General features: G+C 42.7%; 1 long non-coding RNA gene across 1 annotated transcript; it reads left to right on the top strand.

The window, feature by feature from the left end:
• The first annotated feature begins 35,376 nt into the window (after positions 1 to 35,376).
• LOC109282317 (uncharacterized) lies at positions 35,377 to 57,277 on the top strand. Its single transcript, XR_002089259.2, has 3 exons — positions 35,377 to 35,827; positions 38,148 to 38,214; positions 57,049 to 57,277. It is a non-coding gene; the product is annotated as an uncharacterized LOC109282317 (long non-coding RNA).
• The last annotated feature ends 14,812 nt before the right edge of the window (positions 57,278 to 72,089 follow it).

Here is a 72,089-nt window from a genome sequence, read left to right as displayed (position 1 = left end):
GGCATAAAATTATGAATGATATCAGAATTATGCTGCCGTGCTCAGTACAGTGCTCAAATTAGCTGGATGCTGTTTGCATCCTAAGCTATTTCTGGAATTACTTTTTTTATTATTAGTGGAAGTAAGTATTCTGCTTGTGTCTTAATATGATGCCATCAGTAAAATTGTCTAAATGGTCTGCCAAAAATATCTGGACGGTAATTTGGGAGCTACTTACATGCCTTCTAAACATAGCAAAGAATACTTGAATTTATAATCCAAAGGGTTGTGAGCTAGTAGTCACTGGGTCTATATATACAGTTTTCCAGCATCCACTACCAGATTTTATTTCTTTTGTACTCCTCTTGGGGTGGGAAGTATCCACTGAAGTCAGTGATTAAACTAACATAATTTTAGTGGAGCAAAATTTTGCTCCTTATCTCTATAGTATGGTAAATAACAAGCAAAGTCATCTTGTTTTCTTTAAATATTCATCCTATTTTGACCCTTTAGAATGATACAATCAATGTTTTCCTTATACAAGATGGGGAATGATGTTACCTCTATAGTCAAAATGAAGAGTGAAGGAGTAAACAAAACCTATAAACATAAGACTTAATCTGGTCTTGGTCATCTTTTGTGCTGACTTGAATCATTTAGTCTTGACAGCTCCATTTTAAATCTAAGTGTTCTTCTGAGACTCCAGGTTAGGTAGGAAGTTTATTAATCGGTTCATACAAATCTCTCTCAAAAATTGCAATAAGAAGGAATGAGAGCAGATCAGACCAGAAGATAAGGAGAGAGAGATGTCTCCAGTAGGGTGTAAAAAATTGATTAATGTAACTGGCAATAGCAATAATTCATCAATAGTCTAAGCACAGGTAGGCAAAATGGTGGATCCAGTCAGGGTCTGGACTCCATTTCCCAGTGGCCCCTGCCCATGTCATTGTGGCCAGTTTCCTTGGAGACCCCACCAGTGGTGTTGCTGTGACTGTGCATGGCCAGGGTTTCCATGGAGACCGGCCCCAGCAGTGCTGGTAGGGCACACAGTTAGATGCAGAGGGGCTCCATGGCTGGGAATGGGATCTTGCAGTGGTGACAGTGTGGTTTGAAGCTGGGACAGACCCATGATCCCCTGCCTGCATGCCTCTGCCCAAGGTGTGCGGGCAGCAGATTACAGTCTTGTCCCAGTTCTGGACTATGCTGTCACTGCCACAAGATCTCAGGCCCAAAGTAGCTCCCTGCTCAGCTGCATGCCTTGCCAGCGCTGCTGAGGTTGGTCTCAGGTTATGCTAGGTCATATGAATGTTGTGGTTTTATGTCTGCTGAACTGGTCCTAGAACTTTCATCTGTACTGGCTGCTGTAGTATTTTGGTAGTGATTTTAGAGAGAATTTTTATTATTATTAATTTCAAGCACACACAAATCTGTGCTCTTTCCTTCCCTTTCCCACAAGCTGGCATTGTAGAGTGGGAATATTGCAGAGATGAACTTGCTGCCTAAATGAGCACTCTCAAGAGACATAGCAAGGGTTCTTATCAAAACAATGAGCCCTTGAACTAATTGGATTGCCATTTCTAACTTCCTCAAGATAAAAAAAAAAAAAAAAAATCAGATTAGAAGTTAAACTTCCCATGAGCTACCTATATAGTTTTCACGGTCTTACTGACCCACCTGGGTGTTAACCAATTCATTTTCCTTCTTATTTTTTTTCAGCTGCTGTTACCTTCCCATCAGGCTTTTTTCTACCTGTGGGTGGAGTCTTAACCCCCCCCCCCTTTTTCTTGTCTCTTCCCTTTGACATCAGTCATCTTGCCTTTGCCATTTTCTGTGGTCACCTTTCTGGAGTGCAGACAAGTTACAGTTTTTGGATGATCAGCCTCCTGAAAGTGCTCTGTAGCCATCCCTTGACACATGTGTATGGCTGCACAGTGTTTTTAAAGTGGCACTTAATGTGAAAAGTTAACCCTCATCGGATGAAGATATCAGATGAAGGTTCTCCACTTTAGAGCACCTTAGGGAATTTGTGTTCCCTACGGTTAAATATATTGCATGACCAGGGTTAGGCTGATGCAGTCCAGTCCTGCCCCCTGGTCTCTCAGCAGGAAGGGGGGGGGGAGTGAGCTGCCAGCTGGGATTTGCCTGCCCTGAGCTGGAGGTGGGTGGGGGGGATATTGAAGCTCCTCCACCCTCCCCTCTTGCTCAGGCTGGGCAAAACCCACCTGGCAGCTCACTCCCCCTCTCTCTTCCCTTCTTGCTGGGAAGATGAGGCAGGTCTTGGGGAGAAGGGTAGCTCCTTGACTGCAGGCAGGCTCGGATTCCTGAAGTCAGGCTTGATTTTCCCCCCCCCCCCCCCCACAACCTCAAAGGGTGAACATGTGTTGGGTGTGGAGGGGTTGCTGTAACTCATAGTGCTTTATGTAAAGGGCCATGAGTTAGAGCAGGGGCCTGAATGTCTGTCAACACCCCTGATGGTCAGCAAGAAAAATGATGTTACATTGACCATAAGGTTTCCAGCCCTGTTTTTTGTGATGCTAAATATAGTTTGTTTTTGTGGTAAGCTGGAAGCTGCACTCCCAAAATGTCTTCAGAGGTGGAGGTGGGGGGAGGTGGAGAATTGTTACCACATCTCTTCATAAAACTAAAAATTAGAATGAATGACATGCATTATTATATATAATCTAATTAAAACATTTTCCTCAGCGTTTTACCATGTAGCTGATTAAGGTTTAAAGTGACTTAAAGGTTAACAGGTTTAAGGTTAAAGACTTAAAAGGAGGTCACTAATGTATCCAAATTGGAGAATCTACTCTGTAGCATCATAAATTATTCTAATTTTTTGCAGCCTAAAGGTACATTCAAAACTGATAAAAGCCTGGCAGTGACAGCCAACATGGATCCTGGTGTTGCTTGTAGCCTTGCATCTCTGTTTCTGCTTCCCTATTCTGCCTTTGTACAGTACCCAATGTGCAGTAACACTTGAGCATTGGCCTCCTTACCTAACATCGTCTTCTTGGTATGAGATCACTCTCAATATTCCAGTCATGCATTCCTCTCACACAAAGGTGTCTGGTAGGGAGGCATGGTGGGGGGGGGGGGGGCACACGCCTCCCCTGACAGAGCTGTCCCTGCTGCTGCCACCGCTGGCTTCTGCGGGTGCCCCCCCAGACTCGAGAGACACCAATTGCTCATGCTCTCACAAGTATCCTTCTGTATCACTTTCCATGTCATTTCCTATTGCATCTGATAGTTTTCCCAACCAAGCTACAAGGTTCTACTTTCTTTTTATTCAAACCCATCATAGAAATTGGCCTCCTTGAGGAACTACAAGAATTTAAGTTCTTAGCTTCTTTTCCCAATTACAAGTACACACACACCCACACACGTGCTCTCTCTCTCTCTCTCTCTCTCTCTCATATGTAGACAGTAGGCTCTTTATGTTACAATATATAATATTTTTGTTATGATATATGACTGTCTATTTGATCAAAAACACTCTCCTGATTAATTATCCTCTTGACTGTTCTCAAGATTCTGCTGCATGAATTACTTATTGGTACTGACAATAAAGCAAGAAGGAATATAAGTGTCTTTAGAATCAGAATTGAGTAATGACATTTCAAGAGGATGGAATACAAGGCCATAAAGAAACAATCCATCCAGGATGCTACTGCCCAACTAGATTTGCTGATTGTACATTACTAATTAAAAAAGCTAGCAATCAAATGAAGTATTTCTAAATGGTCTTAACCCTTCCCATATTGGTTCACTTTACTAGTCAAAATGGTCCTTATTCCCTCAACTTCAGTTAACGCATAAAACAAAAACAACAGAAAGCACAGTACATAAGCACTTGAGCCCAAGGGAAGTTTCTGTTAACATCAATGGTATTTGTCTGTGATTTTTTTTTTTTTTTTTTTTTTTGGTGGCCTACTTAAGCCTACTGCTATCAATAGAAGAGAATGTAACACCCAAGCCAAAAAGAGGGAAGGAAGATAGTTATGTGATTAAAAGAACAGGATTTGGGCATGGGATATGTGGACTTCCTTCCTTCCTGTACCACAGTCTTCCTGTGTGACCTGGACGAGTCACCTAATCTTACTGTAATGCATCCCTAACTGATAAATTGAGGATGATAATACGTACTTCATAGCAACAGTATGAAGAGAAATTCCAAATATTTGCTACCTACTCGGATAAAAGGATAATGGGAACCATATTGGAATCTTCATGGACCATGATGTTTTGCTGAAAAGAGATTAATAATGAAGCAAAAAAAAAAGTTAGTAAAAAAAATATCTAAACTTAGTTCCTAGTCAAGAAACCTTATTTGATCCAACACAGGCAGGCTCTTCCACATGTGGTGTTCTATATAGGAGATTGAATGAATCTGTGCTTCCCTCTGGTTGCCTAATTTAATTCTACCTAGCATCATTCCTTATTCTTCTTGGTATAAAAAGGTTGAGCTTTTACTTCTTTAAAGGCAAATTTGCCATGCACTCTTCCCTCATCAATTTGTGTTGTTGTATATGGAATATTTTTATTTTTTCTTTTAAGACTTTGTACACAGTGGAAATAAGAATATAAGATAAAATGCAACATTTTTAGACAACTGGTGTGCATTAGATGTGCTTTCTTTATCAAGGGAATGTAGCATTCAAAAGAAATGCAGCACATACCCACAGTGGTGGTGCTCCCATACCTCATCAGCCCTGGAAAAAGGACCCTTATCAGATAAGTATTCATTTTTTATTCTAAACTAAAACTTATACACTGTAAAATAATTGTAAACTATTTTTAATCTCAGTGACACATTCTTTCTTGTTGACCTAACTGCTTCCATCATAGTGCACTACCCAATGTTGTGGAAGTGTGCTAGATTTTTAGTATATTTCAAAATCCTTACCTGATCTTGGCAGACACAAACTATCTTAAGAGGAAAGGTATATCTCTCTATCTTATTATACAGACACTGCTTAGTTTCTTCACCTGTATGTCCTGGGCTGCATTTGGGCATATTTATACTACAGGTTTCTTTTAATGAAAACTAACACATATAATGTACACACAGTGTTAAGGACCCCCAAATACTTTGTCACTTTTCTGCTTTCAAAACAAGGGGAAGACTATACATGGGGGAGATAGATGTATAGTGTTAAGGAGGAACCAGGAAGGGCAAAAGCTCGGATTCATCTTCTTGTATCCTATCTAGATCTGTTTTCTGTTGCTTGATAAAGAAAGAAGGCCAGGGTAGTACATACACAGTGCTATAGGAACATTGGCTGTGTTCTGGAAGCAAACCACAAATGAGGTCTACTGAATCAAATTGATATGGGAAATGGCACTTACTTGATAGTTTATAATTTAACCAGATATGTATGGATTTTCATGGGGCCAGCCAAAGGGAACTTACTGACTTCAAGACTATACTTTTGTCAAATTTCAAGGTCCTACCCCAAACCAGAGATGCAGGATCTCTTCAAAATCGGCAGACTACTTTATACAACGAGAGAGGGGATGGATGGCTAATTACTGGCATGGCTGCTCTGCTATTAAAACACATTATGTTGTCAATTTGTAAACAAAACACGATTTAGTAATACTGATGATATTCCTAGTCTTAGTTACACATGAATTACTGTTCTAGAAAGCTGAATTAAGATCTCTGTCAGGAAGATGAGATATCAAAATTTTTCTCCTCTACTCAGAAAAGCCCATTGGAAGGGGGCACAAAGGATGGTAAATTCCTTGTTCTTTTTTTCATGTGAATCCAGTTGACTTCAGTGTTATTTGCCATCAAAGCCCATCCCTGGAGATATTTCCTGATCTGGGAATTTTATTAAAGATAAAGAACCATCCGTGGCTAAGTCGTAAAAGCTTCCTCCTAGAAGCCCCTGGTTACAGCATGGTGGGGCAGCTCTGAGGAGCGTTTCTTCTCCTTCTCTTGCCACCCTTTCCATGCCCATATTGCTCTAGTTCAAACCTCACATATGGAGGATGAGCCCACATGCAGTAAGGGAAAGATATTTTTGCATATGGAAAATCTCACGGCGCATCTTTCCCAGATGAATGACCTCACTAATCCTAGTAGCTTTGTGGGAGTACTTTCTTAGGAACATTAAGGGTGACTTAGTGACCTTAGATGTTGGAAAGTCAAAGTGTCTGTAACAGTGCCAGTTTAGCTTATTTTGCTGTATGTACTTTACAATAGTTGGTCAATTTTGAAGGCCAACACTATTAATTACCTATCTAATGTCTAAGACAGGGATATATATTCCTATCATCCAAGCATCAGCAAGTTCTAATACTGTTGCTGAAGAATATTGAAGAAAATAATCTTGTATTTTGGCAGAATGAATTTATTTTACACTTAAAATTTCTAACTTGTTACTTTACTGTTTTGAAGTTCATCTAGCATAAAACAGGAATTATGAACTTAGAAATACAAAAATTAATAGTACACTTAATAATGTAAAATACTGCATTACAATATGCAATAACACGAAGCGGGTGTATCCGATAGTGCATGTGTAAAAACAAAAGCTTGAAGTGAATATAAGGGAAAACGAGCAGCAAATTAGGATTTTCCTTTTTTCCAACCTGGCTACTACAGTGACTGACTTAGAAATGCCATCCGTTGAGACACGGAAACTCTTATTGACTCTTGAGGATCCTCTCACTAGAGATGTGGCTATGTGACAGTACAGACTAAAACAGAACTTCAGCAGTGTTGAGCTGTATTTGAAGTGTATGAAAGGGAAACGAGTTTTTAAAAGTTCCAGATATGGGTGCAGCATTTGCGGGGGAAGCTATTACTCTTCTGACTTCAAGTACCATGTTTCTATGTTAACGGTTCTTTAAGCTGTAGGACACTAATTTACTACTAGAAACATCAACTCCTGTCAATCTTTTCCATACACAAGGGCATCTATCGAGGTTATTTTGAAGAGGGAGCTTGCTTTTTTTTCCCTCTTTCCCTTTTATTCCTTTTTCAAATGCACTGAGGCAGTTTTGACCTGTCCTCCTGGCTGAGGAGGTCTAGATACAGCTCCCTCCAGAGCTCATTAGTGTCATTCCAAGGTTCGCCAGGAGGGACTATTAAGTGTGACATAAATCATTCATGCCCCCCTAAGGGGCTAAAGGCACAGGCTCCACAGCTATTGCTTTTTGGCTTCAGAAAACTAATTTTTAAGTTTAAAAAAAAATATCTCCCCTTCCCCCCCTTCAAATTAAACATTTGAGATGCACTAAAGGTTTTTTTTATGTTTTATGAAATGGATAAATATGGACTCTTTTCTAGCAATCAGAATTTTTTCACATAGCCCGTATTTATTTTAATCTGTTTCTTCTCATTATCAATACGTGTGTATAATTGGTCTCCATTATTATTCTCCATTTCTTCCTGTTGATTCTTTCAAATCTCTTGTATATCCTGGAATTATTTTCTCAAGCCAAAATACAGTGCTGTGCAATTTTTTTAGGGTTGTTTGGGGGGTGGGGTTTGTATGATAATTTACCATCATATTCAAAAATTTTCTCCCAGTTTGTACATCTTTCTCAGGCTGAGGATATTAAAGGTAAGGGATATTTCTGGATGTGTTATATGCAGCCTAATGTGTAGGATTTATGTGCATGTGTGAGAGTAATGGGAATACCTTTGACCTTTTCCTGTTCTCCTCAGTCCATAGATAATACAGTTTATATGTGCTCCTTGTATATGAATTGTCCCTGATCTTAGTCTTCCAAGAATCCCCCAGGAATGGCTCATCAACCTACTATCTTCTGCTAAGGAATGTTCATAAACGGCACTGCATAAATTATTGTTTTGAGCGTGAGCTTGTCTGGTTATTCAGAACCATCCCTAAGACGCACCACATGTAAGTGCCTAAGTATCTGAGTTTCTTTTGGGGCTTAAGTCTTTGTTGCTGTTTCATAGATTGTAAAGTCAGAAGGGACCACAATGGATCATCATGTCCGACCCCCTGCCCCTGGCAGGAAAGAGGACCGAGGTCAGATGACCCCAGCCAGGTGACTATCTAGCCTCCTCTTGAAGACCTCCAAGCTAGGTGATAGCACCACCTCTCTTGGAAGCCCATTCCAGATCCTGGCCACCCTTCCTGTGAAAAAATTTCTTCCTAATATTTAACCTAAATCCACTCTCAAATAGTTTACACCTATTGTTCCTAGTCACTCCCTGGGGCGCGTTAGTAAACAGCGCTTCCCCTATTCCCCATTGACCTCCCCTAATAAATTTATAGGCGGCCACAAGATCTCCCCTCAGCCATCTCTTGTGAAGGCTGAAGAGATTCAGCTTTCTCAGCCTCCCCCCCGTAGGGTCTATCATGAAGGCCACTAATCATGTGAGTGGCCCTCCTCTGGGCCCTCTTGAGATTCCCTGCGTCCCTCTTGAAGTGCAGTGCCCAAAACTGGACACAGTACTCCAACTGCAGCCTGACCAGTGCCGCATAGAGGGGGAGCATCACCTCCTTTGATCTATTAGTCATGTACCTGCTAATGCACGACAAGGTGCGATTGGCCTTGTTGATGGCCTCGTTACGCTGCCGGCTCATGTTCATCTTGGAGTCAATTATGACTCCAAGATCCCTCTCTGCCTCCAAGCTGCTGAGAAGGACACTCCCCAACCTATAGGTGTGCTGGGGATTCCTCCTTCCCAGGTGGAGTACCTTACATTTATCTTTATTAAATTGCATCCTATTTCTCTCTGCCCATTGATCCAGCCTGTCCAGATCAGCCTGAATCTGCTCCCTGCCCTCCGGTGTACTAACTTTGCCCCATAACTTGGTATCATCAGTGAACTTGGAGAGGATGCTCTCCACGCCCTCGCCCAAATCGCTGATGAAGATATTGAATAATATCGGTCCAAAGACCAAACCCTGCAGGACCCCACTGCCCACCTCTCTCCAGACTGAGAAGGAAACATCCACCACCACTCCCTGGGTGCAATCCCTAAGCCAGTTGGCCATCCACCTGACCGTGTAGGCATCCGCTCCACAGTCTGCTAGCTTCCCAATGAGAATAGGGTGCGAAACTCTGTTGAAGGCCTTCCTAAAGTCCAGGAAGATGACATCAGCCTCGGCTCCCACGTCCAGGCAGTGTGTGTCCTGGTGAGGGAAGGCTACAAGGTTTGTCAGGCAGGATCTACCTGTGACAAACCCATGCTGTTTTCCCCTCAGCATCATTTCCCCTGCTGGGCCTGCACAAATGTGTTCTTTGATTATTTTCTCTAGCATTTTCCCAGGAATAGAGGTAAAGCTGACTGGTCTAAAGTTACCCGGCTCATCCCTTCTCCCTTTCTTGAAAATGGGCACCACATTGGCCCTTCTTCATTCCTCAGGGACCTGGCTGGAGCACCACGAGTGCTCAAACAGCTGTGCCAGTGTCTCAGCTATGACACTGGCCAATTCTTTTAGCAGCCGTGGATATCAGCATTTTTGCAAACCAAAAGGAAGTCTACTTAAAGGAAATCTACTTTTATATATGAGTCTCTCTCATGAGAGCCCAATTATTTTCTCTTACTTGTCCATCCTGTTTGAAGATACTTTTCATTTTTCAGTGTGACCATGAATTGGGTAGATCTGCAATGGCTGAAAATCCTTGGTGGGGAAACTCCCTCTTCTGTTTATCATATACAGTAGAAACTGGATTTTTCCTCTCTGGGTGGTTCACAATATGCTTAACTTGCAGTAGGTTGCTAAGTACAGAACAAGCCAGTCAGACAGCTGTTTGCTGCAGCTCTTACTTCAAAAGGTGCTACCTCTTCACTCAGCTGGAGTACCTCAGTAGTCTTGAACTGCTGTTTGTCATGGATATATATATCCATATATAGATATGCCCTGCTAATACACATACCCTCATTTCTGCAGGATGGTAAGGAACCTAACCCTGGCAGGAACTCGTGTTCTGCTATGTACATCCTATGGCAATAAATCCATATTTCAAACACCTTTCCTAAGGCACATTAAGGAAATAAAATACTATTTAAGATGCCCCTAGATAAAAATATATATATATATTTTGGGAACTTTTATTTTGTTTAGCTTTCTTATGACTTAAAACACTTTTTATTTTTTTTTTCTGGGATGACACCATCTAGGGTATGTTAAAGCCCATATTTATTCTTTGGTGACTACAAATGGGAGATTTTTATGGAAAGGCCGCATCAAGCTTTACTAAAACACCACTAGTATTTGTAATTAAATAAGACAAAGGATATGGAAGACAAACCTGTGCTTTCCCATTATTAACTTTTATTTCTAAGTTAAGAGTGATCATGTCAGTAATAGAAGCATTTTGGTCTGCTTCCCAAAACATAATTTACTTTCTGTTTGCAAGTCACTGAGCATGTCATTTTACTTTATAAACCAGTGCACTCCTTGAGAACAACTCAAATGTGGGAAATGTCTAAGGAAACATGGAGAGTTCCGTTAAGTTTTCTGCAGTTGGGTGGAAAACTAAATTTGATAGACCTAGGGAAAGTCATAGGAACTATTTCCTTTTGTATTTAAAAAGCAGGGTGGCTCAGTATTCAGAACTAGTGTGGAAAATGAAAAGGCACTTCAGGGTATGTTCAGTTAAATGACTTTGGTATTGCAGCACTTTCACTTTGGGATGCCAAACTCTGCATGAGGTGCCTAAGCTCCCCATATAGAGCATGTGGGGAGATAGGCAGATACTAAGCAAGGAGCTTCTGAGGCTTGACCAACACAGAGATGCTAAAGACAAGGACTCCTGCCTTCCAGAATCCTCACTTACAGGTAGCCAGGAGGCACTGCCATCTGCTTTGGATCCAAAGTCTGGAATCCTCTGCTGAAGGTAGGTACCTATGACCTTTTTTTTCAAGACACAGAGTAGAGCTTAATCTTTTCCTAAGAAAAAGTAAAATGTGAATGGGGTCAGAGGAAAGATGCTGGTGGTATTCAGTTTTGTATAATAGGCCCAAGAAGTGAAAACAAGGTTCTACATCTCCCTCTGCCAAAGGGGAATCAAATCCCCATTTCCTCCTCCCTGGAGATAACTACCAGACTATCAGCTATTCTCAGGTGGGTGTGCTCTGTACCCTCCTTACTGCTGCTGTGTTGCTGAGAAATGTATGGGGCCAGAGACAGCAAAAGGAAGCATTGCCTTGATGCCTAGTTGTTAGGTCACTCATCTATAGGATAGGTTTATATTTTACATTAAGCAGTCAATAAAATAACATACAGAGGCAGTCCTTGGTGCAAGGAGAAGAATTTAGGACTCTCCTCTCCCAGGTCCCTTATCACTGGGCTAGAGTCATGCTCACTGTTGCAAGTTTCTGGATCTAACAAGTCTCCAAGAGCTGCTCTAAATTAAAGTGCCCACAGTGTCATGCATACTCAGCATCCCATGCTTCAAAATTGGTGGCGGGGGTACTTGAACTAAAGTTTGTTCAATGAACTTTAAGTGCCTTTCCTGCCACTTTGAAGCATGAGGATACTGATTAGATGTGACATGGAGGCTGCTGGGGTGCGTTAATTAATGCGCTCCAGTCTTGGAGCAGACATCCAGCACATGTATAGGCCCTTAGAGTCTGTTTTTGTTGTGAGGCATGGGAGTGGTTTATGGGGATAAGGGAGGCCACTAAGGGCACCTGGGGATGGGCAATGTGTTTGAGTATGGGAATAAGCAGTACTATAGCAAGGGTACACCAGCACTGGGGGCCTTCAGATGGGGGTCACCAAATCAAATGGAAGTACAGTATTTACTTGCCTCGTCTTACAGTTGCATAGAAGGAAACCTCATTAAATACATTGTCTATCATTACGCTGTTGCCAAAAGCAGTATGAGCTCAGTAATGGAAATCAACTATGAAGATGATTAAATGCAGCCAACATGAGCATGGCTATAAAACACATGGCCCATACTGGGCTAATATGTTGATAGGAACCTAGCACAGGGATATGTTTGTACAGCCAATGTGAATAAGATATATGGTAGTGCTCATTGAGCACAGTTCCCCTCAGTGCAAACACTTTTTTTTTAAGTCATGGTGAGCCACTACATTGCATATGTTTTGACTTGGTATTCACTCCCAGGGCTGAGCTGTGCCTTTCTTTCCCCAATTTCCAATAATTGCTGTCTCTTCACCAGCTTTAAAAATCTAGCAAACATTGCCAAATGGGGTTCTAAACAGTTCACCCAGAATCCCTCTGTTGGCTCCTCTGCCCTTCATGAAGTGGACCTAGACCAGGTTACTCTGTGTCTCATCTGCATATACATTTTTGCAGGATCCCAGGACTTGTGATGACAGCATCTGGTTGTAGTCATGCAGAGGGGAGCTAATTAGCTCCTTTGTGCACATGGCTCCTTTGTGGGGAGTATCTGGAGTGTACACACATACTGAGCAGTGCTGAGCTGTAGGATTACCATGTCTTGAAATGCCTTTGATTCTGCTGGGGCACAACCCAATGAACAATATGGTAATCATAAGCCTTTTGGTGTTGGACTAATATTGTGTATAGCTTGTACTGTATATAATGGGGTATATCTACATGTTTATTAATGTGCTTTTTCTAATGCTCATTAAGTTTAGTATCTCCAATGTTAGGTACTAATTAAATGAGCATTAGATTGCCCTAATGCATAGTATCAAAAGCACATCTTTTTTTAGTGGCGTTAAATGTACTGCGATTTATATTTACTGTGCATTTGCATATTAGCATGTTTTTTATGCAACACTTTAGTGTACATTTAAATTGGCTACAGTACATTAATGTGCACATGTAGACACAACTAGCAGGTGCCAAAGTACTGCTTAAAAGTGTATGTGGAGTACTTGTATTAAAACTTGCAATAGTTTAAAAAAATAGGTAAATGGTTTTTAAAAAGTTTAAATTTTAATAGTTTAAAAGTTTAATAGTTTAAAAAAAGGTAAAATGAGCTAAATCTAATTTGGATGAGCTAAATCTATGGGTACTATATGCAAATTAGTAAAGGCATGTTTATTTCAAGGTCAGTGTTTTCAAATTGCCTTTCACTTCAATGTGCTCAGGGAGAACAGGGTCTGACAGTGGGCCTGTGTAAATAGGAAAGCATTTGATTCAGATTTGGATTCAGCTGATTCAGAGGACAGTGATTTGATTCAGATCACTGTCCTGAATTGATTCAGCTGAATCTGCTTTGCAAGATTCGGTGCTGATTTGGAGAGATTTGGTGATTTGGATTGGCTGGGGAGAGGCAGACAGCTAGGCAGCTGCAGGTTCTCCTGCTGCTCCTTTGGCTGTGCCTGCCTCTCCCTGGCTGGGGGGAGCAGTGGGAGAAGCCCCTATGGCTGCCCTGCCCGGCCCTAGACTAGTCCTGGCACTTAAAAAGCCCTCCACTCACTTGCTGCAGCACTGGTGATTTGAGCCTCTGGGTGCTTGGCAGAGCCACCCCATGCAACATGGAGCAGTAGAGGGCAGCAGGGTTGCCCCTCCACACCCCCACTTGGCACCCACATGGCAGCTGTTGTATTGTACAGGTGCAGCACGGCTTTTCAGGGTGCTGCACACTGCCTGGGAACTGGGGCCACTGGGGTTGAGTGGTGCCAGGCTCTGGCTGACAGTTGGTGCCACCCCAGCTCCCAGACAGTGCCCAGTATCCTGCCAAGCTGTGCTGCACCCATGCCATGGGGCAGCTGCCACGCAGGTGCCAAGTGGGGAGGGGGTGATCCCTGCTGCCCCCCACTTCCCTGTGCTGTGCAGGGGGGCTCTGCCACAAGCCATCAGAGGCTTCAATTGCTGCTGCCAGAGCTGGTGAGTGAGGGGCTTTTTATTTTGTGTCGGGAGGCTGGGCTGGGCCAGGCAGGGCAGCCATGAGGACTTCTCCCATGGTTCCTCAGGCTGTGCCTGCCAGCAGGGGGAGCCATGGTGGCTATGCCCTGCTGCCACTTTCCAAGCTGGTGCGGGGTGGGGGTGGGTGCAATGCAGGCATAGCTAGCTCTGGGTTGCAGCAGGGCATCAACAGCTGCATCAACATTGGGAGTGGGGGCTCTGCCCTGCCACCACTTGCCAGCTGGCATGGGGGGTTTGGGATGTGGGCACGGGAGCTCTTGGAGTGGGCGCTGTGCCCTGTTGCCACTTGCACCCTTCTGCCTGGAATGAGCTGTGCCTGCATTCCATGCTCCCCTGCCCCCCCACCCCAGCTGGGTAGCTCGCCCCAGCCCCAATCCTCCCCTCCCCCAACGCCAGCAGACTTATCAGCTGCAGGCAGCTGTATCAGCTGCCTGTTTAATCTATGACCAAGTCTCCGAAGCGGCTGAATCTTTTCTGAAACTTTTCAGTATTGATTTGGATGCTTCAAATCGAGTCAGAATTTTTAATTGGTCTCCTGATTTGATTTGGATTCAGAGATTCAGTCCTCAAATCGGGCTGAATCTCTTCCAAATCGAATTGGCTACTGAAGCTTCTGACAGCACGATCTGTCAGTAAGGAAGGGGGGAAGAAGTTGGGGGGGAAGCAATGGCAAGGCAGCTAACCGGCCCCATAGATGTATTTTTCCTTCTGTAGCAGAAAGGGAACAAATTCAGGGCATACATCCAATAATTACATTCTATGCCTGGAAAGTTATAACAAATTTATTAATTATCCATATTCAGGGTCATCTTATATTCAAATAGATATGTTAATGATATGTAATACACTCTGCACATGAGAGGCACTGGGCACCAAAATGCCTATCTTGGGGTGATTCAGCAAAGTGGGGTGTGGATTCAGCAAAGTGGGATGTGACAGCATCCCAGGGATGTGGGATGTGGTTTCAGCAAAGTGGGATGTGGCAGCAGCAAATGGCTCTGTCCCAGCTGAACCCAGCCCCCTTTGTGTCCTAGCTGGAGTGGGCAGAAGTCACTCAGAAGCTTTCCTGACCCTCAGGACAGCAGAGAAAGGAGCAGTGGCAGCAGGAAGAGGAAGGGGAGAAGGTGAGGGGAAGGGGTGGGGGGTTCTCACTTGCTTTGGGGAGTTTAAAAGAAGTCCCCAAAGGGTGCATTGTTTCCTAATGAGCATTAAATTTAGTACCTCCAATGTGAAGTACTAAACAAATGCGCATTAGGCTGCCTTAATGAGCAGTAACAAATGCACACAGTTTTTAAGTGACACTCACTGTGCATTAAAATGTCATGTAAAAACTGCAATTATGCTAATATGTAGTGCAATAGGTTTCTATGCATTAAAATAGGCTACTGCACATTAAGTGCACATGTAGACACGCCCAGAGGCTCCTGCAGTGCTGTCCAGCCTAAAAATGGCAATCTGCTATGGCACCACCACCTCTCTGGATCAGCATCCTGGGCTGGCTACAACTTGGCATAAGTCTCTGTGGGTGTCTGAGAAAGGAACTTGGACCTTTAAGTGAGTTAGTGGAAACTGAGGCCCAGGGGCCAGAGTGACAAGGATCCCTGACTAAGGAAGGCTACCAGAGGCCCCAGAGCTCTGTGAGAGCAGGTTAATGGGAGTCAATTGAGTGCAGAGATGCCCTGCTTAGGATTACAGTTAAAAGTATCAGGCCAGAGTGAGGCACCATGATGGTGAACATGGTATGGTGAGGCATAAAAGGTCCACTTTGGTATTCAGAGGGCACCTTCCCAAATTTATATTTGTTGCCCATTAAAGTGTGACAGATGAGGATAGGGTGGTACCCTGGTGGGAGCTGGTGTGAGAGACAGTTTGTGGTATCACCAGAGGGCACTGCATTCTCCAGAAGCAGGGTGCTGTTACAGTCCTTAATTTTATAGAACAGGGCTTTCCATTCATTTGGCCTTGTGTGCATCACAATATAAATGTTTACACTTTGTCTGTATTTTCCCCTATGTGTACATATTAACTCTAAGGCATAGAAGAAAGCTCTTGTGTCCCAGTTATTAAAAAGTACCAAGCACCTGATGCTTCCAATGATTCCATTAAGTGTTGTGGATGAAAAGCTCCTGTGAAAAGGAAGACATTAATTGATTTAAAGTCAGCAAGGTAATTTCCTTCAATGTCATCATGTAGAGTGAAATTTGCTCTTTCATAATTGCAGGTCTGAACTTTGGTATTCTACTGTCCATGCATGTGCTGACTGTTGAAGCAGAAGTGAGTGATGTGGACCAAATAATTTTGCTCACAGCAGTTTCTCCCTTTCTGCACTTTTTTTAATGGTGGTATTTTAAATCAAACAGTTCTTCTGCCTAGCATTTATGTATATTAAAATGGGGAAGCAATCTGTAGCCCTAGTTATTTCTCCTTCATCTTTGGGGGAGATGCTTTTTGAGAATTCCACCAGATAAACATTGCAACAAAAAGCATTAATTTGCTGCTGAGATTTGGGTTTGTCCAAAGTTATGGAACAAAGGGATACCTGATGGAAGACATAGGGATGTGAAGCATTAATTTAAATCTAATCTGGAAAAAAAAGCAAAAAACCCCAACAAAATTGAGGTGTGTTTCATGTTAGTTTCATAGTTTCTAGGGTCAGAAGGGATCTGAACAGATCATCAAGTCCGACCCCCTGCCCTGGGCAGGAATAAGTGCTGGGATCATAATACCCCAGCCAGGTATCTATCCAACCTCCTCTTGAAGGCCCCCAAGGTAGGGGAGAGCACCACCTCCCTTGGGAGCCCATTTCTAGAGCCTGGCAGCTCTAACCATAAAGTAATACCTCCTGATATCAAGCCTGAACCTACTCTCAATCAATTTGTGGCTGTTGTTCCTTGTTATCCCAGGTAGTGCCTGGGGGAACAGAGCCTCACTTATTTTCCACTGGTCCCCCCCTGGTGAGTTCATAGATGGCCACCAGATCCCCTCAGTCTTCTCTTGTGGAGGCTGAATAGATTCAGGCCCTTTAGTCTATCTTCATAGGGCTTGGTCTGTTGCCCCCTGACCATATGAGTGGCCCTCCTCTGGACCTTCTCAAGGTTAGCCACATCCCTCTTGAAGTGCAGCACCCAGAACTGGACACAGTACTCTGTACGGCAATGGTCAGGCTGCAGTTGGAGGGGAAGAATCACCTCCCTAGACTTGCTTGTGATGCATCTGTAGATGTAAATCAAGATGCGGTTAGCCTTACTAACAACTTCCTCGCATTGGTGGCTCATGTCCATCCTGGAGTCAACAATGACTCCAAGATCCCTTTCAGCCACTGTGTTGTTGAGAAGGGTGTTCCCCAGCCTATAGGTATGTTGCAGGTTCCTTCTCCCTAGATGCAATACCTTGCACTTGTCTGTGTTGAATTCCGTTCTATTCTCATCTGCCCACCACTGTAACCTGTCTAGATCTAGTTGGATTCTGCCCCTCCCCTCCAGTGTGCCCACTTCTCCCCACAACTTGATGTCATCAGTGAATTTGGACAGCGTGCTTTCCATGCCCACCTCCAAGTCGCTGATAAAGATGTTGAATAGCACAGACCTGAGGACTGAGCCCTGGGGAACTCCACTGCCCACATCCCTCTAGGTCAAAAATGACCTGTCCATCACCACTTTCTGGGTGTGACCATAGAGTCAATTTGCCACCCATCTGACTGTGTAGGCATCAATGCTGCAGTTGCCTACTTTTTTTTATGACCAAGGGGTGAAAAACAGTGTCAAAGGCCTTTTTAAAGTCCAGGTAGACAACATCCACCTCAATGCCCACATCCAAGGACTTTGTGACCTGGTCATAAAAGGAAACAAGGTTAGTCAGGCAGGATTTGCCTGCAATGAACCAGCGTTGGTTGCCCCTGAGCATTACCTCCCATGCTGGGCCCCCTGCAGATGTGCTCCTTGATCATTTCCTCAAAGGTCTTCCCAAGGACCGAGGTGAGACATACTGGCCTATAGTTACCTGGGTCCTCCTTTATCCTCTTCTTATAAATGGGGACCACATTGGTCCCATTTCCAGTCCTCTGGGACCTGGCCAGAGCACCACGAGCGCTCCTACAGCCATGTCAGGGGCCCAGCTATGACCTCCACCAATTCCCTCGGTACCCTTGGATGAAGAGCACCAGACCGGCTGATTTAAATGCATCCAGCCCCTCCAGAAATTCCCTAACTAGATTGTCCCTGGCCCTAGGCATGGCGTTGTGTCCCCTGAGCATGTCAGTAATCCTAGTGGGGGAGTTGTCCCGGTCCCTGCTCAGAAATATGGAGGCAAAGAACTCATTGAAGAGATCAGCTTTTCCTATGCTGCAGTTACCAGCTTGCCAAGACTGTCTTGTAGGGGCCCCACATTACCTGGTGCCTTCTTCTTACTCCTTAAGTATTTGAAAAAGGACTTTTTGTTATCCTTAATTCTGGTCGCCAGCCTTAGTTCCATCTCTGCCTTGGCCTTCCTAACCACCTCCCTGCAATCATGAGCAACAGAGGTGTAATCCTCCTTGGTGATAGCCCCTTCCTTCCACTGACTGTATGCCACCTTTTTTGCCCTTAGATCATCCTGCGTGCCTTTACTGAGCTAAGGGGGCTTTTTAGCACTCTTGCCTCCTTTGGTTCATGTTGGGATTGACTCCCTCTGAGCTCGGAGGATCGTCTCCTTAAGGAATAACCACCCATCCTGGACTCCCATCTTATTGAGGCTCTGAGTCCCCAGTGTCTCTCTTAGTAATCTCCTTAGTTCATTGAAGTCGGCCTTCTTGAAGTCAAGGACTTTTGCCTTAGTATTCCTATATATAGACCGTATGTAAGTGCTTGGTATCCAAGAGCCCAACACTGAAGAGACTAACTATATTAACTGGTGCACAGACTAAAGAAAGGGAATAGAAGGAAGCCACAAGAAAGTATCCACGTGAAAAAGATGGCATATATCAAGTTAATACTGTGTGTAGCAGGGCACTAAGATGCCTGCTACTTGGAGAGCCAGGATAACTTCTCAGGTGCCAGTTGCTAAGGCAGCTAGAGGGAACTAGTGACCCACACCTGCCTAGTCAGCTGACCAAGAAGGGGCAGGGTCTGGCTCCTATATAAATCACAGGCTGAAGGCCAGGAGGCAGTTCCCTGCTGGCAGACAAGGGGGAAGGAGCTTTGCCTGAGTGAGCAGAGGGAAGAGCCCTGAATGCATCAGCTGTTTGAGATGAGTAAAGGATGGAGCACCCTAGGGGTGGCTGGATTAATGTTATTGCCAGACGGCTGAAGTTTGTGTTGTAGCCCAGGGGCTTGTGTTTTGTTTGCTGTTTGTAACCAGTGGTTTGGGCAAGGCTAAGAGGGCATGGAGGAGGCCTCATAGGAGACCCACAGCAGCATGGGAACCCTAGACCCAAAGAGGGGGGCAGTGATTGCCAAGCACCGGAGAGGGTGCAGAGAGAGACTGAACAAAGTCAGTTACACCTGCAAGGCTTGGGGCATGGTACAGGGGTGGTTGGAGCCATGCATAGCCCATAAGGCTGGGGTGCATAGAACACCCAGTACAGGAACAGGGTGAGTGATAACAGGAGAACCATGGCCAAGAGGACGAAGGGCAGCCTCCCTATAAAATAATATGACATCAAAGTTGTGGTGGGTGAGGATTTGTGGGTGCTTGTTGGCAACTTGGCATGGTAAAGGAGAAAGCCAGGGGAGAGCACGGAGACCCTGTCCACCCTCCTGTTACAGTGGTGCATTGGCCGGGAATGCTCGGCCATGCACAAAGAAGGAAGGAGAATGAACCTGTGGGCGAGAATAGAACCGAGAAAGGTAAGGGGGCCACAGCTCGTGAGGCGGGGTGGAAGGAGGAAGCCCATTGCCAGGAATCTCACGGAGTAAGACTGAGGCCCCAACCCCGAAAGATAAAGTTGGGGTAGTAATGATGCAGGTAGGAAGCATGGGAGACCAGAGAAAGGAAAATTTCAACTGGCATCTAAGGATGGATGAGATGGAGAAGATGACCCAGTTGGAGTGCGAGCTAGAAATAGCAAAAGCCCAAAAAGAGAGAGCAGAGGTGAAGGTCGCTGCATTAGGGCTACAGGTACAGTCTGGCAAGAAATAGGGAGGATCGAAGGAAATCAGGTGCCTAGTGGTGATAGAGGCAGAAAAGATGCGGGCACTTGAACAGCTCATTTCCCAGGAGGCTCAGAGGAGTCGGGAAAGGGAAGAGAAATTGAAAAAAACTGCAGGAGGAAATGATAGCGGGGGGGAGGGAGCAAGGTCTCTGGAAGCCGGCACCAAATAGGCAGAAGAACAAAAGGAGGTGCTATGGAAATTAGAAGTAGCCAGAGGCATAACAGGAGTCCTCCAAAAGGAAGTCCATAGCCAGGAGGACAGGATAGGAGAATTGCAGGAGGAGCTAGAGAGCTGGCAACAGAAAAGTATGAGTGCAGAAGAACTTGCACAGGAATTGCAGGACAAGCTGGTCAAAAGCCATACCCAGGCCAAAGAGACAGACAAGGTACTCATGAGAGAGATGGAACAGATTAAAAATTTTAGGGTGAATTATGAGATGTTGGATGAGCAAAGGCTGTCCCTGGAAGGGGAGCTAAAAACCAAGGAGAGAGAGTATGACTGGCTACAGACCCAGTTATGGAGTGTGGAGGGGGAAAAAGATAAACTTGGGCAACAGGTACAGTCCCTTAAAACCCTTCTAGAAGACAGCCTAGGAAGAGGGGATAAGGGCAGAAAATGAGCAGTTACAGCAGGAAGTGCAAATGATGAGGCAAGAAATCCAGGGTCTGGAGACTGAGGGAAAAAGATTACAGAAGCAAATGACCAGATGGCTATAAAGATCCAAGACCTGAGGGAGGTTGAGAGGTCAGACAAAAGGCAGGTAACAAACCTCGTAGGAGCAGGGCAGAAACCTCAGACCTTAAATACCATGGACAGAATGCGGGAAGGGTTGGAGGCTCGGGGAACCCTACTAGCAGAGTACCAGGGGGCCGCCAAGGATGAACATCAAGAACAGTATTGAGAGAGAGAAATATTGAAAAGGTCCTTGAAGAAGGCAGAGGCACTGTTAGAAACCACTTGATCAAGAACTCTGGAGTATCTCGAGCCCACAAAGTTCCCCAGAGACCTAGGCCCAGAGGATCCTAGGGAGGAGGCTGGAACAGGACAGTCTGGAAATAGCGCCAGGGAGGAAAAATCCTCAGGGGACAATTCTGTGGCCCTACAAAAGCAGTTTCTGCCGGCAATCTTAGAGTATTGGAACTGGAGATGGGACCAATGGTAGAGTCACCATGCAAAGGAGATGAGCCAGCTAAAATATCAGCTGAAGGAACTGTTCCGACTACGAGCCAAAGGAAGCAGTATAGCACCAAGTCGGGGGCAGCCAGGGGAAGTAGGCCTGGTAGAAGCAGGGACGGCAGTGAAGGGTTTCCCCAAGGAGCAAGACCTTCCGCTCAAGTTGCCAGGATGGTACACAGGTGGCCCAGGGCTGAGGGCAATACGGGTCAAAGACAGACCCCGCAAAAAGGGGATCAGTTGTGCCCAGGAAAGAAAATTGGGCCAAGACACAAGGGACAAGGAGGAAGGAACTACCACCCAAAGCGGGGTCAAAATCTGAAAAGAGACCTCAGATTTATGAAAATGGCCTCCCTAGACAGGTCAGGTGGTGGATGTTAAGAAGCCTCATTGAAGAAAAAGTTGGGAGCGTAGCATATGTGAAGGTGTATAAGGGACCGGGAGGAAGATCCACCGGCCGGGGTAAGGTAGAGTTCTGGAAAGAAGAAGATATCCAGAATGCATTGAGGAGGCAGTGGGAGATCTGGGGGAAGCTTCAGGATCTCCAGAAAGTCATAAGGAGACAAGAAACCCCACAACTCATCCTAGGAAAGAGACCAGGGTGTACAGGGATGGAATATAGATGGGCCAGAGGGGAGAGAGAGAAACCCCCGAGAGGCAGGCTGGAGCTCAACCCAACAGGGAGCGTAACCTACCAAGGTTGGCTAGTGTGGGGGGACTGCCCGCTGCAGGGCACATCCCATAAAATCCCACACGGTGCGCCTTAGGTAAAAGGTGGGTAGGAGGTGCCTTAAAAGCTCTGCCTCTGCGTGCTGAAGGGGTTGAAGAACAAGAGCCAGGACTTGAGAGAACTGAGACAGAAGATGTGCAGCAGATAAGAACCAAGACCCGGCCTGGTGAGTTGGAATCGTGATGGGGGAGGTGTGTAGCAGGGCACTAGGGTGCCTGCTACTTGGAGAGCCAGGATAACTCCTCAGGTGCTGGTTGCTGAGGCAACTAGAGGGAACTAGTGACCCACACCTGCCTAGCCAGCTGACCAAGAAGGGGCAGGGCCTGGCTTCTATATTAAATCACAGGCTGGAGGCCAGGAGGCAGTTCCCTGCTGGCAGACAAGGGGGGAGGAGCTCTGCCTGAGTGAGCAGAGGGAAGAGCCCTGAATGCATCAGCCGTTTGAGATGAGTAAAGGATGGCGCACCCTAGGGGTGGCTGGATTAATGTTATAGTCGGACGACTGGAGTTTGTTGTAGCCCAGGGGCTTGTGTTTTGTTTGCTGTTTGTAACCGGCGGTTTGGGCGAGGCTAAAAGGGGATGGAGGAGGCCTCATAGGGGACCTGCAGCAGCGTGGGAACCCTAGCCCCAGAGAGTGGGGGCAGCGAGAAGCCCCAGAGAGCGCGAGCGCTGGAGAGGGTGCAGAGAGAGACCGAACAACCTCAGTTACACCTGCGAGGCTTGGGGCATAGTGCAGGGCTGGTTGGAGCCATGCATAGCCCATAATGCTGGGGTGCACAGAACACCCAGTACAGGAACAGGACGAGTGATGACAAGAGAACTGTGGCCAAGAGGATGAAGGGCAGCCTCCCTATAAATTACATATGACATCAAAGTCGTGGTGGGCAAGGATTTGAGGGTGCTTGTTGGCAACTTGGCATGGTAAAGGAGAAAGGCAGAGGAGAGCACGGAGACCCTGACCCGCCCTCCTGTTACACTGTGAATTTTGAATAGGGGGCTATTTTACTTTTCTTTAGCCTTTATTACAACTACAGATAAGACAGAAGTTGAGGAATAGCACGTTGGGCTAGGATTTTGGATACAATTCCTTTTTTCCTAACTGTCATTTTGCCCTTCCTTATTTGCCATCTCTGTTAGTTAGCATGTGGTGTCAAAATTTTAGTATAACATTTTCCTGAATGTAAGATAATAGGAAAATAATAGGGATTGATTCACTCCTGGCCTGAATATTTGAAAAAAAAGTTCTGTCACAATTCCTGTTTTTTTCCTGAACTTTACAAGTATCACAAATATTCCAGGTATGTATGAATAAGTTATAATGTGACCTTGTGACATAGTGGTCCAATATCCAGAAATAAAAAGGTGATAGAGTCCAGTTAAACAGTTAAGGTCCCTTTCTATAGATCAAAGATGAGAGTTCAAGCCTTTCCCTGTCAGACCTAGCTATAAAAGGGTACGTTTTGAGTTGGGGATTCAGGCTACAAGAAATAATGTTGTTGGCTGCAGAAACTGGAGTGCTTTAACTAGACTGGATGGATGAACCACCTAAGTTTGGGCAGACATTTGATTTTGTTTTGACTCAAGTACAGAGAGGTTAAGTTTGACTTCCTTTTTAGGTAATGCATCAGTGCTCCATTTGTTAGGAGCAGTGGTGGGGGCGGAAAACTATTAAGAAACAAGAATGCTGAGTAAGTGCATCAGGAATATGGCAGAGTCTCCTGAGCTCTGTTTTTGGGTAAATTATTCGGTGTAGTGATAAAAAATGGTACAGTTTAGAGAAATTTTCATGAAATATTTGAAAGCACCTAAATAAGGTCTAGAGTTCTAACATCACTATCAGACCACTAGAATGGACTGATAATTGGCACTATAAAAGTCAGCTTAATAAATTGAAGCTGTTCTGCTGAACAGTGACAAAAGTGTCATTTCTCCCAAAGGTGTGCTACTGCAGAGAGATCTATTTAACATTTATAATGGTGATTAGAGCTAGGTGAACAACTTCCAATAAAGTATTTGTCCAGTAAATTCAACTTTCTCTGTTCATGAACTGCATGTAAAATGACTGAGCTTTTTTGCTGTTTGTCCCTATTTAAAATTGTTCAAACAAATATTCTGTGCATGTATACCTTAGACTACATTCAATCTGTGTGCAATTTGTTATATGTATCTGACTCCTTGGTATGCATTTTTGACAGCTGAGCTGTATGATAATAATACTTTCCTTTCCTTTTTTGTGTTCTTGTGACAAAGCATTTAGCAGAATTTGCAGATTTGTTGGAATCTGATAGGGCTGTGTTATGGGTGCTTCTGCTGTGGCCTTGAACTTGTTCCATGCTGTTAACTATGGACCTTAGCACCTGTGCCCCCCCACTTCCCTGTAATAATACTGAAGTCCCAATAATGAATGTAGAAATGAATGTTTCAAGCTGATTCACAGCAGCTTGAAATTCAAGTAGCAATAGCATTGGATTGTAACCAACCAAGATGTTATCAAACTGGTGTTAAGAATGAATGATATATTAAAACTCAGCATACTATAAGCAATCAAATCCCACAGAAAAACATCCAATACAGCTGTCCAGTTTGCCTAAAATATCTGTTCAGTAGAACAGAGACAATCAGCTTTTAAGAGGATTTCAAATCAAATATTAAAATTCATCAACACAAATTGAACAGATGCTTTCAGTTTCTTTTAAGACAGCTGATAGATCACGATGAGAGAGATGGATCAAGTGCATTTCCACACTGAATTGCTGGACTTAAAAATCTATCTCTGAGTTTTGTGAACTCAGTAGCATAACTATGAGTGGACAAACAGGGCACTAGCTCCAGGCACTGACTTCGGGGTCACACAAGAATGGTGGCCAGTGCTCTTGCCCAGGATATAAAACCTGCTAATTATGCCTCTTTTGTGAATCAATAACTTCCATAAATAACAATTTTTAAAGACCGTAGTGGAGCTGATATGAAACTTGTTTAAAGGTACAAAACCTACCCCATAGTTGACTGGTATATGGAAAGACTTTTCTGAACATGAGGCTAATTTTTTTTAATGATTAAACAGAAACAGTAGAAATATAAATCAGCTGGGCAATTAGCAGGTAAAACTATGGCCCTGATGTAGAGAATCACATGGAAGAATATGGTTGGAAAGGATGAAGTGAAGATTAGCATTTTGCCAGCTTGTTTTGAGAGCCAGGTGAGCACTCATCAGCATAAAGAAGAAAGCATAAGTACAGTTTACAAAGGAAAAAGAGAATGTGAAAGTAGTAAAGAAAAAGAGAAGTATTGCTGAGTTGGGTTTTACAATAAGTAAAGATGGATTTCTGTCTGTCTGTGGGTTGATCAAATATAAATTAATTGCAGAATGAAAGAAATGCATTATAACTGAGAGAACAAATAGTTTGTTTCTCCCTGCCCCCCCCCCCCAGGTGTATAGCAGCAGTTAAAGCTATATTAAAGAACAGTTATCCAGGAATGCAACTGGAATAAAAAGTGTCATCCATGCATAGAAGATCTGAAAGCTGTTTAGAATTCTGGTTTTGGTGTTAGAAACCATTCTCCTGAAGAAAAGAAAATGTTTTTTAATATTTGTTAAACCCAAACCTGTGATGTAAAGGATTTTTTTAAATATCTCATTGCATAAGAGAGCTTTAAGGGAACCTTAAAAAAAGTTTGTTATGTTTATATGGAAAAGCAAATTTATTCCAGAACTCAAATGCTTGTGGATATGTTTGCCTTCCTCCACAGCCTCTTCCCCCCATCACCCAAATGTTTAAAGTTTTTCACTTCAGCTCTTCAGTGAAGGTTGCATTTCAAACATCTGACTGAAATTTCAACTTCTCCTTGTAAAGCTACCTCCGTGCATAATCTAACCACATTATTTCATTGTATTACCACACTGCTTTCAGGCTTGCTTAGAGATGGGCCACTCTGATTGCCTTCATTAAGAGTAGTGGGATTGCTGCTGAAGTCTCTAGGAGTTTTTTGAATGCAGATAGGTATAACTATGTCTTAGATTTATTATTTATGTAAATAGGCTACAGGATACAAGAAAGAAGTGTGTAGAACTGTGAATGTTGAAATGAAAGAAAAATCGATAGATCTTACTACAGTCTGTTCTTCTGATGGAGTTCATTTGCAGTATTGCTGCCGCAGAATGTCTAGCAATATGTGCAATGAATTTTTAAATATAGACAGGGATGAGTTGTGGCTGTAAACCACTGGTCTCAATAGGATACTGTATAGAGGCATGCTGCCCTAGAAAAAGCTCCTATAGACCCTGTGCTTTGGCAAGCATAATGCCTCTAGCATTATATCTACAATGAGAATTTTAGAGTAGGGCTAGATAACATACTAGGAAAAGGGTCTAAAATTTTCACTTTTGTAGCAAGGGCCAGAAAGGCCACAAATTCTTTTAAATTATATAGATTGACTCAAATTTCTTTAACTACCACAGCTGTATAAGATCTCCTCTACTATGGGATACAATAGTATTCCCAGAAGGGTGGAACATTTCTTGACTTTTACCTTCTTAAAAATGAAAGATTACAAAGATCTTTCTGTAACACTTGTGAAGTCACTTTTTGAACTTATGATTAGAAACTTTTAAAGCAGCTAAATCAAATTTGACTGTATGAGCTTTTGTCTTCTCTGCTGTCTTTTTATCTCCATGTTAAGATGAAACAGTTGAGTGTTGTAAAATGAAAGAATTATTAAAAGGGTAGTCAAAAACAAACATCCTATACAGGAAGCTTGCTTCCAGCAAAGAGAATTGGGTTGTCTGGGGGAGGCCACCTTGGCAACAAAGGCTTCTGGCAGGGGTCTGTGATCACCAGGGATCCTGGTTTTCTCTGATTAAAAAAAAAAAAATCCCCAGTTTTTGGATATGAAAAAAGTCCACATTTTTCCCATGATTAAAATGAAATGCCACTAATATATACGTAATAGTGTTTCATTTTAATCATGGAAAAATGTGGATTTTTGGGTTACTTTTTATATCTGAAAAATGGGGATTTTTTTTTTTTAAATCAGAGAAAACTAGGATCCCTGGTGATCACCTACTGGGGTTTAGTCAATGAGTGTCCTAAAAGAAGAACTGAGATGAATAAAATGGGAGGACCTGAGGCATCCTCTCATTTTGGCTGTTTTCAGCAGCTCAGGCTGATTTAGTTTCCTGCATCAGGGCTAGGAACAGACATTACACATAAACTGGTTTAAATGATCATAAACAGGTTTAAACCTGTAACAGAAAAGACACTCAGTACACATAAACCAGTGTGAAAATGGCTGGAACCAGTTTGAGATAAACCTGGTTGAATGTAGTATCAGACTTAGCTGATTTGATTTAGCTTTAGACTGAGTTTAGACTTAGTTGAAGTTTGATTGCATCAAACCAGTTTATGCAATCTCTGTCCCAGACCCCTTGCTGGTTTAAGTTAAATCAGATTCCCCCAGCATCCTGGCATGCTCTCTGAGCTGGGCAGGGCTCTCTGTTCCACAGCAGGGCTGGCCCCTCCCCTCTGCTCCCTGGCTGGAGCTCTGACAGAGACTTGCAGGGTCTGCTGGCTTCCCCATGCCTCCCTGTCTCCCCTCAATACTTCCTGCTTAAGTAGACATCCCTTCCTCCTCTCCCCACAACAGGGAGCATAGCCAGAATGTGGTATGCTAGCTAATGCTGTGTAAGGCAGATAGGACAGTGTCCACTTACGGCTTTTTAGAGCTAATCAACAGCTCAGCTGGTAATGTCCCTGCATTCCTTTCTTTGGAAAAATGTTCTTTACGAAGATCTTGAACTAATGAGTGAGGATTTGTCTTCTGATGGGGTCCTAAATGCTGGGGAGGCAGAGGGGGACGCTCCCTAATCATAGCATCCTGCCATGGCCTAGCCATGCCCCCCTCAGCTCAGCCCTGTGCAAGGGAAGGGAAGGCTGGTCTAGCACCTTGCCCCACCCCCCAGCTTCTAGTCTGAGCCACTGCAGGCATGTGCTTGCATTTTTTCTGTCCAGAGGGGATATCTGTACAGTTGCAAAGTGATTTAGCCTAGCCAGGTTAGACTAACCTGCAAAGACTGAATTCAGGCTCAGGCTTTTTGCATGTCTGTCCCTAGCCCTGGGCCCAGACAACCTAGGGAAACCTGTTTTTCTTTATGCAGCTAGGATTTCCAAGGAGACTCCTAGGTGAAGGAGAAGTAGTGAGGGAGTTGGCATGTAGAAAATCTGTTGTTTTCCTAAATAGACTGTAACCTTTGGTGTGTTATCCTGTAGAGCAATTGTATATTTAGAAACTCTGTGGAAACCTGTTTACTCATGTCTTTCACTTGCATCTTCAATAGGATACTGCAAAAGGGTGTGCTTAAGCTATGGGAAAGGCCAAAGATTACTTTCTGGTTAGTATCCTAACCACTTGGATATTGGGGCTCTGTTTTACCCCTCCTGTTCTCCCTCTTCCCCACCCCCATTTCCCTTCCCCATTTTTATGGGTCTTATATTCAGGTGTATGCACAAATAGCTTTGTGTCTGTGTGGGTAGATTGTCTACAAATATGTAGACAACTGAACATGTTTAGTCAAGGCATCTACACTTTAAATGTCCTTACTGAAGGAGTAGAGGAATTGCAATCTGTGTGTAAGTGCCGAAAATGCCACTTCCATGGCAAGAAAACTGTGTTTTGGGCTTGTAAAGAGAAATAGAAATCAATCCTTAATACCTGCATGGAGAACAAAACTTTGATAGTGACCTCTTCAATCTAGCAGATAATGGTATGACAAGCTCTAATGCCTGACCATTATTTCTAGTCTGAATTTGTCTTACCATAACTGTGAGGGCAAGTAACCACTGGAACAACTTACCAAGGCATTGACTTCTCCAGCACTGGCAGTTTTTTCACTTTGCTTTTCCAAATAGTAAGAAACAAGTGCTTGAGTACTCCTACCCATTGCTCAGAGCAGAGCACTGGCTAATCCTTACTGCATTGATCACAATTAATCCTTTTTATGAAGGAGAAATTTTCAAATTATTTTCTGGGGGTGGTGTCAAATGAAACTTCCTGAGGAAGCAATAGAGTCACATCTTAGTATAACATAAATTGAATGAATACAATGAAAGCATATTTAATTACTTCATCATATAGTTCATGCTTAACATTTTGGAAGTTGCTATGGTGACCTTAGAATTGATTTGTTATGATATATTTAGTGCTAATTTGCTTGCATCTAATTTCCATTTTAAAGGCCTAATGTCTATTAGTTGTTCATAAGAGCACTTTGTGGCAGTGGATTTGAAGTGCTTTATTGGAGATGTACAGTCTATAAAGATCAGGAGTCTTTATCAAAATTAATTTCAGGCCTCGTATGTAAATACAGTCTTACAATTATTACATCAATCTACCGTAGCTTTTAATTTCAAGACAGGCAGGCAATTTATTGTAGACTAGACCTGAGGTTTGATGAGTTAATTAGGTTTCCTAACCTGTTATCTTATCTTTCATAATTAATACTGTGATCATATTCATCTAAACTCAATTATATTGAAGCAGTTGTGTGAATGTTTATAAAAAAGCAGGAGGAAAACATGGGCACAGCAAGACATCTGTACACTCCTCAGGGTGCAAGCTCTCTAGCAACCAGTGCTGTAATTAAAAGGGGTATTCCAGTTGTCTAGTAATTTGGGAAATTAATCTTATATTTACTTGAAACTCTGTTGGTGAGCTGAAGCTGGATAACATCCCATGAGTGAAAACTATTTATATATTCACTTAAAAATAGGATTCTCTTAATTTTATGTAGGGGATGTAATTCTGTGCTTGAATAGGACCTGGTGTTTGAGAACCTTTTAGCTAAGACATGCTAATTCATTGAGTGACTTGAGCTTAGGTCCAGTACTTCAACAAATATTTGGTTGCATAATTACTTCAAATTTGATTGGCTGGTATGGACAATCCACTTCCTTATTTTTCACAAACATCCATGCAGGATCCCGTTTTAAGAGAGTTTAGTAAGTGGACCAGAAACCGCTTTCTTCTAGTTAAAAGGCTGGTTTAATTACTGTATTTCCTATGGGTTCTTATGTTACACTTATCACCATAGTATTTGAGTGCCTTCCAGTAAGTCATTAAAAGAAGTAACTAACATATCAAGCATTTCTTTGCTTGTGCTCTAACCAGGAAGAAAGATGTGCATATAGTGAAATATCTTGTTTTTTTGGTAGGGTTTTTATTATCTTGTTTTATTTTTCCCTCATGTGCCCCCCTCCCCCCCCCCCCCATTCCTTTTTGTTCAAGGTGGGGTGAAGAAATGTGTCTGCATCTCCCTGTTGAGAAGAGAAGGTCAAAGAAATATCCTTTGTGCTTTCAGCAGAAAATATGGAAACTTGCAAAGGTCCTTAGTTACTAGAGGAGTTAATTTCACAATCTCAGATCAGCCCTGAAGAAATCTGTGTTCTGCATTGATGAGCTTTACCCATATCATGAAGATTTCTGCTGTGCCAGAGGAGCAGGGTAAAAAACAGCTATCTCTGGGGGTTTCATACGTTCTTGGGTGCCCTGGGCCCCAGTCAATGGAAGGCTTTGAAATCAGCTCTGAGCTTGATGGGATCATGAACCACAAGGACCCCAGTAAGTTGATTGGTCAGGCAATGATTCATTAGGCCCTTGGATGTACCCATTTTGTGGATAGGATGTTGCTGTTTTTAATTTTTCTGGATTTGGATCTTGAAGCCTTTGAATATTCATGGTTATCCAGTTTCATTTTTCTGGCTCATTGTACTGGGATTGAAAGGACTATGACCTCTGTCTTAATGAGATGATGGTTGGTTCAAAGTAGTCATTGTCAATCTTGACATTTCAGCTGAATATTAATTTCAGTATGTGACTTGCTGCATAAGTTGGACCAAAAATGACTTATGAAATTCCTATGGAGGGAGGTAACAAGATGAATTTTTTGGCTTTTGCATTTTGGCTTTATCAAAATATATGTTGAAACCATCCACTATGACAAGTCTTTCATACTTCATCACTATTGCTGAGTAATGTCAAAAATTGACTTAGGAATTCTTTAGTTTTGGGTGAACTGTAAATGAGCATAAAATCTATTGTAGGTATCTCTGGTTTGATGTGAGATGAATGAATTTGAATAAAGATAATTTAGGTAAAGATACCTCTTTGTATTTGAAGTTTCATTAAAAGAAGTCTGGCAGCACAGTACTCAACTTGTCTTGCCTAGGTTTGGTAGGTTGCTGGACTTCCCTTTTCATGATTAGAATCACAAAGTCTAAGACAGGAAACATTCTGGTCCTAGTACAATCTCTTATTCTGATACTCAGCATAAAGTATAGGCAGAGGTTAAACTAACTGTGGCCTGTTTTAATGGAAATTGTATGTAAATCTCCTAGGCTTCTTTGATTACTCTCAGCCATTGCCTCCATAAATATCTACACTATTAAAAAAAAGAAAGGAGATCAAAATGCCCAGCAAAATTTGTCAACTGTAACTAAATTTCACAACTTATTTTTTGGGTTTTTTCATTATTCACTTAGTTTATAGAACTTGTAAACTAATTATCTACAAATATAATAGCATTTCAAAAGCTAAAATGTTTAATGAAAAAGTAAGCGAATAAAATCTTAATGAAATAATTGTGTTTATTATGATCAGATATGATACTGAGACATTGCTTATTACTATATCAATGTTTTGTACAAGGCTGCTTCATTTTCAACTTAGAACTTTGAGAGTTATTTTGTGCTTAAAAGAGGAATAAGTACAATATTTTTATTGGAGTTTAAGTAGTCAATTTTCTTGTTATTGGGTATGCAGCTTTATTACAATAGGAACAGGAAAGTGGGCATCTTCCCAAATTGTTATTCTGCTGTCATTGTTTTGGAGTACTTCTCATTCTCTATACTTGGAGGCATTTTCTTGATGAAAAACTATTGCAGAAGATATGAGCAAATATACAAACATAGAGGTGTTGGCCTTCTTGCTTTCCACATCCAAAAGGGAAGACCTCTATTTAATTTACTTTACACTTAAGAATTTCTGCTGTTAACATATTTTGTGCAGAAACTGCTTTTTCATGTGGTAGTGTGTACTTCCTGGATATGTAAACATTGTTCCTCTGAACTGTTCAAAATGTTGCTGTTTTAGAAACTGGTACAGTTGACTGGTGGAAAAAATGCAGGGCTTTCAAACTGCTGCATAAGTAAAATACAGTCTCTCCAATTAGAAACTAGAATGATAGAATGAAAACAGTATGACTAGAATTCTGTTTCACCAAGGGGATGTCCAAAGTACAGCTTGTGACCAACTCTCTGAACTACCCATCTAGCACAGCCTAGATTCTGCTACCCACGGTTATAAGTGTCACCATTATAGGAACAGGAAGATTTCTCTGCATTTCCAGAGGATGTTTCTATTACTATAATGGGAGTACTTAAATGCCAAAATGAGGTAATAGAATCACCCCTACACTTAAGTTGGGTAACTCAGAGTTGGTCTTAAGCTGCACTTTGATCATTCACTTGGACCCCCCCCCCCTGATGCACAGGTGTGATGAGATCTGATGTATGATCCACACAATCATACTTCTTGTCATGCCACATGTGCATGGCAGGAGGCATGATTGTGGGATCATGCATCAGACCCCATCACATCTTATTGCTGGTTCAGGGAAAGCACGGGATCATAGTTTCATAGTTGTTAGGAACTGGAAAGGACCTTACAGATCATCAGGTCCAGCCCCACTGCACTTGGGCAGGAAAGACAGCTGGGATCAGATGACCCCAGCAAGAGGGCAAGCAGCCACAGCACACCTTTCTTTCATAGTGTGGAAGGAGCTGCAGAAACAAAAAAAAGAAGGGCAGAACTCTGAAAGTTTGCTTAATATTCTCACTCAGAATATAGTTTATGGTCCTGTGCCTCCTGTCAAGGACCTGAAAAACTTCAATTCCCACTGATTACAAAGAGTGATTGTGGGTACTCCATGACTTACCAAAGGAGCTTAAAAACTCACAGGACTGTATCCCAGAATAAGCATTGCATAAAGAGAGAACATGGAACTGAAGACTCTGTGAGCCTTTAAGACCTAGAACATGTGGGTGATATTAATGGAGTAAAGCAATAAGCAACATTGTGGCCATCATAGTACACATAATTCTGTAATTATCTTCCCTGTGGTTTTGCTCATGAAGGACCGAGAAGAACTGTTTTAGGACAGGGACACTGGTTTTGTTACTCCCAATAGCTCCAAAATGATGCCAAAATGTTATCCTCTTGATTTTGTAAAACAGAGTGCAAAAAATGGCTTTGAGTGCTGTTTAATACAGAGTGCTTCCTGCCTCAGATGGAACAGGCTTTGTTTTGTACACTACTAAGCAACGTTGAATTATTAATAAAGGGATGTATTGGAATAACACAAGTTCTCCTTTAAATAACATCAACGGCAACATGATTTATTTTGAGGTGGCATACTTTGGTTAGCGTTACCTTTCCTAGCACAGGGGGATAATTGCAATGGCGACGTGGTGTTGGGCTTCAGCTCAGGATGTACACGAGTACTGGGAACACTCTAGGTATATCAAAGTTATTAACCTGTGCTGAAACCTGAATTTCTGTCTTCACTGCTATTTACCTGAGCCAACTATATTAAAATTAGAATGGGTCTGCCTTCACATGCTGCAAGTATACCTTTAGTTGCATTGTGGATGCGCGGAGTGGATGTTCTTATGAAAGCTGAGCCTCCTAATAGAAGATGCAACCCTTTCCTCACTTCCCCCAAAAGCAGACAATACTGCCAGTACTTTCATTTTGGTTCCCCCCATCCCAACAAAGTCCTTTCCCCCCCACTGAGGTGTTTTTGGTTTTTTTTTATGGATAAAAAATATATTTTTAAAAATTTGTCAGGAAAATGTTGAAACAAAATACATTTTAAAATATTTTCAAAACATAGCTAATATTTTTTTCACTAACTTGAAAGTAGAAGGTTTGCTTGAGTTTTTTAGGGGGTTTTTGGCCTTCACCCTTTGGCTATTAATCTACTGAAAGTGGGGAAAACTAGAAAAAATATTGAAAAAATAGAGGAAATAAAGCATACAGAACAAATCTTTTTATTTTTCTTTTATTCCCCTTCTTTCCCAGCAGCAAAAAAATAAAATAAAATAAAAATGGAGAAAGTCTTAAAAATGTATAAAATAAAATGAAAGTTAAAAGGATTGCACAACAAATAAATTGTTTTAATTTTAACTAAGCACCAGGTGCATGATCTACTTGTTAAAGCAAGTTTTATTATAATAGGCAATCCGTATGCTTCATTCAGCTTGCATCTTTATGTGACTAATTTGAGCATAAATAATTATAAAGATCAGCCTTGTAGAAAATAGACAGGGTGTATTCAACAATTTAATGTTAATTGTGTTTACATACCAAAGCTTTTATTGATTTTTTTATTTTTTATTTTTTAATTATAAAATAGCCAGGAAGGGCCAAGAATGTAACCACGTGCATGCATAGCATTTACTTTAGCCTTTCAGGAAAAGATGCTTGGTCAAAATTCCACAGTGTTCTAGAGTTGTATGTTACAATTACCAAGCAGTTTGGCTTGATTTCCTTCCTTCTTTCTTTCCTTCCTTCCTTCTAGAAAACTAAATGCTATAGTAAGTTGCCAATATTTTGGTGTCAGAGCGTCTGAATTTTTGCATCATAATATGCTTTTAAGGAACTTGATTTTTTTTTTTTTTCCATAGGTGCTTCCTATGTTCTAATGGGCAACACTCTTGAAAGGTTTTAGTTGCATATGGCCAAACAAAAGCCATATCCAACTGAAATATGGATCTTTCAGGAACTGAAAGGACAGAACAGTGAATTGTCCAGGCTCTCTATTTATGTTTGTTCAGATGAATTCTTTGTGAAATGAAATGGCTATGCTTCGAGAAACAGCGAGGTGAATTGAGAATGACAAAGTAATGAGAAAAGGACTGAAGCCTATTGCCATCACAAATAATATAAATGTTAGTTTCTGTCTGCCAGTCACCTCCCTTATAAAATAATAGTAGCTGTCAGACAGAGGAGCTGCAAGAAATGATGTTGTTGTTTAAAAAAACATTTTTCACTGGTGTGTGTTTTTTCTTATGAGCAGTGCTGATGTATATACTTCATAGTGCTCACATGATAAATAATGCACCTTCTTGATGAAATCAACCTGTTGTATGTCAGGACCCCCAGAAGTAGCAATGTATCAGAAGAAGGAAATCATAATTGAAAGGAAACAATCAAGTTTTAGATGTGCCAGGGCAATTAATCAGTAAGACATGACAGATTGTGTGGCAGTGCTGCTTAATCACCCCTCAGGTGCTTAGTGAGGCACAGTACAAAGCTGAGTGCTTCCAGTTCATCCAAAGCATGCATCAATCAACACTGAAGAACAGACTGAACAACAGAGAGGGGATAATGAAATGGCTGCTTTGAAAATGGGGAAATCCCCACCCCCCTTTTGGGGGGTGTAGGGGAGCAGTGTTGTGCTGCCTGCAGCTGGGTTGTGTCTCTGCTGTAACAGTTGTGTTCTGTCCCTTAAAACTTTCCTGCCATGCTTTTGATGGTTAGACAGGTACCAAACACGTTGGGAGACAAAACTCAGTTAAAGGCTCAGGAGGTCTGCTTATCTTCGCAGGGCTCCACCATCCCCATCCTCTGCCCTAACCACACCAGATGTTCTGGGCTTGATGTTATTTGCCTACTAGATGGTAGGTCTAATCTTAGTCCCTTGAGCCTTGTAGTTGGGGTCTACTGCTAAGTTGGCTGCTTGCTCCGTTCTTCCCCACACGGGTCCCAAGAGAGCTGCCTCTTGGTTCTAATCCTACCCTTACTTTCAGGGTCAGGAAAGACTCGCCCCTCCAGGAGGGGTATAGTCTTGTCCACGACTCTTCTTCTTTCCAGGGTCCCAAAACAATTCTCTCCGCTCCTCAGGACTGGATCCACTGACAGAGAGGCCTCCTCTATCGCTGTGCCAGCTCTCAGGTAAGTCCAGGGACCAATTGCTTTCCTCCAAGCCTTGGTGTTGGTTCCTCTTCTCTTGGTGTCCTCTTTACCTGCACCTCACTCTCCTTTTCTTTGGGCTGACCCCAGATGCTCCCTTGATGTCCTTTTAAATTCCCTTTCTTTCCTGCTGTGTCCCCTGTGGTAGCGTCTGATTTACTGTCTTCTGGACACAGCTGTTTTCCTTTTTCTTTTTCAGTGTGGTTCTTCTCTTTTCTGTCTGCCATGCCATTTTCCTTTGCCCAGACTTGCAGCTTGGTTTGCCACGGCAGCCCTGGAACTGCCACAGCCCTAGCCCCAGCTGGTTCCTTTAATTAATCAGGGCACAACACCTTTTCCTCCTCGGCTTTGTGTGGTTTCTTCTGCATCCTCCGGTAAGTTTTGTTTCCTTATTCTACTGTGGCAGGGTGTCTTGGTCACCCTGTCACAAGGGGCAAACCCTAGTTTCCTTCCTCAGTGTGTGAGGAGCCTGGAAAGAAATTTGTAGCTTGTTTTAGCTCCAATATCTGTAAAAGGGAAATAAAATCCTGAGGATAGAAGCCTCCGAGCATCAGGTTCTATTCCCTGGAGGTACTATCTATCTTACTCTGATATCATTATCCTGGTTAACAATTGGAGAGATGGGCTGGGGTCTTGGGGGTTATTGAACCAGACCCCTGAATATTGGAGCTGTCAGGTAGGAATGGAGACTACTGACATGAGGACACAATCCTTTCAGGAAGGCCATACTTTTGAAGGTTCCAGTTGGTCCAGGTTCTGCAGATCTTGGTTGTTCCTGCTTTCTCTTGCAGCTGATTCCACAGGGGCTAAAGCTGCCTCCACAGTCTCTAGGCAAAAGGGAAAGAGGTAGCAAGGAGAGACTCAATGGGAGGGCAGTTGAGGTCAGAGAGGACTGTCCAGCAAAAGTTCACTGCCCCTTATGGTTTTTGCTGGCTTCACTTTTCCATAGCTGAGCAGCTTTTCTGTGTCCTAGGGATAGAGTGATTGGGCTTTTTTGATTATGTCACTGTTAATGTTGCACAGCTTTGGCCACTTTGTAGCCACTTTTTCACGTACATGCCCACCCAAAATAACCCTGAGCTCCCCTTCTGGATGATTTCAAACATTGATGAGACCAAACATCAACAAGGGGAATGGCCATTAGAGCAGTGGTTCTCAACCTTTTTCACACAGGGACCCATTAGCACAACTATCAGCTTGCCATTACCCACACCCTCCAGGTCCCAGATCCACAAAATGTCTTTCTCTCTCCCCATTTCCCCTCCAGCTCCTGCATCCAACCCCCTCCTTCCATCCCTCTCCTGCTGCTTGATGCTGCCCTACTGCTCCCCATGTCCTCCCCTGCTGTGTGCTGGCTTCATGAAGCCTTGCAGCATTTCCCTCAGACTCCCCCATGACCCTTTAAAATCTTGTAGCCCACTTTTGGGCCGTGACCCATGGGTTGAGAAATGCTGAATTAGAACATACTAAGCACCCAGCAGTGAAAACATTGATATGTTCTATCTTGTCTATTTCTATTTATACATAGAGGGTTGGTGAGTAGGCCCCTCAGCCCACAAAAGCTTCATCCCATGATTCTCACTCTTGGCAGAGAAGACTATAATGACTGAGTGCCTCGGATGACATCTTTACCAGCCTGAAATTGGTAGCAAGATTTGTCTTGACTTCTATGTAACTTTTGTCCCTAGATTCTATATAAGTGCATCCCAGTATACATGGAAGAACAAGACTAAGGGAGTAAAAATTGACAAGGACTAAGAGGGCCTCACCTTGCCTTTGTATTAACCTTTGTGGTAACTTTTAGCAGCATGGCACATTAGACATCACTATTTTACCTTGCAGAAAATATTTTGATATTATTTTCAATTTTGTCACTATCACTATAAAACGTATGGCTACCTAACATAATCCCTTTTGGTTAGTAGATTTTAAAGCACTTTTTAGAAAATATCCTTTTCTCCATTCTGAAAGTAACAGGAGGATTAGTGACTTATGGTTAAGCAGTGAGTCAGCAGATCCAGAAATAGACAGACACCCAGTTTTGTAACCTAACTAGAACCATAGCTAAACTTCTTTAGTGCAATTCCTGAGAGATTCTGAGTCTTTGCACTTCATATTGGTGACAGTGGATTTTTGGGGATGCTCAGGGCTTTTCTGGGTTGGATTATCATTTATGGTATCTTGTGCTGTATTGCTGATAAAGTCCAGATTACTGAGCAGAATTGAGTTGGTTGATTGTTTTTTTTTTTCATCATAAAGTAAGATGAACATTTTGAACAGAAGAGTCTGTCTATTTCCTCAGGAGTGTATCCTGAGTATGCTGTAAACTATCCAGAAGGAGCAAGAAGTAGACTGTGGACTTGATTGACGTGAGTATTGTGAAACGGTCAAACTAAAACTTTTTCTAGATGAATACCCACACAAAAAGCTTTGATACACCCTGAAATTTGTTGAAATTGAAGATTCAAACGTTGTAGCTCTAAGCTATCTGTAATTGTGAGGCTTTCCTCTTGTGGTCAAAAGCGTTTCTTGATTTATCTGGCACAACTGCTAGGCAGATGGAGGGCACAGACTCTATCATCATGAGAAGAGAGCGAGGTGTGTAAGCAAGAGTAAAACCCCAGTGTGTCTCTGATGCCTCAGTCTGAAAATTTAGCAATCATCATTTCAGTCTTTGCAGTTTAGGCCATTTGAGATTCTCTGAAATTGAAGTGTGGGCAAGGAAGATACATGTGCTCACAGGTACAGGTTTCCCTCGCTTTATGCTGTACATGCGTTCCTGGAAAATTATGCAAATTCAAGTTATGCACCAAGGGAACCCAATGCAACAAATAGGGATATGTTCCAAGACCTCATCTGTACTGACCCCCAGACCCACTTCTACCACTTTTAGAAGACAATTTTGGTACTTATCAACAGCAGAGGGATAGGAGAGAAGCTAGCGGGATGCTTAGAAGCCATAATGGGGATGGCAACTACAGAAACACGTGTCACAGACGATGAGTGAGGAGTACAGAGCCACACAGGAGACTATATTTTGGTGTGTGTCACTCCCACAATGCACTGCACAAAGCAGCTGACTGCAGGCTTCCACTACACCAATTGCATAAGAATGAATTTCCCTCGCATATAATGATTTTTTTGTATTAAAAGGGCCATTGCATATGAGCAAATTCACACATACAGAACCTGCATAAAGTGAAGTAAACTGATAACTCTAAAAATACATCCTGATGCTTCATTCTGATATCATAACATTTTGATTTTATCCCATCTGATTGAAGTCTTTCATTGGAACAAGGCTATGGACTGAATTTCTGTATAATTTAGGTGAATGATGCATTTTTATGCCTGATCTCGTGTCGTGCTAATCACTGTAAACATGCCGTATTTATGAATGTATATGAAATGTGTACATGAAATGAAAACGAAAAACACTTTCGTGTGATGCTGGTTAATTTGCTCGTATAGTAGAATGTGTATGTAGGCAGGTAGGTGTCACTTTTTTCATTTTCCTTTCACTTGTCAATGCTGACACCAGGAGTGTGTTTTTTCCCCAGCAGTTTTGTAAATCCTTCATCGCAAGAGATAGTATGTTGAAATGTTGATTTCTATCACAATTTCTTTAATCTTCCGGGGCAAAGCAACACTTCCCAGTTATTACTTATTCCTTCTTCCATTTCTTCATAACACTCCTCTCTTTTGTACCTTCTTGTGATTAGGACCAGGTACCTTGGTAATGGGTTACTTTTGCAAGAACTAGGAAAAAAAGGACATCTGGATTGTAATGGAGTGCCATAGCAGGATGTGTATTACGTAGATCTGTCAACTCTTCCTGTCTACAAGTACTGACAATTACTTTAATATTAATTTTGTAATAGCTCCTTTTTTGACTAGTAATGCACTTTTCATGATTCTGTATTTGTGATTCATTTCCTGCATTCAGTCATAAGCTGATTTGCTCATGCAAAACACTGTTTGCAATATGCACTTGAAAATACTGTTATTGGCTATCAGAGAATGAATGTGTGTGTGTGTAGTTTTAGACTGAAGACATCTAAGGAAGTACTGTCTAAGGGCTTAGCCAGTATTGATGGATTCAGGCACTTGTTTGGTAGAGTCCTTTTTATTTACAAAGCATGTACACAAATTCCTGTCAGCCTGAAGACAAGAAAATCAAATAAACAGGAAGCAATTTCCTTGTTCAGAACCATCACAGCTACAACACCACTCTTACACTATTTTGTTCAAAACCCAAGTCTATTTTTCTAGTAAGAATTATACTTGAAATAAACTCTATCTCTAGATTTCTTCTTGGCGTCATGCCCATCACTGCTTCTCTCCCTGTCCATAGGTTACATCCTTACTTTTGGTTCACACAAATCCAGTTGCAACCCATCAATATATTTTATTGGAACAACTGAATAGTTGAGAGAAATTTAGAAAAGGTTTTGGGGATAAAGTACCCTTCCTCAGCCTGAAAAAGAAGCAGACAATTTAAGCTAAGTAGATGATGGCACAATGGCTCTGAATAACTCCATATGTAAACTTCCACATGTAAATAAAAACAGTTTGTGTAGAGGAATCTGGAGAGGGTTCATTCTGGTACAGAGTTGTTGTTTGGTTTCTGCTACATATTTTCCATCAGGGCACTTAGTGCACTGGATGAGGCGTATTATATTTCTGGAAGTGCAGATGTAAAATCCGAGACTGGCTGTGGTTCTGTTGTGGGGTGTAGTTATTGTGGGAGTGGTGATGTGGCAGGTTTTATATTTTTTGTCTTGGCAAGGTCTGGATTCATTAGAGGTGGTTTGAGCCATAGGAAGTTGGCTTCTGGTGATGGGGGTGGTGAGGTTCAGTGCTTGTATAAAGGCTAGGATGGGTGGTTCTAGAAAGATCTCTTTAAGAATTGGGTCTTCTAACATGGACTGCAATTGTCTGAGGATCCTCCACATAGTGCATGGGATGAGATATCATTGGTAGACTAAATGCCCTGATGGAAAATGAATGCACACCGAAAATCTATCAAAGACAAAAATATCCAATTGTCTGTGGGTGCCCACTTCTCACAAGACTACCGTTCTCTCGTGTCTCTCAGTTCTAATCCTCAAAGGGAATTTATAAAACATCTTTTGTAGACAACCCTACAAACTTCACTTCATAAATCTACTGGATACACAAAATCATGGACTAAATCTAGACATTGGATTTATGGCACGTTAACCTGCCTGCCATCTGATAACCCCAGGTAACCTGTCTGCATTTTACCAGCTACATTTCCCCCCTACCTACCTACCTGTCTCACACCTATTGTCTCCCATTCCTTTTGATCCTCACTGCCATGTATTTGCATTTTCACAGACCTGCATTTTGTATATCAGCTTATTTTCTACCACACAACACCAGCAGACTCTTCCTAGGCCTGAAGAAGGGTGTTTGTGCCCAAAAGCTTGCAAAGAACAAATTTTCCAACTATTTAGTCTAATAAAAGAGATCACATTTACCCAAAGAACCTTTGCCTGCCTTTAGTATGTCCATTGTCTTTTACCAAGACTGTGATTGATAGACACCATTAGCACTTTTCAGCATAACAGACGGAATTTTACTGACTCATCACATTCTTTTCAATTTAGTGTGATCTAATTTTACAGAAAATAGTGATAAGTGATGCTAATTGTCTTCAGTAAAGATGAACCAAACAAAAAGAGTGACTAGGAATAACCAGGGTTTGGAGTATAGAACAACATAGAAACCAGGCAAAAAGTTGAGTATTTCAGTACAAAAGAAAAGAAATCCACAGTAGTCTCATTTGGAAGGCTGTCTTAAATTAAGAAAAGAGGTCTAGGAGAGGAGTACATGCTGCAAAAATTATATTGACCTGGCCAGATTTATTTTGAAGTGTTCTATTATATTGTCATGTTTATAATAAGTAATGAACTTTGTCATATCAAGCGATATGCAAGTGAAGAAGATGCCTCTTGAAGTAAGTTGTTTCATTAAAGACATGCTTGAACCAAAGCCCTAAATCCCAAATGCCCTGAACTTTGTTCAGTTAGACTTAAAATTGTAGATTATGTGAGGCAATTAAAGGTAAAAAAATGTCATTTGGGAAATGGAAGTCATGACCAAATGAGGAAAATAGAAAAGAGCATTAATTCTGATAAGCTAAATGTAAAACTAATAAGGCAAGTCAAAGGAATGAGGGGCAACTTGCTGGTGACGTCAAACACAGTAATATTTATTTTTTTTAAATATTTATTTTAGGAGCAGGAAAACTGTCAGAGATTAAGTGGAGTTGTTAGACAATAAAGGAGGAAAGGGAGCAGTCAAGGAGGACAAGGATAGTTCAGAGAAGCTAAATGAATTATTTTCTTCAGTTTTCACCTTGAAAGACATTAGCAAGATTCCGATTCCAGACCCATTCATTCCAGAAGGCAAATAGATAAAACTGATTCAAATGGAGGGGTTGGTAGATAAGGTCCTAGAAGAAAATGATCAGCTAAATAGTGGCAAGTCAGCAGAACTGGGTGGTATTCACCCAAGAGTTGTAAGGATCTCAAACTTGACATTGCTGATCTCTTGACTCTAGTAGATCTGTGAACCATGACTTCCCTTTATTCTTTCCCAGCAAGTCCTGTTCATCCATTTGATGGACAACTGATGGATTCCACCAGTTTTCTAGGAACAGAAGTTAGGCTTACCAGTCAGTAATTCTCTGGACCCCCTCTGAATCCATTTGTGAAGATTGCCATTGCATTGGTTACACTCCAGTTCTATTTTTGAATACTAAGAGTTCTTTGTGGGAGTCATAAAGCAAGTGGATCTGGTTATTAAGACTTTCAAAAAGCTCTTGGCAAAGTCCCATACAAAAGTCTATTAATAAAATTAGGCTCTTATGGAATTAGTGGGCAGTCCACTCATGGAAAAGTAACCGGCTAAATGACGTACATTATATAGAGTAGGTATAAATGATTGATTCTCACACTGGAGTGAATTGAGCAGTGAAGTCAATTCAAGGATCTGTGCTTGAAACTAGACTGTTTAACATGTTTTGAAAGGTGGGCTAATAAAGGTGGCCAAGCTTGTGGATGACACCATATTATACAGAATGGTGGAAAACAAAGCTGAGAGTGCTATAGGAAAGATCTTGTAAAATTAAGTAAATGAAAATCAAGATGTCAGACAAACTTCATTTTTGGTAACTGTAAAAAGTTGCATGTAGGAAAGAAAAACTTGCGATGCACATACACAACAATGGGATTTACCTTGGTTGTTACAACTTGAGAAAAAAACATGGAATTATTTTGGGTAATTCTCTGAAATCATCAGCTCAATGTTCATCAGCAGTTAAAAGGCACATAGGCTGTTAGGATAGGGATTAAAAACAAAAAATATGTTGCTATTTCACTACATAAATCAATGGTATGCCACATCTTGAATGCTGTGCTTCTCTCCTCCACCTAGAATAGACATAGAAAGGGTACAGAGAATGGCAACAAGGATAAAGAAGGGTCTGGAGAGGCTTCCACACAAGGAGGGACTAAATAGGTTTGGACAGGTGGGGTCATCTTTTTTTGGCCAGCATGCCACAAAGTAAATCTGCCTCCTCCCCAAAGTATCACTTTGATCCCCTGTCTCAGTCTGATCTCTTGTGCTGCTCCTCTCCTTTCCTGATCCATTGCTCTGCTCTCCTCCCTGCCTTAGTTATACTATTTTCCTACCTTCTTGCCAAACCTGCCATGTGCCAAACCAAGAGACTGCACATGTCACTTGTTGCATGTGTGCTGCAAGTCAGTCACAGCTGGGTTAAGACTTTTCAGCTTGGAGAAGGCAGTAGAAGGGGGTTCTGAAAGAGGTTTGTACAATAATGAATGGCATGTAAAAAGTACGTAGGGACTTACAATTTACCATTTCTCAAAATATTAGAACTAGGAGGCATAGAAGAAAATTAAGAAGAAAAACAAAAAACAAAACCCAGCCAAACAAACCAGTGTTCGTTCTCATACCATGTGTAATTAACTTGTGGAACTTGTTACCACAAGATGATATAGAGGCTGACAGTTTACATATCTTCAAAAGAAGATTTGACAAATTCATGCAGGATAAGTCTATCAGTAGGTATTAAACAGGATAATTAGGGTACAGCCTCCAAATAAGGACTTCTGAGGCCTCTGGAAGCTATAAGGTGCAAGGGGAAGATCAGTACAGATAGGCCCTGAGTAAATACTCCTTTTCTCCTTAATGTCCACTCTATGCAACTGTGAGATGTAGGGGAAAAGGCTAGATGGAACACTCTTATGTGTTTAGAATTAAATTTTCCTAATCTCTTCAATCTTGTACATACAACAAGAATGTCTTTCCACTACTAAACTACTTCAGCTTCAGTGATGCTAACAGATTTAAAACCCAAGTGTAGATAGTTGTATTATATGCCTAATTTAAGTTATTTCCAGTAGCAGAATGTGCAGTTAAGTTCCCAATCTGTGCTGAATGTCAGTGCCTATTGCTGTCCATGGGTGGATCTGTCGTGGGGAGGGTGATGCAGTCATACACCTCCTTTCACTGCTGCTGCCACTTGCTCTTTGACATGGGAAGCCCAAGAGCAACTCCTGTCCTGCTTCAGCTGGTGCAGGGAGCAGCTGCATAGGGTGCCAGGCTTAGCAGGGGACAGTGGCAGCCAAGGGTGAGTTTTCTCTTCCTGTGCCTGCTCCCTGCCACTTCCCTGGCATGATATCTGCCAGCCAGGAGCTGGTGCTGGAAGAGGAAACCCACCCCAATCTGTGCTGCTATCTTTTGCTGCTGCAGTAATGGATGGATCCCCAGTGTTGCTCCTGCCCTGTTCCAGCTATGGGCTGCAAGGAACAGCTGCATGGGGTGTCAAGCTCAGCTGGGAACAGCTCCAGCAGCATGCAGGTTCCTCCTCCTAGTGCCTGTTCCTGGCAAGCGAGGCACACCTCAGAGGGAGGTTGACAGGGAACAGGTGTTGGAAGGAGGAACCCGCTCACCACCCATGTCCCCAGCCAAGTGTGTACCTGCACAGTTGTTGCCCACAGCCCCCTGCTGGAGTGGGGCAGGAGGGACTCTGGGGCTTTTTTCATGCCCAGATTAACCAGGGACAGTTGTGGCAGGGGCCTGCTGCCTGCCCAGTATTCCCATGTTTCCTGCTGGCCTGGGACCTCCAACAATGTCTTTTCCCCCTTACTCTACCATGGCCTCCCCTTGGGAAATCCTAGATCTATCCATGCTGATGTCTAACTTCCCTTGTGCCACTGAAAAAATAATCTTTCATGGTTAAACATGGCCTGAGCTACTTGCTTTCACTAAGCCTGGCTTTCCACTTTAGCTGGGCTGTGGATGGAGGGCTATTAGAATTCAGTATAGATCACAAATAGGGCATGTCTCTGGATAGTTCTTTTCTGACTTGGTGGATAGTCTGTGTGATCATGAGTGTGTAAGTGTTTGTGATGTATTATAAATGGGTAGTCAGTCACTCCTATTTTGTCCTATGCAAAGCCAAAATTGTTTAAACTGGCTGTAGTAATATCTATTGCACAAAGTTTAAAAGTGTGATGTTTAGAAACAGACAAATAGAGCTGGTGGGGATTTTTTATGAAACTTCTTGTCAGAAGAGGGTAGTTGGAAGCTGGGATTTTGGGTGGGAAAGGACTGGTTTCAATGAATTTTCATTAGAAAAAATCAAAAGAGAAATTGGATGCTTGATATAATATGAATAAAATTGGATAATAATATCTAGCTCTTACATAGCACTTCTCACCAGAAGATCTCAAAGTGTTTTGTAAAAGAGTTCATTATCATTACCCTTATTTTACAGATTAATAAACTGAGGAGCAGAGATGAAGTGTTTTGCACGAGGTCACCTAAGACCCAGTGGAGGTGGCCATTGAACTTGGTGTCTAGAGTCTTCCTCCAGTGTTCTTTCACTGCTACACAGTGTATAAAATAAGTGAAGAGTGAGCAATTATTTTCATGAGCTACCTTGTGAATTAAAGAGGAATAGAGAAAGAAGCAAGGCACATAAGGCTGCTAGGATGAGTCTCTCTCTCTCTCTCTCTCTCTCTCTCTCTCTCTGAAAGCTACATCTTTGTCTGGTATTTACATTACATTCCAGATGCATAGAAGATTTTCTACTCTTAATAGAATGGTTTATCCAGTTTTCATTTTTCTTTTGATGATGCATACTGGAAAGATGCCAGCCCTGTCAATCTTTTAGTCTGATTGCAATGGGAAGGAACATTTTCATGTGAGAATCTATATTAACAGATGATAAGAGCATAACATGAAGTTAAGTTTATTTTTAACTTTCCTTTTAGGAGACTTTACTGCAGACAGCAAGATGTAGAGAAATCCTAACTAAAAATGAAAGTTAGTGGAAAATGTTATAATTACTTTTTGAAGAAGCAGCAGTGTCTGTCTCTTACTGTATGGGTCTAGAAGTAGGGAAACTAGAATTTCGTTCCCATTTTGTTTCTGATTCCATGTGTGGATCCAAGCAAATACATAAATAGTGGGTGTCTCATCTTACTTTTTTGGATTCATCTGGTACCTTATATACAGACATCTCAGCAGTGGGATGGGATAGTTGCAATTTACAAGTCAGCTGGGGAACCTTCATCCTTCTCTCTTCCCTGCAGTGTCCCTTCCTTTGTCTCATTCCCCAAATCTACTAGTGTCCTCTCTGAGCCCCAGTGGCTAGAACCCCTCCTACACTAGTGTGGTGTAGGAGTGAACAGCTGGCCTGTACCTGTATTCATAAAAACAACAATCAACAGCATATTGGCTTCCATCACAAATTAACTCTTCCCTTTGTGCCAAATGCAGTTGAGCCAGTTTCCCATTGTGGCATGAGGAAATTTAGTTTAGGCAAGTGAGCAAGCCCCTACTTGCTAGAGCCCCCTAAATTTCTGTATTGCTTGTTAATCCAATGCTGCTGTGAATGTGAAGAGTGCGAGGACATGAGAGGGCATGGTGCTGACAAGGTAAAAGGGAAGATGTGGTCTGAGAGCGCTAATCAGCAATGCTGGAAATCTCTTGAGCAGTGTTATCAGGGTCACCATCTTGTGGTAGTGAAGCAATCGGGCACTGATTGCTGTCATATTTCAGCATCTCTAGAAGTGACATTAGAGGTGAATTTGATGTCACAGACAAACTTCCTTGGAAATGAGTGCTTATGCAGAGGGAAACAGTTGGAGGTTGAATAGCTTTCTATGTCTCCTAATAATAGATGACCACTGCCAGACATGGCCTAATCAGTTCCTCCCCATTCTGTGGAGGTAAGTATTTGCAGTTACCCCTCTCATCAGGGGAGTGCCTGCACAAAACATCAGCATTCCTTCAACTCTTTGTGTATGAGAGCCTGGCCATCAAATTCCAATGCATTTTGCAATGTTCCTCAATATTCTTGGATTTACAAGACATTATAAAGGTAGTGGAATGAGTTAATAACTTCAAGTGCTTTTAAAGGTGCCTTCCCAGGGATACAGTAATTTCTTTTGCCAGACTTTATGGTCTTGCTTAAAAAGGTCACAGCCCTTTTTTTGTTCTCTGGCTCTACTTTCTTAACACAAAACTGAATACAAACAAATCACTATGTACATGTATCATATCAAATTTCAAATACCATGGAGTGACTGCTGTGTTGGCAGTGGCACCATGGGGCTAAAGTGTCTAGTGAAGTTTCTCTAGCATCAGTTTGGGGACCAATTTAATTCAACACCTTCGTTAATGATCTCAGCACAAAAAGGAACAACATTCAAAAAACATTTCAAGCAGTGCAAAGTTGTAAGCCATCAAAGGCCAAGTACCTGCGAGTATCATGTCAGGAAGACTGGATGACACAGTAATCAACGGGAAACAATGCAGTAGTAAAAGTGCAGGGTTATGCCCTTAAAGACCAGAATTTTAATTGAGTTCATCAGTTGAAACACCAAGAAGTAAGAAGGCATAAGGTAACTTTGGGCACACCAATGTGATGTGGCAGTGAAAAAGCAAACATGATCCTAGGCTGTATTGAGGAAAAGTGTTTTCAGCAGAGGTTGGGAAATACTAGGAAATAGTGAGACCTCATATGGATTATTGTGTACAGTTTTAATTACCCTTGTTCAAAAAAGTTGAATTCAGAATGGTTTGGGTTGCAGAAAAGGAGTATCAGGATGATCAGAGAAAGGGAAGACACAAGAACTGCCATTTAGAGAGTCAGCCCATACGTCCATTTTTCCCAGTATCCTGTGTCACACACGGACTGAGAGTGGATGCTGAAAGGGAGAGTGAAAAGGGTATGACCAGAGAATTTTTTACTGCTCCTCTCACTTGCAGCCTCCAGGATTTCAGGTCTAAGAAGTTCTGATTCAGAGGCCTACCTCCCATGCTAAATAGCTGCTAATGCCCCTTTTCTCCAATAATTTGTCCAATCCCTTTTTGAAACTGGCTAAACTGTCAGCTCCCACAATATCTTATGGCAATGAGTTCCAAACATTTTCATGCAGTGAAAAAAGAACTTTCTTTTAGTTAGTTTTAAACTTACTACCTACTAGTTTCATTTTGTGACCCCTAGTTTTTGTATTGTGACATGATAACAAATATGACCCCTGTTTACTTTCTCTTAACCAATTAGTATTCTATTTTGTAAACCCTTCTCATCCCTCCGCCCCCCTCCCCCTTGTTTCTCTTCTAAATTGAATATGCCTAGCCTCTTTAGTCTCTCCTTATATGGAAGCCCTTCCATACTGTCACAACCCAAAGTTGTGATTTTTTGTTTGTGTGTGCTTCGGCACTGCTAAATTATTTTTCCCGCTAAATTGCAGCTTCTTTGCACGGTGGAGTTTTCTGCTGCAGAAGAGAACCCCGGTGCAACGGAGAATTTCCCGCCAATTTGAAGCTTTCTTTGCATGGTGCATTTCTTTTGCATCTAAGAAATGCACGGTGCAAGGAGTTCCCACCATTTGTATGAAGATTCGTGCCACATTATTGGCCGATTCTAATATATGCACACATGACGGCTAGCGATTGGCTTGCTAGCCGTATAAAGAGCTTGGGTGGTTTCTGCCCAAGCTGGAGAGAAATCAGTTGGAGAGAGAGCAATTGGAGTTTGAGAGAGAGAGGGAGAGCGTGAAGATCTCTAAGCGCTGCGGATCCCTACGGACCCAACGCATTTCTTAAAAAGGCAACAGAGGCCTGAACAGCCTCTAGCCTCTCCCAGTCGCCGATAAATTCCTAGACGTATCCCTTCCTGTACGAGAAACTACCGAACCCGCGGAGCTCCAACAACTCTGGGGAAAAGAACGAATTGTCGTAGTCCTCTAACGAGGATTTAAGTGGAGCTGAACCTGGAAACTGTCCAGCCTACACCATGACCATCTTTGGTGTAAGTAAACAATCTTTAAATCAACCACTACTCATCCGTGACTAATTCTAGCTCGCCCCTGGTCTTCTCCGACCCCGCGTGCCCAGGCTGCTGGCCACAGCCTGCGTGCGCAAAGACGGGCCCAGCTCGCCCCCGGCCCGCACACATACCACTTATCTTCTATAAAGAAGGGAGGCCCTGGCTTAAAAGAGAAAACACAAATCTTGGCTTGCATAGCCTAAGAAAATTATATTTGTGAGGGAATCTGACTTTTGCTTGTAACTGCAGGGATGAGCCTAAGTTCAATTCTCTTTATTAGTTGAGGATGAAGGAATTTTAGCCAATAATTCCATATTTTACATTTAAAACAGATCTTGAGGCAAAGACTCAAGTCTCTTTTCAGATGAATGACCAAACACCTTGGCTAGACAGTCTCACACACTCTCTGGCTCAATACATTTTGAATATTTTCCTGCTCAGTCACAGCTTCAACAAGAGTGCACATTATATCTGCTACAGAATGGCCAGTTAATCAGGGCACCCTCTCAGGTGGTTGGAGGTATGGATTTAAATTCTTTCAGGGAGGTAAACTTAGGACCTTGTTATACCTAATGTTATAAGTTGAACAATTATAAATCAGCTTAGTGTTGTTCAGCTTACTGGAGCAATTTCATCTTAAGGTGACCCCCTCCCCCCCCCCCCACTTTTAGCAGCTGACATGCTATTTCAGGTAAAGGCAACTGTGCTCAGCCAATAGTTATGGGTGTTGAGAGGGTTAATACCTGCTTGCTAAGCCAAATACAATCAGCTGCATGGGATGCTCAGTGTTCCCAGGTGTTTCTTTTCCAGTGAAGAAAAATCAGTTTCCATGCTTAAGACATGCCTCTTTCCCCTTCCCCAATTTTGGGAAACTTATTTGTACAATGGGGGGGAAGGAGCATATGATATACAAATAAATACTGTATTGCTATTTTTTGGATCTGGATAAAAATAGTTATCATGGAATTTCATTCCAATTGTGAATTTAATGGAAAATTGTGAGAAGGAATATCAACATGTTTGATAAATTTGCTTGAATTTGTAACAATTTACAGCAAATAAAAAACTTCTATTCAAGCTACAGCTATAGGGCCCATCTGGACATATAAAACTTACATTCCTAAGTTTGAGATTAATTATTTTGCAGTTCATTAATTCTCACAAACTGATATTGAATATTTATTAGGAAATCATGCCACTAATGACAAGACTGAAGGAGGGATATCATGTGACACCCACCCTTCGTAAGATCCCGTAAGTGCAGAAATCAATTACAAACACTGCCTCTTGTATTATGCATAGTCCCAAATTTAGTCCTCAAGCTCTTGAGTAGTCTTTTCATGTGTTAGATCGGGGCAGGAATGCTGACATTTTGGCTGGAGGACCACTTAGGAGTTTTGATGAGCTGTTGTGTGCTGGAGGTCAGGGGGGTGACCCAGCCTTGGTGTGGCAATGCAAGGGCAGGCAGGGAGATGCCAATTTATCCTATCCAGCCCATGTTCCATGTACCTATCACTGGTGATGCCTGATGGAGTGGACAGCTGGGCGGGCAGGGTCTCCATGGAGATTGTCCTGGGACCCCCGTGAGCAGGGTGTGCTTGGCTGGAGGATGGGATGGGGCCACAGGTGGGTGGGGAGAAGTGCCCAGGAGTGGGGCAGGTGGGTGGGGCCACAGCTGGGATCATGGGACAGTGACAGCACGGGGCCAGGGAATGGGACAGAGTCACAATCTACTCCCTGCATGGCCCTATGCTATCACTGCCCCTTGATTCTGGCCATGGCCTCTGCCCACATCCTGCTCCCCGATGCCATTCCTTGCCCACTCATGCCCCATCCCTCTGCCTGGCTGAGTGTGCCCTGCTTGCAGGGGTCCCAGCTGGTCTCCCTGGAGAGCTTTCCCACCCACTGCTCTGCCTGGTGCCCCTGACAGTGAGTGTGAGGCAGATGGGTTCTCAGAAAGCAGGGTGGGATCTGGTGGTAGTGGTGACAGGGGTAGTAGCAGTTGGGAAACAGCAAAAAGGAGCTGCCCCATTGCTGCCAGGGCTGCTGGGAAACTGAGTCTGGCCACCATGCTGCTGAAGCCCTGTTGTGCACCTAGGGGTGGTGAGATCAGCTGCATGTGCTATGGCCTGGGCTTCCCCCCTTGCCTGGGCCAGGCAGGGCCAAGGGATCTGCTGTGGGTGGGATACAACGCCTTGGCAGGCTAAATTTGGCCTGTGGTTCTTATTTTGTCTACCCATGTGTTAGACCCATCTCTGATGGTCCTGCTCACGCAGGTTTCTAACCTGTATACAGGACCTCCACCTGACACAGGAGGTGCATGGTCCCACTAGGGGTAATGCCATACTGGATCTGGTATTGGCAACAGGGGATGACATGATAGGGGACCTCCAGATAGGTAGCCATTTGGGAGACAGTGATCACCTAATAATAGAATTCAACATAAGACGTCGAGTGGGTAAGGTAACTAGTAGGGTGAAAGTGCTAGACTTTAGGAAAGCTGATCTCAATGCACTCAGGCGATTAGTCAAAGAAGCACTGCAGAGTAGGAGTTTTGAAGGGATGGGAGCCCAAGAAGGGTGGCTGTGCCTAAAGGAAACGATCCTTCGGGCACAAAGCAAGACGATCCCCGAGCGAGGCAAAAGAGGCAAAGGGGCCAGGAGGCTTCCATGGCTGACCAGAGAAATCCAGGGCAGCCTAAGGGCCCAAAGGGGAGCACATAAAAAGTGGAAACAGGGTGAGATCACTAAAGATGAATATACCTCCTCTGCTCGTGCTTGTAGGGAGGCAGTTAGGCGGGCCAAAGCTACCATGGAGCTGAGGATGGCAACCCAAGTAAAGGACAACAAGAAATTGTTTTTTAGATATATTGAGAGTAAAAGGAAGGCCCAGGGAGGAATAGGACCGCTGCTAAATGGGCAGAAACAATTGGTGACAGACAGGGGGGACAAGGCTGAACTCCTCAATGAGTTCTTTGCCTCAGTGTTCCTAAGCGAGGGGCACAACAAGTCTCTCACTGGGGTTGTAGAGAGGAAGCTGCCCTTCTTTGTACCCTCTCCAGGTTATCCGCATCCTTCTTGAAGTGTGGTGCCCAGAATTGCACGCAGTACTCCAACTGCGGTCTGACCAACGCCCTATAGAGGGGAAGTATCACCTCCCTGGACCTATTTGTCATGCATCTGCTGATGCACGATAAAGTGCCATTGGCTTTTCTGATGGCTTCGTCACACTGCCGGCTCATGTTCATCTTGGAGTCCACTACGACTCCAAGATCCCTTTCCACCTCTGTGCCACCCAGCAGGTCATTCTCTAGGCTGTAGGTGTGCTGGACATTTTTCCTCCCTAGGTGCAGCACTTTGCATTTCTCCTTGTTGAAATGCATCCTGTTGTTTTCTGCCCACTTGTGCAACCTATACAGGTCTGCTTGCAGCTGTTCCCTGCCCTCCGGCGTGTCCACTTCTCCCCATAGCTTTGTGTCATCTGCAAACTTGGACAGAGTACATTTCACTGCCTTGTCCAAGTCGCTGATGAAGACATTAAAGAGTATCTGTCCAAGGACCGAATCCTGCAGGACCCCACTGCCCACACCCTTCCAGGTCGAGACCGACCCATCCACCACGACTCTTTGGGTGCGACCCTCTAGCCAATTCGCCACCCACCGGACTGTGCAGTCATCCACATCACAGCCTCTTAACTTGTTCACCAGTATGGGGTGGGATACCGTATCAAAGGCCTTCCTGAAGTCTAAGTATACGACATCCACCCCTCCTCCTGTGTCCAGGCGTTTCGTAACCTGGTCATAGAAAGAGACTAGGTTGGTCAGGCACGATCTGCCCGCCACAAACCCATGCTGGTTTCCCCTCAGCATAATTTGCCCTGCCGGGCTCTCACAAATGTGAGCCTTGATAATTTTTTCAAAGACTTTGCCAAGGATGGAGGTGAGACTGACCGGCCTATAGTTGCCCGGGTCCTCCTTCCTCCCCATTTTGAAAATGGGGACCACGTTAGCCCTTTTCCAGTCCTCCAGGACTTGGCCCGTGCGCCACGAGCGTTCGAATATTCCCGCCAGTGGCTCTGCAATGATGTCGGCCAGTGCTTTCAGCACCCTCGGATGGAGCCCATCCGGGCCTGCCGACTTAAAGGCATCCAGTTCTTCCAAGTGACTCTGCACCACCTCAGGATCTACGTATGGAAGTCTGGCGCTTTGCTGCTGCCTCTCTACAACCCCAGTGAGAGACTTGTTGTGCCCCTCACTTAGGAACACTGAGGCAAAGAACTCGTTGAGGAGTTCAGCCTTGTCCCCCCTGTCTGTCACCAATTGCTTCTGCCCATTTAGCAGCGGTCCTATTCCTCCCTGGGCCTTCCTTTTACTCCCAATATATCTAAAAAACAATTTCTTGTTGTCCTTTACTTGGGATGCCATCCTCAGCTCCGTGGTAGCTTTGGCCCGCCTAACTGCCTCCCTACAAGCACGAGCAGAGGAGGTATATTCATCTTTAGTGATCTCACCCTGTTTCCACTTTTTATGTGCTCCCCTTTGGGCCCTTAGGCTGCCCTGGATTTCTCTGGTCAGCCATGAAAGCCTCCTGGCCCCTTTGCCTCTTTTGCCTCGCTCGGGGATCGTCTTGCTTTGTGCCCGAAGGATCGTTTCCTTTAGGCACAGCCACCCTTCTTGGGCTCCCATCCCATCAAAACTCCTACTCTGCAGTGCTTCCTTGACTAATCGCCTGAGTGCATTGAGATCAGCTTTCCTAAAGTCTAGCACTGAGTGGTGGTCTCTTGCTAGAATTTATCATGAAGCTTTTCATCATAATGAAATATAAACTCACCAGTACCTTATCCAATATGTCTGCTGTCTAAGTTTAATTATGGGATTATGAAGTAAATTTAGATAAAAATGTGGGGCTTGTTCAGCTTGTCCTAATTAAATTTAATTAATTATCTTTTAAATTAATTTATTCTTCGCTCTCAGTGTTAGGGACTTTTTGTTGATTCTTTTTTTTTATGACCCTTTTCCCAGTGTGTCATCCTTTTAACTAGGGCTGGTCCCTTGTTTGAACTTCAGTCAAAAACCTAGTTCTCCTTTTCTGGCAGATTACTTTGACACCCAGTCCGGCATAGCCACTCTGAAGTTCATTTGGAGCTCTGCCTCTGTTGGTATGCATTCCGCTTAATGGAGTTGGTATCATGGGTTGGAGGGAAACAGAGGAGAAAGACAGTGGAAACAACCAAAGCACAGAAAAAATTAAGTTAAAAGAGAGACTGTGGGAAAGGACTAGAGATACTGGGGACATAGGACCAGATGTGGCCTTTCAGGCCATGGAGTATTAATATAGAGGAAAAAAATGTATCACAGTATTATTCATGTTTTCCTTGGGAGAGTGGAATCTTTCAGGTTTAGTATATTGTAGATACTTGTCTTGTGTTAAGTGCTTACGTCAGATTTTGTTCTGTTCAAGTTACTTGGGTAGAGCACAGAAGGACATTTTATAAACTGGATAACCTCTAAGGAGGGAGAAATCAGAAGGAAAATATTTTTGCAAAACAAAGCTAGTTTTCTAAAACTAACAATACTGAAGTTTCCTGAATTTCAGTTCCCTCATTATTATTTGAGATTATATGTCATAGATGTGCACACTTCTCTTCTCATTAGGAGACAATTCTGTGTACTTGCTGGGAAATGTCTTGTGGTATCCCTCTTACAAGTCAATGCATTCACTGGGACTACCACATACAGAGTAATTAAGGGGCACCAGCCCCAAACTGGCCATCACCATGCTGTCAGGAGGAGGCATCCTGGGCATCAGTGCCACCCAGGGTGCTCAGGAGTCAGGTTGTACCTCTGACTGCATATTCCATGGCTTCTCAAAACAGTCTGTGCCTCTCTTTGTTGACCTTTCATTTGCAAGTTCAGATCCAGCTGGGCAATCAACAGCTTCATCCATTGCCAAATGATCCATGTGTCTGTTCAGTCAGTCTTCTCAGATTCTTTACTATATCGAATGAAATAAACATTTTTTTCTTTCTTCTGTTTTCCATTAAATTGGGCTCTGGCCAACTTGTATTGATGGATGGCCCAAACCACATACCAAGGATACTGAATCTGGTTATTTTGGTTTCCTTTTGGAGTGTAAATTCGAGAACATCATCAAAGGCAGCTGTAGGTTAGCATATGGGGTGCTTGTATACGCCACGGTGTTTAATCCTCATTAATTTAACAAGCATTAACATTTTTAAACTTGTTTATTTGGGCATGTTGGGTTTGTGGTTTGCATGCACTGAGCTTTTGAACGAGTTCCCCACAAATTCCAGCAGGGGGAGCCAAATACGAGTCTACCCCCAGTACTGTCTTTCCTAATGAATTACAGCAGTAAACCAGTAAGTAATACCCCGATTACTAATACAATGCCTCTACAGTTCCTATCCCCTTCTGGGAGCCTTACACTAAGCCCCCTCCCCCACCCCTGCCGAGTTGCAACCACTCCAAAACCCTTTCACTTGCACCCCATTTGACCCCCCTAGGCTTCATCCAGTCTTTAGCAGACAACCCTAGGGTGATCCTGACACTAAGCCATGTGCATCATCACCTCTCCCCAATGTTAGAAATTAATGTAAATGTATATATCATATCAGAAGTATATGGGATGAAAGGAGCGGGTGCCGCCCTGGGGGGATTGGTGATTGTGACTGTTGGTGGTGGCAATGAGGTGGACCGGGTGGGTGGGTGGGTAGATGGTGTTGTGTTGCCAAAACAGATGTGTGCCATGAATGCTTATTACAAAACTTAGTGGTGTAGTAATAGTGCGGTGTGTGTGTGGGGGGGAGGGGGTGGAGGAGTAGGGGGAGCAAATCCGAGAGCTGTTGTTTTTCCATGTTTTAGGATTACGCTTCCCAGCATTCCCTGGCTTCCTGGGCTTGGAACAGTTTCCATGGGGACCCCTCACAGGGGCTGCTTCCTCCCCTCTCTTTCCCTGTCCACGTGACACTGTGAATACCTGAGGGCTTGTGTGTTTATTTAGTGCAGCATATGGCTTTTTGAAATGTTGGGGTGTTGTTGAAAAGGTTGGTGGGGTTGGAGTTGAATATTGACTTCACTCCCCACCCATATGCCTCCCCCCCAATCTTTCTGCATATAATGTGCAGTAAGTGGAAATCATTTCTTTACTCCAAAAAGTGTTCTTTGTAATTTCATATTGAATTTTGGAAAGAAGCGGCTGGATAAAGAAGGACCTGTAGGAAGATTTTGCACCCCCCCAAACCCCACCTGCACACACACCTAAATCCTTTTATCAGTGGTCCACACGGTGGTTAAAATTCAGCATAGAAAGGACTTAAAATCAGTTTCTGTATATGAGGTCTCTTTCTCTTTTGGGTCTTGCGCTAAACTTTTAGAGAGGCCAGTAGATATCTTATGTTCTATGCCAGCCTTCTCTAAAAAGCCCTAATGGACTTTCTTTATATAGATTTGCTTTGTGTGAAGCTAGTCAAAGGTTTCTCACTCTCTTCTACTTCCTGGAAAAATTTGTGAATTTGTTAGAAGTGTGTCTTCCTCTTTGATATGTCTTACCAAACCATTTTGAATGTTTAGACTGCTCCCATTTTTTAAAATATAGTTTGAAATATACATGTACCATTCAGTATTCCCTTTTGTAACACTTTACATTTATATTCAATTTTGCAATATTCTGGGGGTTAAAAATGTAGAAATCAGTCCAAATAGTTCTTCTTGTAAAGAAAAATTTCAAAACTGGAGTCTCCTAATAATTGAGAAGAGCTGAATGGTATAAACTGATTTTTTTTTCAGGTGCAGAGAACTATTACACATTCAGTTCCTCACCTCCTTCCCCCTTCTAAGCAAGACTAGTGCTAGAAACTGCAAACCCATGCTGAGGTGAAGTGAATGCAGATAATCTTTTGGGAACCAGCTTAAGGTTGAGTTTGGAATTGGCTCCGTGGGGGATTGTTGAATTGGAACAACGGGCATCTCTCTGAACATAATGGATCCTACTACAGAGGAAGAGGTGAGGTGTAGCTCTGGGAATTAAGTAATCTGGAAGTATTTTCAAAGCCATTGGGTGTGTCTACATGTTCATTAATGTACTTTTCCTAGTTCACATTAGATGTAGTACCTAAGGGCATTTATACACATGCTCCAGGAGTGTTGGGGGGAACGCTTTAATTAGAGCAGTTCCAAGAGCTGCTCTAATTAAAATGCTTGGAGTATCACATGCACCAGCGTTCTTGCGCAGAAAAATGGCAGTGGAGGTGCTTTAACTCAAGCTCATTGAATGAGCTTTAGATAAAGTGCCCCTACCACCATTTTTTCAGTGTGGGGATGCTGTTGCACGTGATGCTGGAGTCTGCTGGAGCATGGTAATTACCACGCTCCAGCAGACTTGATTAAGCGAGTCTGCTCCGACGAGCTGTAATTTTGAACTGTGCAGTAGTGGAAGCACATGCTTTTTTAGTAACGTTTAATGAATGGTAGCCTGTTTTTACTGTGCATTCGCATATTAGCACTGTTTTTGAAGTGAAGTTTTAATGCGCAGTAAAATAGGCTGCTGCACATTAAAGTGTACAGGTAGATGCATCCATTGAGATGTTACCTTCTGTTTCAGGACTCTTCAAAGCATAACCAATTAAAATAAAATATCTCCATTATAATGATAACTGTTTAATAAAACTGTACCATCTGGATTCTGTGGAGGTGATACCTTTTGCCACTGTGATGTAAATAGTTTAATTCCTTCAGGTTTACAATTTAGGGCATTTGGGGAAACTCCTTTAGCAGTTGGCTGCTTTGTTTTTCTTTTCTCTTCCCCCCACCCCATTGCCCCCCCTGCAATGTGTTTCAGAATATTAGGTAAGCATGATGCAAAGAAAAGGCTGGGGGGAAATCAGCAGACATCAGTTAAAAGAATTCAGTGGTGTTCATTTATCTGTTAAAGAAAAAGAGCAGAACCTCCCCCTCCTGCCACTTTGTTTTAATTACAGTTGCAATATTTTCTTGCATATAAGCACACCCTTTTCCCCAAAATCACCCCCAGGAAGTTGGGGTGGTTTATATTAAGTGGGTAAGCTGTTTCATTGTTGGGATTAATGCTAAGTAATGGCCTTGCACCAACCACTACATTTAGTGATGTAGCATGGTTCCTGGAAACTTGACTCCAGTCCACTTACGTGTGTATGCCTGCACACACACGCACATGTGCATGCGTGCACGCACTCTCAAATACTGTAACCTTGGCGGAGGTGCTACCCGCAACCGTGTCCAAGTTTTCAGGATTGTGGGAAGCCAGTAGGTCTCGGTAAATCCCACTCCATCTACAGGCTCGAAGCCACCACTCACTGGAGTGCTCTCCTGTGGTTCTCCCTGCACCAGACCACACACTAAATGACTATTAAGAATAATATATTATTACAGTAGTAACTGATACATTAGCAGAATCAATATCAGATAGATAACAAACACCATATTTTCTATGAACTCGATGGTAATCTAAATCAGCAAATAGAAGCAAATACTTATCACACAGCAAAAGCAATTATGTTATCAAATGTAGCACTCAGGCAACTTATAACAGGTATATACACTTAATCAGCCAGATCTCCATAGAATCACCCTGCCTACAGCAAAAAATCAACTGTGAGATGGTTGCAGTTGAGCACCCATGGAGCTGTGCTCGCTCTGCCTCAGAAGAAGCATGGCAATGCTGTCATCTGGTCAGAAGATGGAGTCGTCTGTCAGGACCTGAGGTGGTAGGGAGCAGCTGCTCCTGAGATCAGTGTGTCTTCCCTTTTCCAGTCTTTTCTGGATGCCTACAAACAATCATATCCCCAAATGCTTCCCCAAGGCAGCTTCCCTGTGTTTGGCACCTGGAGTGCCCCTTCTTGGCAGTACTTTATTGAGCTGTCTGCTGGAGCTCTTACTTTCTTTAGCTCTCCCAGAGAACCTGCTCTAGCATCCCCTGTCCCTGGTTCCCTCCCAGTGAATCCCTGCACACAGGGAACTAAAGAGTGAGGAGAGGAACCAGTTTGCACAAACCCTGCTTCTTTAGTAAAGGATACCAGGTGATCCTGGGTACTCAGTAGCTCATCTGCCCTCAGTTACAGCTCACTCAGCAACAATTCTTCTGCCAGTAGTCCTCTCAGAGGCAATTGTCCTGGTAACAGCTCCTTCAGAAGTAGAACTTCTCCCTGTAGCCCTCAGCTACTGTCCTCCCAGAGCTCTCTTTTCCCCCCAGGCTTCCTGCCCTGCAGTTGTGACTGTTCAGTTGTGTGCGTGTGTTCTGCAGCCTTCAGCTCCGGGCACGCACAGCCTGCTGCAAATCTACATCCCAACGGTACAAACACCCTGATTGGGCTTGCAAGCCCTGAGCAAACCATTTCAGCACCTTTACATACTAATTCAGAATTTTCTTCTGAAAATTTTCATCTAGCATTCTTCTGAATTTTTTCATCTAGCAAAATTGACATCACAAAGTAGAGAGGAATCTTTAGTCATAAACAATACAAAACAGAAAACCAATAATATGCACACATTTCTTATATGATATTAACATTGTAAGAGATCTGAAAGATCATCATAGAGACGGTATGCAATCTGAATGAGTTACTTAGCAGGGTAAAGATTAAGTTCATATACACATCTCTGTATTTATACGTACTCATATATAATATAGGCTTATAAAATACATGTGTGTATGTTATAGAGAGTATTTACTTTGGGAAGGGCTTGGAGTTTTTAAAAAGAAATCAATCATTGAAAGGCAGTTCCAGTGTAAAAGTAAGTCCTTTGAATTGCAAATTTCCTATTGAGAGATTATTTTTTTCTGAACATAATGAGACTAGTATCATTTCTACACTGGGATATTCATCCTTCCTGTCTTCAAAAACATTGTGGAAAGGGCAGTATATGTTGTTGGGATTTTTTTTTTCTATACACATCAGGGTCTATTCATCTGAAAATTAACTTCCCAGCTGGAGCTTATTTGAAATTCCTTGTGATAAAATGAAAATAAGCATAACCACAGATTAGGCTTTTCATTCTACTGCTACCCACCAATGTAGCTTCAAAGGGGTTTGCTTACCAGGATCTCATTATGTGGCTGTCTTCCCCCGTAGTACTGGCATTAATCCATCAAATAGGGTCAAGGACCCCCAATGTCTCTGTTGCTTTTGCTACTCTCAGCACTTTGTCACATCAGCTCCCTTTAGGCAAATTAGAGAACATTATTTGCTTTGTTCATGTGCAGAGAAGCATCCAGCATATGCCTGACACCCTGGTAGTAGTGGTACAGAAATTGTTCTGTGCGTGCCTTTGTTTATACAGAAGTAGATGAACAACAAACAGATTGCTCTTTTAAAGCATAGTCTCTATTTTTGGATGTTGATACTGGCCTCACACAGACATTCAGTTTTTTCTGGAAGAGTTACTGCTCTCCCAGGAGAAACCATGAGTGTATTAGGTGTTCAGGCTTTTTCTCCCAGAGTAAAAATGGCCACTCCAGGAGAAAAACAACCTAGGAAGAGCCAGGGTTATATTACTCCTAGGCTTGTTTCTCATGGGAAAGTGAGTGTTTGGCAGCTGTGGCTTCTCCCCAGCATCCCCCTCCAGCATCAGCACAAGGCAGGAAGTACATTTGTGTGGGTCACACATTAGATGCCATTGTGTCTTTACCTGCACGTGTAGAGGGGCCCTAAGAAATAGACATAAGGCTCACAAGCATGTATTTGCCCTCTATACTTGTTTAGGCTGTTTGTAGTTTAATAATGATGAAGATCCCATTTACTTTTAGAGAAACAATTTAAGAATTGGTGGCCATGTCCAGACAAGTGCGGCTGTGCAGTATGTGGCACCACAGACTCATCTGTAGCGCCACACACTACACATTCAAATGTTTACTGCAGGTGGGGGGGGGGGGAGAGAGCAGAGATTGACCTGGGAGTTCTTAGGGTCTCAAAAACCCATGTGGAAAAAAAGTGGGTTGGTGCACAGGGCGGCAGTGTGCGCTGCCTAAAACTAGAGCCTGGCTGGCTGGAGCCACACTCTAGCTGCCAGCCAGGTTCCCAGCTGCAGGAGTGCCATAGCTGCAACTCTCTCAGCCCCCAGGACTCCAGGTAAGGCTGCTGTTATTGGTCCCAGCCTCCCCTACTCTACCTGGGGTAACCTGCTGTGTGCCAGAGGGCACATGGCATGAACGTTCCCTGGGAATAAGTAGCAGTAGTACAAGTGGAAACAAACATCTGTGCTCATGTGGATGTGGCCAGTTGGGTGCATCTACATGTGAAGTTTACTGTGGAGTTGTCTAATTAGCTCTGCGGTAAAGTCTCAGCATCTACACCTGCAGCCCTATTAGGCTGCAGGAAACTAATAAATGCCACTGTAGGTTAGTACTTGTCTACACAAGTACTATCCTATGGAGGCATTATTTAGCACACTGCAATGCATCTGTAGATGCTGACAGGGCTGGATGGATGATTCAGTGTGTGGGCTGTTGGCTGACCAGCCCCATGCTGGAGCATCTTGTGCCCCATCCAGCCCTCCTGCAGCAGGCTAAGCTGTGTCAGAGCATGCCCAGTCTGGCAGGATGACTCCTTGGGTCCCCTGACAGCCAGTGCTGCTCTGACCCAGCTCATGTAAACGCAGTGCCCAGGAGCAATAAACTGTGGCATGAACTGAGCTAGAGTTTACTCAGTTGAACTGATTTTACATGTAAACATGCCCAGTGAGGAAAGTCATCTTCTAATACTGCAAAATGTTGTATTTTATTTCTTTATTTTCTAATCAGTCTTGTCATGTTTTTTAATTAAAAATATACTTAACCATTTAAAATGGTTCCTCCCTGTAGTTCTAAATTGCCCCAGATTTACCTCAGTGTACATGAATGAAGAATATTGGTCCTTAGCTGATAATAAGCTTTGTTTCAAAAGGATGGCAAGACTCAACAATAGAATTAATAGATGTGATCGCACTTTCAGAAAGTGTGAACTTTTCTAACAGATGATTTTGAAGCAGAGATTTCAAAGGAAGAAATAGTGATCCAGGGACTTGACTTTATCTTTGGACCCTGAAATATAGTTTCTGTAAAAGCACTCAAAAGGATAGAAGAATATGCAGGGGGTCAAATGAACTGAGGCATTAAATGTCTCTGCTCAGCGAATAAAAATGAATACTGTATTTTCAGTGGTATAATGGGGCTTTTAAGCTCAAGTGTTTTAAAAGAGGTTAAGACATTGACATTTAAAGTATTATATACCAGTATAATTACTGAATTTCTCCAAAGATGCAGATTTGATGGACAGGAATATGTTTTACTTCACATAGATTTCAATGAAATATTGTGGCTGATGGGGGAGGAGCAACCTATACCCTAAAAGTTGACCCATTTTGACATTTTCAAAATCAAACTTCCATTTTTCTAATTCAAAACTAAGTTCCTTGTTTTGTTAATTAGGAATTTAGGACACTTTTACCTGTGCTCTGGGGGTCGGGGAGGTGGCACTTTAATTGGAGTGGCTTCAAGAGTCACTCTAATTATAGCAGCACAGAGTCTCATGGATCAGCATCACTGCACTTCAAAATGGCAGCAGGGGCAATTGAACTAAAGCTTATTTGATGAGCTTTTGTTCAAATGCCTCCACTGCCATTTTGAAGCATGGGGCACTCATACACAAGACATGGCAGGCTGCTGGAGCACAGCAATTACCACGCTTCAGCTGACTCAATTAATCAAGTCATGCTGTGTGTTGGAATAGTCTCCATCTCGTGTACAGGCACCCTTAATTTTTTTTTTTTTTAAACTAAACATTATACATTTTTAATCAAAGTATTTGGTTCTCTGAAACTTTTAGAGATTTTTTTTAATCAACCCAAAAGACATTTTTGTTTTCTATTTCTCAGAATTGCCAGTGTACCAGCAAATCTGTTCACACAACACTAATTGACACAATGTTTCTCTTCCAACATTTCTTTTTTTTCTTATAGGTATCGTTTAGAGGCCTCTCCCAAGATGTAAGCTCTATTGTGCTAGGTATTGTGTAAACACAAGAAACAATCATTCTCTTAAGAGATTCCCGTCTTAACAGAGAAGGCAAAGAAAGGGTATGAGACCCAATTAACACATGGGAAACTGTTATTTTCAAGCAATAGAAGCTTCTTTAAGTAATTGGAATTTTTTTAATGTTTCCAGACAGTGAGATTTGAGCCTGCAAGTTGGTGAATGCCTATGGGGGAATTCTGAGCCTCTGCAAATCTCTGGCTTGGGACCTAGTCTGGCTCCCATTGATCTCAGTGAAGATAGAGTTAGGCCCCAAGCAATAATAGAAAGAACTCCTCCACACATTTTTGATACTGAGCTAGTGACATCCCCACTACTTTAGACAGAGATTCAGATAATTTTGATCAGCTGAAAAAAAAATCCATCCACAACACTAGCCTGTTCGATTTGTGTGTTCATTTCTTGTCATATTGCATCATATACAGGTGAAATATTACAATAACTTGGGTTGAGGGTTTTGTTTAAAAATCTATCTATAAAATATTGACTCTCTTTTCTGGTTACATGCACATTGAGTTTCTGGAGTATCATGCATCGTCTTATCATTAGCTGGCTTTAGTGAAAGCTTGGCAGAATTTGGCTCTTGCCATTTCTCCAAGCACCCTTTAACAGATAAAACATTTCTTACCTGAATGAACTGATATGCATCAGTTTTGTTTCTTCAATGTCTGGTATGCTGTTCATATTACATTTCCCAGCATATACATTATTATTTTTGTTTACATAAAATATTTTTCATATAAGGTCTGTCACAGAGCACTTAGGTGCCCTGATCCTAAGAAGGGATAAAACTGCTAGGGAAAGAACCCTAGCAGTGAGTGAGGAGCCCAACTTCAGGTTGCCAGGGCAACCAGAGGAGTTCAGCTGACCAGAAGGGGCAGGGCCTGGCTCCCATATAAAGCCCAGGGGCTGAGGCCAGGCTGGCAGTTCCCTAGCAGCAGTCAGGGGGGAATGAACTCTCCCAGAGCAAAGCTGAGAGGCGAGACCTGACCTCAGGTACAGCCCGAGCCAGGTAAAGGATGGAGTATCCATGGGGTGTTGGGAGTAACATGGTTATAGCTGGGTGGCTTCAGTTTGTTATAGCTGAAGGGCTTGCATTTTGTTTACTGTTTAATACCGGTGGTTTGGGTGAAGCTATTAGGGGTTGGAGGAGGCCTCATTGGGGACCCGCAGCAGGGTGGGGGCCCCAGCACCAGCGAGGGCACAGCATTTGGGGTGCACTGACCCTAGCCCCAGAGAAGGGGCAGTTGAGAAGCCCCAGAGAGGGGACACTGATGAGAAGCCCCAGCTTGGGTGTGGTGAGCACCTTAGAGGGGGGCAGCAAGAAGCCCCAGAGAGGGAGCACTGGTGAGAAGCACCAGTGTGGGTGTGGTGAGCCCCAGGAGAGGGGGCAGCATTTTGGAGGATCCCCAGGAGAGGGGGCAGCATTTTGGAGAAGCCCCCAGGAAAGGGAGAAGCATTTTGGAGAAGTCCTAGAGAGGGAGCAGCCTGGGAGAAACCCAGAGAGAGGGCAGCAGTGACGAGTGCCAGAGACAGGGCGCAGAGCCAGACAGGGCAGTGCAGGGCCCAGAGAGGACAAGGGGTCTGTATTATAACAAGGCTGTGACTGAACAACATCAATTCCATCTCGAGGCTTGGGTCGTGGTAAAGGGGTGGCTGGAGCCATGCATAGCCCATAACGCTAGGGTGCCCCTGAAGCACTCATTGCAAAGCAGGACCCATGAGGGGTCTGGGAAACCACGGGGTCTGAGTGTCCAGCAAGACGTGACCAAGAGGGCATAAAAGGCAGCCTTCCAAATATATTTTGTCATCAAAGACATGGTGGGTGAGAGTTGAGGGTGCCCATTGGGTCAACTTGGCACAGTAAAGGGGGCCTTAGGGAGATTATGGCCATCCTACTGGACCCCGCGCTGTGACAAGGTCCAAAAGCAGGTTTATAATGATCATCATCATCTGTGTAACGATAGCATATACTCAATGGCCAGTTTGTTTACAGCTAGCACTGAAAGTTGGAAGCCATTAAACACAGAAATTGTCTTTTACTATATGCTAATATATTGACTGGAGCAGTGAGGCCCTAATCCATTAAAGACATCCTGTCACTAATGCAGTAGATGTAATACACTGAACATTTCTGATAGTAGTAACCTTTGGATACCTTCTGGAGATATATTTTTAGTTAAGAATGGAAACAAAATAGTTGCCAGCTACACAACAAAAGCAGAAAAAATAAAACTGGATTATTCTTGTATTTAGCTCTTCATCTGAAAACTGGATTTAGGGAGCTGAAAATTGGAGGATCTAAAAAGAACAACACTATATAGTAGATGCTTAGCATTTCTGAAAATTAGGTTCTGAGTCTACCCTGCCCCCAGAAAGCCAATTTCCTCTTACTCACATGAGTCATTTTATTGACTTTAATGGTCCTATTTGGATAAAACAAATTAGATTTATTCCAACCTTTTTAATTCAATAAAGACATCAATTTTTTTTTCCACCCTTTTCCATGCATAGGACTATTCATTTTTAAAGACCTAAACTAAGGTTTCATTTTTATTTCCTTATGGGTTATGCAGCTGTATCAAAATATTACAGTTTGGGTATAAGCCATTATTTCTATGTCATCTTAATTTTATGCCAAAGGTATAAGCAATAGACACTATAAAGAGTTTTGTCTCTGAATCTTCTATTGATCTAGAGCATGCTAGACTTACACTGGAACTCCAAAGACATCTCCTCCAAATCTGACTGAGACTGACCTGCTGTGTGGCACTGAACAAATCACTTCACTTCTTTATTTCCTCCTCCATCTTTTTGCATCTTGAGCTCAGATTCTTGATCTCAGCTGTGGTATGTAGGTGCTACATTAATAAACAGGAGATCAAAGACCGCTTGGATTCAGACGACCGATAAGGTCAAAGTCTGCATAGCTAAGACATTCGACAGAACTTACATGGACTCTAATGTTCATTTCATGAAACCTGATTTTGAGACAGACTTCAAAAACTGAAAAACTGTTTACCCCATCCATATTCCTTATGAAGGGATTCCAGTATCTTTATTCTGACTGTAAAGGAAGAAACCAAACAAGATGATCCTTGATCTTTAGTGAATTTTGCCAGAGTCCTGAAATTATTTCTCATCAACACTAAAAATCTTAATAAAGTGCAATTGTTGCTAAAGCTATGCAAAAACAATTAATTTGTGAAGATATTTTCCTACTCATTAAAAAAAATCAACCATGCATCAAAATCTTGATTTATTCAGGGATTTGGTAGAATCTCAGGTTACAGAATTAAGTAGTTGAAAGTATACACAAACACACAACTCTCTGGAAAGTAGCATTCATTTCTCTTTCATGAAAGACAAGCTTGTGACAGTAAAATAAACTGGGATTTTACAAAAAACTTTCTTTAAAGTCTGTTTAGAAATAACAGCTACCATAAACTCAGCTGCGGAACATTGGACATTGTAAGTTTTGATACATTTTTCCACTTTTAAGAATCAAATCTGATTAAAATGCCTTTTTGACTTCCTAAGGAATTTGTATTCAATCTAATCTTAGTAAGTGTACTGAATTCCTGAGAGAGAGAGTGAAATGTGTATTAACATTTCCTTAAACTTCTTCAAATACTTTTTGTACGGGTCATTATTGGGTAACAATGAAAAGTTGTAAATAGTTTCCACAAATGAGAAACTTAATGGTTCAATTAAAAAATAATCAAAGAGGACCATGGGGTATTTCCTACATAATTCTACCCATAGATTGTAAAATCTGTTCCTTTATCTGCTTCATGTTCCATTGCCCAGAATGTAAAATGCTGAATTCATATAATCTCTAATAAATAGTGGTTAACCACCTAATTGGTTTCCTTAGGCGTTTCCATTAATTCACTTTTTGGGGAGGTATGTGTACTTTGAAAAGTAGAATTGTCTTGAGGTACATAAGGAGTGTGACAGAAAGAGGGAGCCTGATACTCTGTGGGCACATTTACATGTGCATTTAAACACAACTAAATTTAATGCACATTAAGCTAATGTGCATTAAGCAATTTTTGGCAGGTGTCTACACATGCAGGCACTTGGCATTAAAGTTAGTGCCAAGTCCCTGCAGCTCTGCCATGTGCCCCTGGTAGCTGGGCAGACCTGACACTAAAGTTCATGCCAGGTCACATCTACACATGGGTTAACGTGGTTTAACTAATCATTAAAATGGCCTAATTTCTACCTTTTTAGTGTACATTAATGGCACACACGTGTAGGTGTGTGTCTGTAATGTGCATTAAATTAGGCTAATGCACATAAACACATCTCGTAGACATGCCCTGCATCAGGTTGGCTTAGAATTCCTTTTCTGGAAGGGAAGATCTCAGTCAGAGCCTGAACTCCACCCTTCTCTGAGGGGTGCATGCCAAGAACATGTGAGGGCCTAGCCAGAGCACTGCTGCAGTACAAAAATTCTCAGCTGGCAAATAATCCTTTCTGAGTCACCAATAAGATAGCGTCAATTAGAGCAACCCTGCATCTGTTGTAACTGAGCCTAAACTCCAAACATCTTCCTGATCGGTAAGTGGCATAGCAGTGCCTATGGTTGATGCTGTGTCTTGAGTATATGTTGTCTGCTACATTGTTTATGTCATATTTCAGATAAGCCTTTTCTCCCTGTTTCTCCTGTAGCTGAGGTGTGCTACAGAAGGTTCATATAAGGCCAGCACTTTGAATTGCCAGTCATTATACTATTTTCACTGTCTCCCTTACAGCACCGACTGATAGGAAATTGTTTTTTTCAAGATAAGACATCTACAAAATAATAGGCATTCTCTAAGATTTTGTTGTTTAAAAAGTGGTGAATTGATGCAATTTGTTAACTTAGCAAATTATATAATTGCCTCCTATGCTGATGAATTAGACTTTTGTTTACTAGTGTGTATCCTAACAGATCTTAGAGATAAAAGGAAACAAATGAAGGTGCGGAAAGCAGATGGTTCAAGAACTTAATTAAACTTTATACTGTATTCAGGAAGTGGTTATGTGGGCTGCTGTTTAAAATTTCTGGTTCAAGGTTTTGGTGAATTTTCAAGTTTTTCATTCCTACTACATAGTAACCAAAGCACTTCATTGACTTGACAGCTTTTTGTTCAGCTTTTTTTTCCTATTTATTTAGCTTTTCAGTCTCAGTGCTTTTTTTGTGGACTGGGCACCAAAGTTCTTATGGGTATCTCTGGTGACAGTCTGAGGAGATAATTAATGATTTGGAGCCTTCTCCAAAGCCCATCAAAGTCCAGTGTAGATAATCCATGATAGAATGCAAGCTCTTTAATGGGCATAGGGAGGTCCCTAATTTGGTTCTCCAGCTTTGGGTCATAGTTTTAACACACTGTGCTAGTGTTCTCATGTTCCTCCTGTTTTGTGGAGAGATTAGGGAGTCTTGAATTAATCTGGAAATCTAACTAAACTTTAAAATGACACCTATTCATGAACATACACATTTATGACAAATAATGAGTTGTGCCAGTTGCAGGGGTGATTTTTGGCATGTAGAGATGAGCCCATTAGGAAATAAAGATGTTAACAACTCATTTCACATAAACAGATGCATCTGTTTATATGTGTGTGTGTGTGTGTGTGTGTGTGTGTGTGTGTGTGACCTCTCACATGAACATGCGTTTGGTTAAGTGTGTGGCAGTTCCTTCTGCGCATGTATCTGCATCAGACAACTCTCTAATGAAATCAACACAATTTGCTATTTTTATTTGATATCGTCAGAAGGTGCTAGGAATTGATTCAGCTCAAGAGTACTGGTGAGGGGGTGGGAGGGTACCATTCTGCTTACCCCACTTGGCCTTAGCTCCTGTGGCTGGTCAGAGGCAGTGCGTAGTTTCCACCACTGCTGCAATGGGTCCTGGAGAGGAGAGAGTGAAGGCGGGGGGCACCATTCCATTTGCTCTGTTCCCTCCCACCCCTCAGCTACACTGATCTGTGTGGCACTGCCTGCCTCACTCCTACAGCTGGGCAGGTGCAGGGCAGAGCTTCCTCTGCCATGGCAAAAGCTCCTGGTGGGTGGCAGAGGGGAGGATCTTGGTGCCCTTCGTAGCTGGTGCCTGGAGAGGGTGTTCTCCTTTCCCTGCCCCAGTTATGCTACGGGACCACTGGAATCTTTGCTCCAAAGATGCTCTCTTCAGATCAGGGTTGAGGCACACTACAGTTGGCCAATGAAGGAAAACTTGTATTGATGCTGTTGTGTATGTTAAACCGGTTGTGTAAAACAATTTGAAGATTGTAGTTTTTGGCACCATCAGTGTGGCACCCCTCTCACAAATACATTTATATTTACACAGAAAATAACATATTGAAAGAAGGGAGGCAGGGAAGAAGCAACCCAAGCAACAGTATTTTGTTCTTTCCTTTAGCTTGTTAAGGTCTGCAGAAGGATGATCTTAGAACCTTGCATGTCTTGGACAATTTCATATCTGAACACTATACAGTAAGAGTTGGCCTTTCCCAGAATTTCCCCTAAGATTACTGAGAACTATGGGAAGCTTTTATTTTTTCTTTCTTTCGTAGGACAAGTAATTGCAATTTTTTAGGAGAGTGAAAAATACCCTGCATAAATTTCCCAGGGTAATCTCTGATCAGACTTTATGCAATAAAACATTTTTTTTTCTCTAAGGGCCACTTTATGTTTTCACACACAACGATATGCAGACTGCCCATAACCCTATCAAAATTCAATTACTTAGAGAGGTGTAAACCACCTTTTATATAAGCAGTAAGACATGACTCTTAGTGATTTTGTGGGAGGCTACTACATGATGTAGTTGTGTTTGAGGCTGCATGCTAAAAACTGAGTGGATTCTACCACCTGAGAAGTTCAATATTTTCCCTAAAAAGTGCTGTCTAGCATATAACTTGCATTTGTTTTCCAAGGCAGCAGGAATAAGTAATCTAAAAGGCAGTAACATTAGTTAATTAAATGAATAGCGTCATAGTTGGGGTTTTACATGGCATATTGACACAGTTTCCATCACTCACAATTAATCTCAGAGAACTTGACGATAGCTTTCAAGCAATTTCATAATGTTTATTCACTTGCCCCGATGTCAGCTGAAATTAATACCCAAATATATACAACACTTATCATCATGAATATCTGATGTGTTTTGGTGATATTGTCTATCTTAAATTATACATAAACCAATGAAACATAAAAATATGGAGAACAGTGCAAAGATGGCGAATACATGTCCTCTTTTGTAGCAATGAGGTGCCAGTTAACTCATTTTGGATGCATGACTATGAAGCCACAAACAGATGTTCATTTCTAGCAGTAAGATTTTCTGTTGCTAGAAAAATGGTTCAAGTGTACATGAATTCCAGTCTCCTGGCTTTAGAGCTATGCAGATGAGATCTCCCACCAGGAGGCACTAAAGGGCTTCTCCTTAAGGTACCCCCTGCCCTTAGGGGAGTCCATTGATTGTCAGCCTGCTCTCTTCCCAGAGAAGGGGGCAGGCTGTCAATAGGCACTTGGCAGCTGCTAAAAAATAGCAGCTGTGACAGACATCCCCAGGAAGGTTCCAGCAGAATGCTCCTCAACCCTGGGTTCCTGCTGCAGGAGAATAGCTCCTGCTCCTTGTACTTCTCTAGGTTGAATTGGAGGAGTAAACGTGTGGAGAGCCATTCTTATGTAGCAGGGATGCTTTAGGAGCCCCAGATGCCTTGTTGCCATACTGCAGCTGCTTCTCTATCCTCCCCCAGATTTCTTTAGATCAAACTGCTCTGGGACACTATTCTTCCATGGTGGCAAGGCTTCCCAAGTCACAGAGGAGATGGGACAAGGGAAGAGGGGCCATTCTTCTTGCTGGCATCCCTCTTGGGACTCTGGGAAGGTTTCTACCACAAAAGAATTATCCCCCACATTCCATCCATCAGCCAATTGGTGATAGTTGTGGGGGGGAGAAGGGACTTTTTCAAGGCAGGGTTCTCACATGGCTCCCTGGTCACTCACCTGTGGGTGGACTATCAGGGAGCCAGTGCTCTCCCTCCCTCCCTTTCCCTTGCCTGGAGGAACAGAGAGCAGAGGACCATGGGACAGTGGGTGTCCTAAATAGTGAAGAGAAGCTTACAGCCATTCAAGTTGGTAACAGTTCTTTTCTACAAGAAATCCTTTCAATGGTTGTATATACTAGGGCTATGTGAAATTGTGCTGGCTGTTTCATTTCAACACTGTTTCAACTCATTTTGAGCTCAAAACAGCGAAATTGAAATGAAACAAAGGGCTTTGAAGCATTCTTAAAACAAAATGAGGGCAGTTGAAACATTTTGAAAGTTTTGAGCTTTGAAGGCTAGGCTTGCCTGCAGGGAAACAGAAAGTAAGGAGAGGGAGGGGAAAGAGGGGGAAAGGACTGCTTGGATATTGACTGTATAGCTGGCCGGTGACTGTGATCCTTCTCTGAGGTCCCTTCCAATCCCAGTGCTCTGGGGGATGGATGGAAAAGCAGCATAAAAGGCAGCTTTGTTTGAACTGACCTACTTTCTGCCTTAGGGTCAGTTACTGAGCTATCTTCAAGAAACTCAGCAGCGTTAGACAACAAAGGCTACTACCATTGATTTCCTACTTGCTAGCCTAGCAAGTGGGATTTCACAATACCTTTTGCTTTCTTTCTAGAACCTTTTATTTTATTATATTCATTGGCTGATTCCTTTCCACTTATTCCTCCCCCAAAATCCTCTTTTTGTTTAGTCTATTTTGACTCTTTTCAAATCTGTGCTTTCTCTCACAGTGTGC

The sequence above is a fragment of the Alligator mississippiensis genome, chromosome 5 (genome assembly GCF_030867095.1).
Source record: "Alligator mississippiensis isolate rAllMis1 chromosome 5, rAllMis1, whole genome shotgun sequence".
In the NCBI taxonomy this organism is placed as follows: Eukaryota; Metazoa; Chordata; order Crocodylia; family Alligatoridae; genus Alligator; species Alligator mississippiensis.
The sequence above is the reverse complement of the archived record's forward strand: the minus strand, read 5'-3'. Positions and strand labels throughout refer to the sequence as shown.